Source organism: Dermacentor silvarum, chromosome 8 (assembly GCF_013339745.2).
Source record: "Dermacentor silvarum isolate Dsil-2018 chromosome 8, BIME_Dsil_1.4, whole genome shotgun sequence".
Lineage (NCBI taxonomy): Eukaryota > Metazoa > Arthropoda > Arachnida > Ixodida > Ixodidae > Dermacentor > Dermacentor silvarum.
The window spans coordinates 143,754,846-143,816,448 of record NC_051161.1 but is presented as its reverse complement, the minus strand read 5'-3'; the positions used below and the strand labels follow the sequence as shown (position 1 = coordinate 143,816,448).

Below are 61,603 nucleotides of genomic sequence, written 5' to 3'. Positions count from 1 at the left end.
GGAAAGGCTCGTCGTCGACGTGCAGATTTTAGCGTCAGGGCTTCCGAAGACAGGCGAAACGTCAGCGAAAACCCGCGGACCCCAAGAGTCGGGAGCGCAGTGTTGAGGCCAAATGTCAGCGAAGAGCCGCCGACCCCGAGTTTAGTGCAAACGAAGCGGAACGCCTGCGACAGCGTCGTCTTGCCACAAGCTTCGCTTACCCACATTTTCTCGACAGAGGAAGGGCTGGTGATTTTTTTTCCTTAGCACTTCGTTGGCAATGTACAAGAGCCGTTCCGCCGAAGCACTTGAGGGTACAGCCGTGCTGTATTTGAGGATAGAGCACTGAACTGGCTCGGGCTTACCAGAATGCCCACGGGCCGGCCCAGGCCGGGTAGGGCATTTTTTTCGCCGGCTCGGGCACGGCATGTGCTCTTCGACCCGGGCCCGGGCCGGGATCGGGTATTTTGACACGGGTCTAGGCCGGGCTCGGACTTTTTGGTGGTGTGCATGTAACGTGCGGCGAGTTATACTCGCGCGTCTCGACTCTGAAAAACCTATTGGCCCGGCGCAGCTGAAGCTAGCAGTGCTACTCCTGTGTACTTCCCTTTTCTTCTTGAGCAGTATCTTGCGCTATTTGAATATAATGTAGAAGTCCAGAAAAACCGAAGTCCCTCAAACCAAAGGATGTCATTGTATTTCTTACCTAAATCAATGTAATTAATGTTTTGAGCGCAGTGCAAGCGCGTTCGTGACTTGCTGATTCTTCTAAGGCGAATTGGTAAAACGATGACTAGTAAGATAAGATAATTCGTCACGCGGCTGAAATATGGCACTGCGTCCATCCATGATTACACGCATGTTCTCAACCGGCCGCCTAGCAGCAGCGCATTACGCTGCACCATGGAGCAAGGAGAAGCTTTCTTTCTCAATTTACTCCATCCATGCGCTGCACTCACGACCGGTCGTGGCCGCGCTTCGGCTTAGTGTACTAGAATACGGTTGAGTGGCACGAGCAGCTGGGGCGGCGCATGCTTTGCAGTGAGGCGCCCGACGTGGAAAAATACTGTGGTGGCACGGCGCTAGAAGTGGATGGGCTGCATCAAGGTGGTGCCGTTGGAAACTGCTCGCGATACTGCTCGCCCGGGTCATTCGTACTACTTCGTGCATTGGTATTTGCGTTCAGACCGCTGAAATGGTGTTCATAATTGCGTATGACATGCATTTATGCCTTAAGAATAAATTTATTTCATTCTCTTCTTTATTTTATTTTTTGTTTACTGCCACTCGGCGATGTTGTTCGGTCTCGGGCCGGGCTCGGGCCAGTTTCGAGCAGGGCTCGGGCTGGGTTCGGGCCTATGGTAAAGGGGTGGCGGGTCGGGCCAGGCGGCTAACGTAGATTATTTCCGGGCCCCAGCCGGGCCCGGGTCTCGCCATAAAACGTTTGGTCGGGCCCGGGCGCGCAGCCCAACGTAAAAACGGCCCGTGCAGTGCTCTACTTGAAGAAAAGTTGGTTAATCCCTCGAAGTTCTTCATCCGCGACAGCGGGTAGTCAACTGGCACCAGCAAGTACCGCGACAGCTCCTCCTGTGCCTCGGCTGGAAGGGTTCGGTGCCCCTGAGGACATGAGGACTGGAAACTTTCTGTCCGCCGCGAAGTCCCTGGAGTGGCGCTGCGATCCTGTCGTCATGGTTCCTTTGCGGCAGGCCGGAATGCAGGAAAAAAACTACAGGAGGGAGTGTCACATGACAATCTTGAAGCCTAGCAATAAAAACATACAACAGAGATCACACGAAAAAAATGCCCCACAGTCACGTGACAGGCAAGCGGTCGTTCTTTGCGGCTCACGTGGTCGCCCATCCGCCCTGCGTGACGTGCTGCGTACATGCGTACGTCTTTTCAATGCCGTGGAACGTTACAGAAGGAACGCCGTTCCCTCTTCCATTCCTTCATAAACCTAACGAGTTACCGTTACAGTTCCGCCGACCCTTAATGGAACGGTGGCGTTATTCCGTTCCTCACAAAAGGAACCAATTCCGAAAACGCCGTTCCTTGGAACGCTGTTCCGTACAACACTGGGTTTATTCACTGCGAAAACTGTTACCACAATAACGTCACTAAACTTTGAGTCATCTTTAAGCCTTCCAGCCCTCGAGCACCGCAGCAAAACAGCAAGCCTAAGTCTCTTTTACAAGTTTTATCACTCGCTGCTTCACCAGATGGACATCATACCTGCGCATCGCACTTCATCCCGTCGTAGCCATTGAAAGGAGGTTTATTTGCCTCCAGCTCGCCGCGCCGCTCATATTAACTCTTTATTGGTTCAAACAGCGAAAGACTGGAATCATGTACCTGCTGAAGCGGTGAACAACTCCAGTCATTCATCGTTCAAGGCATTCAGGCCACCCCTCATGTAATACCCCAAATGTTTTTTAATAAATAAATAAATTGTGATATGACGTTTTAATAGACAATGACGTCTGACGCAATCAAGGCAGTCCACGAACGCTGGTGGCGCGCACAGCGACAGACGCAAGAGCACTTCTCCTTCCTCTTCTTCACTACAATGGTTAGAAGATGAGCCATCCTGGCGACCTACGGCGCAGGTAGGATTAGGGGGTCATAGTATGGCTTAAGTGGGCTGACATGAACCGTGTCACGCCCGCGATGTCTAAGGTCGTGTGATGGCGTCACAGGCTCGACACCGTAGTTGACAGCCGAGGCACGGTCGATGACGCGGTAGGGGCCATCATAGCGTGCAAGTAGTTTGGTTGACAGGCCAGGGCTATGAGGTGGAATCCACAACCAAACAAGGGAACCAGTCGGAAAATGTAGTGTACGCACGTTACTATCATTCCGCCGCTTTTGGCGACCTTGGGTGGCGGTCGTAAGGGTACGGGCGAGCTGCCTACAGTCCTCTGCGTATTTGGCGGCTTCAGACACTGGCGTGCATTCAGAAGTGTCGGGTCGATATGGAAGCAGTGTGTCCATTGTACACGAGGGCTCGCGGCCATACAGCAGAAAGAATGGCGAAAAGCCAGTGGTAGCTTGTGTGGCCGTATTATAGGCATACGTTACGAACAGCAAAACAGTGTCCCAGTTACTGTGGTCCGAGGCAACGTACATATTCAACATGTCACCGAGTGTGCTGTTGAATCTCTCTCTCTCTGTCAAGCCGTTGATTTGCGTGTGGTAGGCGGTAGACTTGCGGTGAACGATGGTCCATGCAGCCAGAAGGGCTTGTATTACTTCGGACAGGAACACGCGCCCCCGGTCACTGAGCAGTTAGCGTGGTGCTCCTTGTCGAAGAACGAAGTTCCGCAGGATGAAGAAGGCAACTGTCACGCGCTGAAGCCGCCGGAAGTGCGGCAGTCTCGGCGTAGCGCGTCAAGTGGTCGACACCTACAATTATCCATCGGTTACCCGAGGAACTACAGGGAAGTGGCCCGTATAAGTCTATGCCGACGCGATCAAATGGCCAGGCCTGGAAGGGGAGCGGCTGTAACTCGCCAGGAGGGCGCTGTTGAATTTTACGCCGTTGGCACACCGTGCAAGCGCGGACGTACTGGCGCACGAAGTGATACATGCCCTGCCAGTAGAAACGCTTCCTGAGTGGGGTGTACGCTTTCAGAACGCCGGCGGGACCATTATGAGGAGCGACATGGAAATAAGCGCACTTGTCAGTACGAATGTGTTGTGGTATCACGAGCAGCCATTTGCAACCATCAGGCAAATCATTTCTGCGGTAAAGGACGTTGTCGCGGACAGCAAAGTGAGCTGCTTGGCGACGAAGTGTTGGAGAAGAGCGTGTGACGGATTGATCGTGGAGGTAATTCAGCATAGTTGAAAGCAGGGGATCCTTACGGTGCTCGATTGGCATATCAGCGACGTTGATGGTCGACATGGATGCGAAGGGCGTTGACACTGAAGCCACATCGATCGGGAAAGCGCATTGGCGTCGGAGTGCTTTCTGCCCGATCGGTGCACAACACGGATGTCATAGTCTTGTAAGCGAAGTGCACAGCGGCCGAGGCAACCTGATGGATCTTTCAACGAGGGCAGCCAGCAAACGGCATGGTGCTGGGTAACAATGTCAAAAGGGCGACCATATAGGTGGGACCAAATTTGACGAGAGCCCAAATAATGGCCAAGCACTCCTTTTCTGTCACAGAGTAGTTGACTTCTGCCTTCTTTCCGTTGCGCTTGGACTGCACCAAGTCCGATGCCACTGGCGTCCGTGTGTAGCTCTGTGGGTGCTGTGGGATTGTAGTGTCGAAGAATCGGCGGCGAAGTAAGTAGACGACGTAGTTGCTTGAAGGCTTCGTCACACGTAGTTGACCACGCGGAGATGCCGCTGCTAGCCATAAGCGAATTGGTCAGTGGTGCGATGATAGTGGAAAAATTGCGCACAAAACGCCGAAAATAAGAGCAGAGCCCTATAAAGCTGCGGAGTGCCTTAAGAGTAGTGGGCATCGGAAACTCTGCAACCGGGCGAAGCTTGGCTGGGTCAGGAAGCACACCGTCCTTCGATACAAAGTGTCCCAAAATTGTTAACTTTCGGGCAGCAAAACGGCAGTTTTTGATGTTGAGTTGGAGGCAGGCAGAGGTGAGGTACGTCAGGATCTCACGCAAGCGAACGAGGTGCGTCGGTAAATCGGGTGAAAACACGACAATATCATCAAGATAGCACAGACATGTTTTCCACTTGTAGTTACGAAGGATGGTGTCCATCATACGCTCGAAAGTAGCGGGCGTGTTACAGAGCCCAAATGGCATGACGATAAATTCGTACAAGCCGTCGGGCGTGACGAAAGCAGTCTTCTCACAGTCCTCTTCAGCCATCGGCACTTGCCAATAGCCGGAGCCAAGATCCAAAGATGTGAAGTACTCCGCGCCTTGTAGGGAGTCGAGGGCGTCATCTATCCGAGGCAACGGATAGACATCTTTACGAGTTATCTTATTGAGCCGACGGTAATTCACACAGAAGCGTATTGAGCCGTCTTTCTGGCGTACTAGTACTACAGGGGACGCCCAAGGACGGCGGGAAGGCCTAATGACGCCACGATGCAGCGTATCGTCGACTTGCTCGGTAATTATCTGTCGCTGGGCAGCCGACACGTGTTATGGTCGCTGGCGTAATGGTGGATGGGAACCAGTGTGGGCGCTGTAAGTGACGGTCGCCGTACGTCCCAGGGATGGTTGGTCGCAATCAAACGACGAGCGAAAATTCTGAAGAAGCGCGAAGACTTGCTGGCGGTACGGAGGTGGCAGATCGGCGTCCAAGGCAGATTCAAGAACGTCTGACGACGACGACGGCTACAATGATGATGATGGTGATGATGCGCACAGCAAGGGAGAAGTCAGGGCGTCGAGCTCATAACAGGCCGTGTTGTCCGAAGTATCGGCAATGTGAAGCGGGTCAAGGGGCTGAACACGACCGAGTGATTCTCCACGCAGTAAGGTCACAGGGGATTGAAACGGGTTACACACAAGCATAGTGGATAATCCAGATACAGTATTGAGGACAGCAAACTGGAGAGGTAAAGCCTTGCGGCGTAGAAAAATAAGCGACGGTGCAAAAAGCACCGTAGCGCTTGGCCCTGCGGAGCAAGATACGGGCACAAGAACCGACATTTCGGGTTGTATGTCCTTATCATGTACAGCCGTGAACTTGGCGGCTTTACTTGCAAAAGGGTCAGGTAGCGGGGCATCAGAAAGCGGGAAAAGCGCCACTTCGGCCCGAGCACAGTCGATGATGGCACGATGGTGAGACAAGAAATCCCAGCCGAGAATGATGCCATGTGAACATGAAGGCAGCACGAAAGCTTCAACAACATAAACAACGCCGGCAATGAGCACTCGCGGTACATTGAGCAAGCGGTGCTATATGCTGCGCACTCGCGGTGCGCAGTAGCAAACCAGACAACGGCGTGGTGACCTTGTGGAGCTTACGACAAAGTTTTTCGTGCATAACAGAAACTGCAGCCCCAGTATCAATAAGCGCAATTGTGGCGGTTCCTTCGACCATAACGTCCAATAAATTGCGTAGCGACTGTGCAGGCCTTGTAGAAGTGGCGGATCTGGGAGTTCGGGCCTGCATAACTGCAGCAACTAGTTTCCCTCGCTAGGTGACTGGCGACGACGTAAGGCGGAAAGCGAGCGACGACGCAGTGACGGAGAACGATGGTTGCTGAGAGGGCGTCAAGGAGATGGCGAATACTCTGGGTCAGGTTGCATGGAATGCCCGTTGGCATCGTGGAAATATCCATACCCAGGCGTTGCGACAGCAGGGTTAGCAGATGGCATGCGACGATGGCAGAAGCGCGCGACATGGCCGGTGAAACCGCAAGCGAAACAAATGGGTCGGTTGTCGCCTGTGCGCCAAGGATTCTGAACTTGGCTGCAAGGCGGAATATGAGGTGACGCGGGAGTTGGCACTGGTTGAGGTCGCACTGTCACAGGAAACGCGAATGTCGGCGGCGCAGGTCGCGCTGAGACTGCGGCATTGGTCAGAGGTGCAGCCACGGGAGGACAGGGTTGAGCCAAAGGTAGCGAGTCGGCAAGTTCCTTGCGAATGGCTCTCCTAATGGGAGCAGCAAGAGATGTGTCAGGCTGTAGGGGTCGATCGCTGAGAGGCAGCATACACAGTTGGCGCGCCACCTCCTCACGAATAAAATCCTTAATCTGAACGGAGAGTGAGAATTCTGGCGAGGAGTTGGAGGGAAGCGTGAGGCCCGAGAGAGAGTTTCCGGGTGTAACAGCGCTGCGCGCAAGGACCCTTTGTCGACGCAGCTCATCGGAGCTCTGGCAAAGAGTGATGACAGCTGCGACAGATGAAGGGTTTCGCGTGAGAAGCATCTGAAATGCGTCGTCTTCGATGCCCTTGAGGATGTGCTTCACCTTGTCATCTTCAGTCATGGTAGAATCGACGCGGGCGCAAATATCCACGACGTCCTCTACGTAGCTGGTGTAAGTCTCGCCGGGCTGTTGAGCGCGCTGGCGTAGACGCTGTTCAGCACGGAGCTTTCGTAAGGCTGGGCGGCCGATGACTTCCGCAAATGCTATCTTGAAAGCGGACCAGGTTTGGTGTTCCCGCTCATGATTGTGGAACCAGAGGTTCGCAACGTCAGCAAGACAGAAGATGACGGAACGTAACTTCGTCGGGTCATCCCACTTGTTGTGATCACTGACGCGCTCATAAGTAGAGAGCCAATCTTCCACGTCAGTCTCACCGGCTCCGCTAAAGACAGGAGGGTGCCGCTGCCGCTGGGCGGCGCCGCAAATGATGGGAGCGGCGCAAGCTGCAGACGGATTGTCGGTAGGCTCGAGCATGGTAGCGGCTGAAGCATTCGGCAATGTTCGGCTGCGAAGTTCCAGGGTGACGTCGGGGATTGCAGTGCCTTCCACCAAATGTGAGATGACGATTTATTAAACAATGACGTCTCACGCAATCGAGGCAGTCTACGAACGATGCTAGCGCGCACACCGAAAGACGCAAGGGCACTTCTCCTTCTTCTTCTTCATTACAAAATAAATAAATAAATAAATAAATAAATAAATAAATAAATAAATAAATAAATAAATAAATAAACAAATAAATAAAAATAAATAAATAAATGGGTAAATAAATAAACGCCTATATGAGCCTGACCAAGGCAGCGAAAGCGCGTCTGCACGCACCGGATTTCTTCAAGACGAAAACACTTTTTTCTATAAAAGCCATTACCTGTCGACATTTTAACTTGGAAGTGTCCGTTCCGTGAAAAGGTCTTCATAGGTGGCGCCTGTACTTGGCATAAGGCAGCGTGTGTTTTGGATGTTGTGCTGACTTGCTGAATGACACGTAATTTAAGCCACAGGCACTGCGGCAAGGTTTTTGCCGCCATCGGTTAGACGAACCCGAGGTCTTTGTAAGGTGGTAAGTGTTTATTTTTTCTAAACTATGGTCCCACTGGTCTTTCTATTTATTTTTTTATTTATTGATACTGCGATCTTATACAAGACCTTAGCAGGGTTTGCTTAGTTTTCTTCTCGGTTATTTCATTTTCACATCTTGATGTGAAAATGAAATAACCGAGAAGAAAACTAAGCTCGGGAAAGGCACTGCTGTACTCTCCTCTTGCCTTCGTTTAATTTTTCCGGTCCAATGTTATTTCACTCGTTATACTTAGCTGCTTTCTCACAAATGGTCATATCTAAACTTTCGTGGATTACTTTTTTCGGCACGTAAAAAATGATAATTATTGATTAACTTTGTTGACGAAGTTAGAGAGAGAGAGATACAGAAAAAAAGTGTAATTATACGAAATGCATAGAGGTCGTCCTGAGGTACATTCCTCTAGCCAGCTACTCTGCATTGGGGGAAGGGGAAGAGGGAAAGAAAACGGGAAGAAAGTGGAGCATGATGGGGGCAATGATGACAGTAGGAGAATAAATGAAAATATAGCAAGTAATTAGGTCGACTCAAAGCCTTAAGCCCAGGCCTGCACATTCCAAAAAGTCAACTAAAACCATTATGACCTGAAATCTAGATTTCAGGTCATGACAAGGGCCTTAAATGACGTCCTTCAAAAACGATGGGCTGTCGAGGCGCCTAATATCCTCGCTTAACTTCTGTCGCTCTTTCACGTACTGATGGCAGTCATGTATCACATGACCTATAGTCTTATTCACATTGCACAGCTCACATCCTGGAGACTTGGTGCGCCGCATGAGGGGCACGTACCCGCGCGTAAATGCCACCCCCAGCCTACGTTTGAGCAGAAGACTGGCCCAGCTGCGCTGAATTTTGGTGGTAGCCTAATTTTAATGGTAGGGTCCAATATTTGGAGTCGTCTGTGGCTATTTTCTGAATTGTCCCTGTGCTTCTCTGTCACTTTTCGGATCACACTTGAGAGAAGGCAATTGCCGTCCGCTCTTGAGAAAGGAATTGCAAGCCGTGGCCATGGTTATTCGAGTGCCTTATTAGCTGCGGCATCGCCAGTTCGTTGCCGGGGGCAGCGCAGTGACTGTGGATCCATTGAAATATTGTCACGAAGATAGCAATCGAGACCTTGGCAAAACGATGTTCTTTGCAACATAGGCTGACACTCGGAGAGCGCGCGCTTCAGAACACACTTCGTCGTTCTCGTTGCAGCGGCCGGCGGCCGCAGGTGCCAGCCTATCTCGCGTCATTTCTCCCTTTCCAAAAGCGACCGTCCCGGTCGGCTGGGTAGAATAAAGTTCATAAGGGGCAAGACAGCTCTAATGGCAAATGTGGTCACAGAAAACTGAGGATAACCACACAACACTGCGTAGGACGGCGAAGGGTTTGAAAGGTGCACTTCACTCGCGGGTGTAGTACGGCTTCATCCGTACTACGTGTACAACTTCGGGGCGGGGACGTCGTCGGCTCAAGCGAGGATCAACACTTTGGGGCAGGATCTCGTAATTCACATCGCTAAGCCGGCGCACAACCTCGTATGGTCCGAAGTATCGTCGCAACAATTTCTCCGAGAGCCCACGGTGACGGACAGGTGTCCACACCCACACGTGGTCACCGGGGTTGTACTGGACATTCCGTCGGCTCTGGTTGTAACGACGGGCGTCGGTACTCTGCTGGCTACGGATGCGGTTCCGAGCAAGCTGGCGAGCTTCTTCTGCTTTCTGGATAAAGTCATCAGCGCCCTCGCTTGCCGTGGTGCCGTCGCCTACTGGAAGCATGGCGTCTAAAGGATGTCGTGACGCGACGTCCATAGACAAGTTCAAATGGGGTGAGCTGGGTGGTCTCCTGCACAGCTGTATTATAGGCAAATGTCACGTATGGCAAAATTTCGTCCCATGTCTTGTGCTCTACATCAACATACATCGAGAGCATGTCGGCCAGTGTTCTGTTAAGGCGCTCTGTCAATCCGTTAGTTTGGGGGTGATAAGCCGTGGTTTTCCGATGGTTGCTGTGCGTCAACGTGACCACCTCTTGTATTAAATCAGCTGTAAATGCTGCACCGCGATCAGTAATGAGGACAGCGGGTGCACCATGGCGCAGTACAATGTTGAGGACGAAAAACTTGGCGACTTCAGCAGCAGTTGCCCGGGGTACAGCTTTGGTCTCGGCGTAACGGGTTAGGTAGTCGGTGGCGACAATTATCCATTTGTTTTCCGAAGATGACGTAGGGAATGGACCTAGGAGATCCATGCCCACTTGTTGGAACGGCGCTGGAGGTGGGTCCAGAGGTTGGAGGAGACCGGCGGGCTTGACGGGTGGTACTTTACGCCTCTGGCAGTCACGACAGGTTTTCACATAGTGCTGAACAGACGAAAATAGCCGTGGCCAGTAGTATCGCTGGCGTATGCGTGCTAGTGTTCTGGTGAAGCCTAAGTGTCCAGCACAGGGGTCGTCGTGACATGCCTGCAAGACTTCTTGGCGCAATGCCGTAGGGACGACGAGAAGGAACGTTTCCTGACTGTTTTCAAAGTTTTTCTTATAAAGGACATTGTTCCGCAGGCAGTACGATGTCAGTCCTCGTGATAGCGGTCGTGGGATAACAACGTCAGCTCCTTGAAGATACTGGATAAGAGCAAGCAGGTCTGTGTCCGCACGTTGTAGGTCAGCCATCCGCACCGTGTCAACGACACCAAGAAACGGCAAATCTTGCTCCAAATCTGATGATGTCAGTGGAATCGGAGCACGTGACAGGCAGTCAGCGTCGCTGTGCTTTCGTCCAGATCGGTAGACGACAGTTATGTCATACTCCTGTAGGCGGAGGCTCCAACGAGCGAGGCGGCCTGATGGATCCCTGAGATTGGCAAGCCAACAAAGTGAATGGTGGTCGCTGACCGCTCGAAATGGCCGGCCATACAGGTAGGGTCGAAATTTACTGATGGCCCAAACGACTGCCAAACACTCCTTTTCAGTGGTCGAGTAGTTAGCCTCTGCCTTTGTGAGACTACGGCTCGCGTAAGCGATTACACGTTCCGTACCGTCTTGCCACTGAACAAGAACGGCTCCGAGACCAATGTTGCTGGCGTCCGTGTGGATTTCAGTTTCAGCGTCATCGTCAAAATGCGCGAGCACCGGAGCTTTTTGCAGTCGTTCGCGTAATTCTGTGAAAGCCTGTTCTTGTTCTTCCGTCCACAGAAAAGGCACATCGTGGCGTGTTAATCTCGTCAAAGGCTCAGCTATTTTGGAGAAACTTTCAACGAAACGACGGTAGTAGGCGCAGAGTCCTAAAAACCTCTGAACAGCCTTCTTATCTGTGGGACGAGGGAACTCAGCAACGGCAGCCAACTTCTCAGGGTCTGGCCGAACGCCCTGGGGGCTAACCACGTGTCCCAGAAACTTGAGTTCCTGAAACCCAAAGTGGCATTTTTCAGGCTTGATGGTGAGGTTTGCCTTGCGGATAGCATCAAGAATGCTCTTCAGCCGAGCCAGGTGTTCATCGAACGTGCTTGAAAATACAACGACGTCGTCCAGGTAGACGAGGCATGTCTGCCACTTCAGTTCAGCGAGTACAGTGTCCATCATTCGCTGGAATGTGGCGGGAGCGGAACACAGGCCGAATGGGAGGACCTTAAATTCGTATAGCCCGTCAGGTGTCACGAATGCAGTTTTCTCGCGATCGCGCTCGTCGACTTCGATCTGCCAGTACCCTGACTTAAGATCTAACGAGGTAAAGAACTGGGCATGACGTAGACGGTCCAAGGCGTCGTCAATCCTTGGCAGAGGGTAAACATCGCGCTTGGTGACTTTGTTAAGCCGTCTGTAGTCGACACAGAAGCGTAGTGTATTGTCCTTCTTTTTTACCAGAACAACGGGGGACGCCCACGGGCTTGTCGAAGGCTGAATCACGTCATCGTCCAGCATTTCTTTAACCTGGCGTTTAATCGCCTCTCTTTCCATTGGCGACACGCGATATGGATGCTGACGAACTGGGCGCGCCGATTCCTCTGTGAAAATACGGTGTTTCGAAACGGAGGTGCGCTGAACTTTAGATTCTGTAGAGAAGCAGCTAGAGAATTCGCTCACGAGGCCTAATATGCGTTGCTTCTGTTGTTCCGACAAACCGGCATTAATGTGAATGCGGCTGAAAAGCGTGGTAGCATCTGTCACGTCTGGGGAAGCCACCTCTAAAGTGCCGACGTCGGAGAAGTCCGCAATTTGGTTGAGGAAGGCGACAGCCGTGCCTTGAGGGACGTGCTGAAACTCGTTGCTGAAGTTCGTCAGAAGAACTAGTGACCGCTTGCTCTGCAACTGAACAAGGCCTCGAGCTATGCAGATATACCGTTCGAGCAGCAGCGGAATATTTGCCTCAGCAATGCCCTCACTGTCGTCGAAAGCGTCGCAGGTTACAAGGGTTAATACGCTGCTCCTCGGCGGTAACGTGACGTTGTCGTCGACGATGCGCAAGGCGTTGTCATGACTGTCGTACTTGTTGCTTGCTATGGCATGCGCTGTCGAAAACGTTACCCGCGACTCTTGCAAATTAATGATGGCTCCATTAGCCTGCAGGAAGTCCATCCCAAGGATCAACTCTCGCGAACAACTCGGCAGGATAACGAAATCTCCGACGTACGTAAAGCCGCGAATATTCACTCGTGCTGTACACCTGCCCACGGGCTTTAAGAGGTGTCCTCCGGCAGTACGGACCTGCGACCCAGTCCACTGCGTGTAAACTTTTTTCAGTTTAGCGGCAAGTTCTCGGCTCATAACAGAGGTGTCCGCGCCAGTGTCGACTAAAGCTGTGACTTCTTCGTCGTCTATGCTGACTGGTGTATCCGATGTTACGACGTGCCTTGGATCCCCTGAGTGCGTTTGAATGTCGGTCTGTTGTCGTCGCTGTCGTCGCTTGCGCCGTAATGGAGGATATTCGGTACATTCGGCGTCAGCGGCCTCACCTCCGGAGGTCGCTGAACTCAGTTTTCCCGGTTTGCAGGGCTGGGCGAACGGCGCCTAGGGGCGTCTCGACGGAAGGCAGGACTTGGCGACCGGTATCGTGATGGAGCCGGTGACGACGAGCGAGGCTCGTGCCTTGGCTGTTCGAAGAAATTGGGACGACTCGCCAGGAAGCTCTCGATTTCCACCGGACGCTCACCAGGTCGTGGACGCGGCGCATTCGGAGAGAACCCACGGAGACCCACGCGTCGGTAGGGACACGTCCTGTAGATATGGCCGGCTTCGCCGCAATGAAAACAGAGCGGACTGTGGTCAGGAGCGCGCCAGACATCACTCTTTCTTGGCCTGGACTCGTTGATAAACGGCGCATTACGATGGCTGAACCCGACTTCTGTCTGTTCCGTGGTGCGCACGACGTTTGATGTATTGTACAGCGACGGACGTCGTACGGCTTCCGCATATGTCATCCTAACTTGCTCCTGCGGTTGTGGTGCCCCGAAGCGTTCAGGAACTTGGATGGCTTGCCTGATTTCGTCTCGCACCATCTCCGCCACAGAAAGTCGCGCGACCGGGGGCTCGACCGCCTGCATTTTTTGGAGTTCTTCTCTTATGACCGCTCTTATTAATTCTCTCAGGTCGCTGACGTCGCTTCCCAGTGTCACGTTAGGGACGCCACTCGAAATTGAAGTCACGTTTCGATTGTACTGCCTGGCGCGCTGTAGTAGTGCCCTTTCCATTGCAGTGGCTTCAGCGAGAAAGGCCGCAAGCGTAGTCGGTGGGTTGCGGATAAGGCCGGCAAAGATTTCCTGCTTTACGCCTCGCATTAGGTGTCGAACTTATTTGTCTTCGGGCATTGAAGCGTCTGCACGTCTGAAGAGCCGAGCCATATCTTCAATGTATGTCGTGACGCTCTCATTAGGGGCTTGAATCCTTGCCTGCATCGCCAACTCCGCTCTCTCCTTTCTGTCGGCGCTGGTGTAGGCGGCAACTAACTGCCGACGAAATTCGTCCCACGATGTCAGTGTCGTCTCGTGGTTTTCGAACCACGTCTTTGCGGAATCCCCGAGAGCGAAGTACACATAACGCAGCTTGCGCTCTTGGGACCAATCGTTGAATTCGGCTACCCTTTCGAAGTGGTCGAGCCAGTCTTCGACGTCTTCAAGAGCACCTCCGTGGAACACATTGGGTGTTTGCGGCTGATGCAAAAGGACCTGTGTCGGCGCGGCAAGCGCAGCAGTAGATGGTTGGTGCATTGTCCTGGTAGGATCAGGTAGCAGACCGTGCTGTGGCTGGAGCCCCTGAAGACGACGGCTGGTACGGACGTGTACCGGGGTGAGCTCTGTCGGACTACGCACTGGCGACGAGGCAGGAGTACGCTGCGTCTCAGGCGATCGTATCATTTACCCAGCACCTCCACCAGAAAATGTCACGAAGATAGCAATCGAGACCTTGGCAAAACGATGTTCTTTGCAACATAGGCTGACACTCGGAGAGCGCGCGCTTCAGAACACACTTCGTCGTTCTCGTTGCAGCGGCCGGCGGCCGCAGGTGCCAGCCTATCTCGCGTCAATATAATGTGGTGTCCCTTTTTTCCGCTAGAGTGTATAGCTCGGCAGTTTGAAGAGCCAACACCCTGTAAGAGCTGTCTTTCCTTAGTTGTTGGTGTGATCTTGTCATGCACATGAAAGCATCGAATGAATTGATGCGCAGGCACGAGGAAAGCCGCAGCTCGCACATACGACGAGACCGATCCGTCTGTATACACATGCACGGAAGAGCTTTCAAGGCGCCCACTAGGTATTCACGATTTTTTTAGAAATACCGGGAATAGAGAGGCGTACCCATATTTTGGAGATCACCCATGGGGGCATACTTGGAAGGTCAGCAGGGGCAAAGTATGGCGGTATGGCGGATTCTTGGCCGTGTATCATTGCGCGCAAACAACATGGACAAAAGAGAGAACACGTATAACACACACGAAGCGCTTCGTGTGTGTTATACGTGTTCCCTCTTTTGTCCATGTTGTTTGCGCGCAATGATACACGGTCTTAATGGAAAACCAACAAGCCCAAGTGGAAACCCTACTGCGGATTCTTGGTATTCAATGACTCTCGAAAAAGGGGAGTCCCGTTATTCGTCGGAAAGTGTCGATAATGGGTGGCATCGGTGACGGCACAGCAGCTGCAGGAATACTCGAAGAGGTTCGCATCGTAGAAGGAGAGGGCATGGGTGGTGTTTACTGCTTTTATGGGCAACTAAGTAATGGCAGTGGTTGGTTTGAACACACGAGCGTCAAGCCTAACCAAATATCTCATTTTCTCAAGTTTTGGTCACGAGAATTTTCCTTCGTAGAAAATGATTAACAAGACCGACAAGTGTGATGCACGCCCCCGAGCAAAAGTATGCATACTAGGGATTCTGCTATAGCGGTGATTTTCTTATCCAACTATGAATGTAGCCTGATGTTACGGATAGCACTAAAACTTGGCATTGCGAACCTTCTAGTCCGCTCATTAGTTTCAGTTTGTGCGATGGAATTACTAACAAAAGGAGTTTCTCCGGTGAGCATGTTGTTCATTAGTTTTGCTCACGAGGTACCGTGTTATGCAAATGGCGTCCTACAGATTTGTCACCTTAGCTTTCGCGCACCTTAACAACATTCGGTTGGGTCTCCTGGTAAAGCTACGGAGACTTCCCTTGACCCAAGTTATGTCTCTTCCTTATGCACGAGGTTGGCGAAAGTGTAGCTGCCTGCCTTGCAGGTTTATCATGAGCTATATGCGACAGATGGGGTCTTCAACGGGTCGCATTGAAGGACATGCTGACTGATGGTGGCTACAAAAATGTAGACGTGGCCAGTTTCAGTGCATCGGCCACCCAACTCAAGAGCCGCAGAGTTAAGCACGGTCCAAGCCCAGCTCCATAGGAGAGACCATATTAATTATATGCATAAAAATATACATTTTCATTTATCTAACAAAATATTACAAATGCTTTAACACGCACTTCGATTTCTCAATCGCTGTAATGTTGGCCAAACATTCAAGTACACATATTCTCTTAGGTGAGGCTTTTGTAATATGAAACCATTCGAACCCTGTATTTCTGTGATGAAAGTTGACTAACACGAAATGAAAGTGCAGTGCTGCTCTTAGCTTTCAAGTCTTCTTTTCTTTTTTTAGGATTCAGTGGGTCAATCCAATTACATTTAGCTAAAAAATATTAATGTTTCGTTGCTAGCAGTTACCTACTAGTTCAAGTAAAGGCTATATGAGTCAGTGTCGTTACAGTTCACCCTTTTTTTTTTGGCATTAAGTATTTGTTCATTTGACTTACATGGATAAGGAAAAATGGAGTAGGTTCACTAGTCATATCTTGACCAGTCATCTGTATCGTCATCATCATTATCACCTGCTTATTTCCACTTTCAAGAGGAAATAACTTCTAGTAGATATAAGAAAGAAATTACTCTTTGACGCAACGAAACTTAGCAGAAGCACTGAAAACACAATTCCAGGGTAATATAACCCCGCAAAAGAACTCTCCCTGCACTGGTGTTTCGTTATCTGGCAGTACACCGATTCGTTGACACTGTTTAAACTTTCACCATCAAGCGACGCCACACGTTATTTTTGCACCCACTTTCAGAGCCAAGTTGAACATCTAATTCTTTGTTTATGGAATACAAGCATGCCCGTTTAGGTCAATGTGACAGGCGATGTTCTTATTCCCATCACAATCCAAATACGTGTTCCGAACGTTAGACAGTCCCTTTATTATGCGAAGCGACATTCTAGCGGCAATCGGTCGTCTCCAACCCCCTCACCTCCCTCGTTGGTTTTCCTTGACCTAGTTTCACGTGAAGAGCACAATACGGTAGAGCCTCGGCTACCGGGCCACCGTGTCGGGGGTGTAGCTCAGATGGTAGAGCGCTCGCTTAGCATGCGAGAGGTACTGGGATCGATACCCAGCACCTCCACGACTTCTCTTTTTTCCGCCAAAGAAAAAAGCGCTACCAAGAGTTGTGAGCCTTGCTGCTTTCGTGTTTTTTTTTTCTTCACACAGCCGCAATACTCATTGTGAGAAAGTCGATGTATCCACTCAGTTTTGCGCAGGTATGGTGAGCTGCAAATGGCGCGTTTATTTGCACCCACAGGAAAAGCTTTCTGCTTTTTTGCGCTTGGGTAAAAGCAACATTCACATAAGCGCGCTTAGTGTGAATAGTTCCGTGTGTTTAAGGTGTTTTATGCAGTATGAAAATTTATCCAGAGAAATTTTTGAGGCATTCGGTCAAATATTCCTCCGTCTGCGAACGCATTCACTCCCACTGTATTTATTTAGGCGACTTTGTTCAACAGCTCGAAATTATTATCTTGAAAGTAGCCTCCCTTTTAAAGGTGACCGGTTTTAAAATGGACAAATTCCCTACCTTACTCAGCCCCCAACTTTGTGCAGTGCTGCCTAATTCTACGCAGCAACGACGACAACCACATGGACTGCAATATGAGGATGAAACGACAACGGCAACGTGACCACGCCACATCACTGACTGCTAAAAAAAAAGGGGGGGGGGGGGGGGGGGCTCTACGACGGTCGCTAGTGAGCCAGAACTCAAGCTATTTGAAATCGGTGGGTGGATGGGTGAGGTCATGCATGTTCTATTTACTTGAAATTTTTAAGGTGTACATTACCGTCCATGCTCGACAGATGTGAACAGAGAGACGTGGGCTTCTTTAGACAAAGCAGAAGAGAAGTGTTAGAATATTATGAAACTGTTGCTTAATGTTCGTATTTTATGTTGTCTTATGACCATTAAAATGAATATTGTGAGCTTTATGCATTGTGTTCATTGTTATTTGCGTTACGTTGGGATTGGTGTTCACGTTAAGCATTTTACGTTCGCTTAATGTACTAATCTTTTCCTGAATTTGTGTATTCACGGAATAATTCACCTAATTGTGCTTGCAATGAGTGATATTTTTATTACGTCAGTCTTTTTATCTCTTTATAATTGTATTGTGCTATAGTATACATTTATACGTATCGGGTCTGTAAAACCGCTGTTCTCTATACGCGGGCCCTCAAGCACTTTCAAGTGGTTTGCAACCGCTTTCGCCTAAGGGACCCCCAACCACCGTTGTGAATAATGAATAAATAAATAAATAAATAAATAAATAAATAAATAAATAAATAAATAAATAAATAAATAAATAAATAATAGTGTGTGCTTACGCTACTTTATGGGTGCGGGTAGAGACGCCATACTGCGCTTAATGTGCGGCTATATTGAAGAGAGGGGGTGGCGGTAGTAGTTGTGATGAGCCGGGCAGGGAATATTATTATCCGTAAAAGCCGTCCGCCTGAAGTAGTGAGAATGAAAGCTGCCTCCCAGCAGTTCTTGAAGAGAATCATTCCTTCTATTTTTGGCTCGGAGAATGTGATCACCCTTTCCCATGAGGAGAGCCGACGTTAGAATTTCTTGCTACATCACAAGGAACAAGTAACCCTCTGTTGATTTGCGTCGTTAAGGAAGAAAAAAAAATATCCGTCGAGACGGATTTGAACCAGCGACCTATGGATGTCTGTCTTGAAGTTGTGCCTCTACAGTCCACCGCCCTACCATCTGAGCTATCGACGGAATAGCAACAGCACCTCTCAAAGAGCAGGCGCTGCCTGCGAATGGTATGACCCATTCAACTGAAGGAACGCGTGGCTAATCATGGGTGCAAAATTGGTTCACCGTTGTCGCCAAATTTTTGACCGAGTGCTGATTGGCTTGAACGTCGGCTGGCGCTTAACCGGGTGCTAAGAAATTCCAATCAGTCCTAAGAAAAAAAAAGAAAAGCGCATTATTTACGCTACATTCTTACTGTGGGCAAATATGCAGCGCCGCATTAGCGGAGAGCCGACATTCTCTACATAAGAAACACGCACTGTTGCCGACATTGCAGTGGTCTTCCCGTCAATCGGTAGCTTAGCTCTATTCGTGTTTTTCTTTCGTTGTGTTCGATCATCACTCGGGGACTTTCTAAAATGGTGCAATATTACGCTGTCTATACGACTCCTTGTAGGTAAGACCTGATTGAATACTCTGTAGGAACAGGCTTCAAGCATTTTTCCGGACAGCTTTTTCCTCTCTTTGCGTATGCCGGCTCTGTTCACCTTTCACCGAACCCGAAGAACGTACAGAACTACAAACAAGGGCGCGTGAACACACCACTGACATCTGGCAGCATATGTTGGTTCCTTTGGACACGCGTGGCGTGTTTAGATTATTGGACGGTCAGCCTGCCATATGGTACCGGTGTGGGGTTTAAATATCTAATTTATTTTATGCGGGAAAAGGCGTCAACGCCATTTGGTTTTTGCTACCGCATCGAACGTAGCCCAATCTGTTGTGAACAATCAAAAGCCATGAACCGTGCAAAACTTCAGCGCCAGTGTTGCAGCAAAGAGAGGTCGGCACAAAGTTACCAATAGACGTCCTTTGGCAGCTTTCTGCCGCGATATTTTGGTGCAACTAATGAATATTGCTGATGGCAACCTTTTGGGCACCTGAGCGGTGACTCAGCTAACAGGTAAGTGCCAAGGGCACTAGCGAGCAGTAAAAGAAGCGTTCGAGGACGCAAGTTGACAGACGTGCTTAAATTTGGTTACAAGAGGAAAGAAAGTGAGAGTTCAGAAAAAGCACGGAAGAAAGCGTTAGCACTGCGGGACACAATATCAATGTAGGCTCCAAGCAAGTTATTGAAATGAAGGAATCGCGTCGTACGAGCTCAGAAATGCCCATTGTTCGTTGTTATTGAGGCAGAAACTTTTCTTAAATCCAGTAAAGTAGGGGAAAGAGATATAACTTGCGAAGTCAAAATGCAGAAATTTGGGCACTTTAATTATGAATTCCTGGTATAATAACATGCACTATTGTTTGATCAAACGCCCCGTGAACGAAGTGTCACAGTATGCACCACCCCCAGCAAAAAAAAAAAAAATGTGTAGAAAGATGTTCGCAATAACACCAAAGAAAAAGGCCACGATCGAAATGGCTGTCCACAATCAAGACGAGTACAGGCCGCATTAGATGTCCGCGCATTGGTCGGTGAATAAAACTTAGCGTGGGCAAAATGTGCACGCTGTAATAGCGTATATATGGCATGCAGAGTGTACGAGGAACCTAATACAGCATCTGTTCAGCAATCTTGACGATCAAGAAATTAACAGTTATGCTGTTACTTCTGTTAAAACAAACAATCATTCCGCATGCAAATGCTTGCCAAACCAAAGCTGGAAATGCTTATATACACAAGACACTCAAACCAGCTTTCAGGAGAGTTTCTTCACTGACCTTTTCTACACTCCTAATCTTGGTTCACACAGACTCCAGATAAAACAGTGTAGTCTATCTGCTATCCGTACCGAACAAAGGAGTTAGCTGAATCAGAGACATACACGTGCAAGGTCCATTTATTTATTTCCAGATTTACTAATTTTCGTCGAACAGCGAAGAATTAAGCGCATCACGCGCTTTGTAGCGAAGGGAGGAGCTAGGGGGTCCGGCTCTAGTGGGACCTTACGCTCTTCCTCGGCAACGGCGCTCTTGCTTGAAAGCTGTGTCCGCGTTTGACTGTCGCCGCTGCGCTGCTCCGAGTTCTAATAAATGCTTTTACAATTGGTGGAGCGTGCTGCGCCCTCAAAACCTGCAACCTGGAACTTCGATCCCGCACCCTACCATCGCCCATGCCTGAAGACGCATCCCAGCAAGTGCACCCCCCTGCACTGGCACCGTGCTCTGGTGTGCCTCGCCACCCGGTCCCTGTTATCTTCACACGCGCCGATGACACCGAAGTTGAGGATTGGCTAGCGACCTACGAGCGGGTAAGCACACACAATAAATGGGCAAAGCAGCAAAGCTGAGCAACGTGCTATTCTACCTCGCGGGTGCGGCCAGCTTATAGTACAACAACCACGAAACGAATTTTCCGACGTGGTCAGACTTCAAGACATCTTTTGTGGATGTTTTTGGGCGCCCTGCTGTTCGTAAGCTGCGCGCAGAACAGCGTTTGCCAGAACCAGCTCAGCAAGTAGGTGAATTATTCACCAGTTAATTGAAGACATCCTGGACTTATGCAAGAAAGTCAATGCGACCACGTCGGAGTCTCATAAGATCAGGAATGTTATGAAAGTCATAGAATACGATGCCTTCGACATACTGCTTGCCAGAAATCCTCGCACTGTGGCAGAGATAATTACACTGTGCCAAAGTTACGAGGAGCTACGCAGGCAGTGGTCGTTGGCCCGTCGCCCTACATCGCGCGACGAGCACCCCTGGCTTGACGGCCGTTTCTGACCAGTCAGCATTGCTGGCCGAAATGAAGGCGTTCGTGCGCGAGGAAATTGCACTCCAAATCTCCTTGATGGGCTTTGCACAGCCGCAACCAGTACAAGAGCAAACATGAAGTTTGGTGCGTTCGCTCCGCCGCGCCATAGTGGAAGAACTCAACGAGGTTTTGCCTGAGCCCCACCAACATGTTCCTGAGGTGGCACCTCTCAACTACGCTAAAGTTGTGGCCAGGACCCACCCACTCCCTCAAGGTGGGTCTCTCACTTACACCGATGTGTTGACTGTGCCCCGACCACAGCCCGACATGCAGCCATTTCACCAGCCGCGCCGCACAACTCGTCCTCCGACATGGTTGGGACCTACCACAGCGAATCGGTGGCGTACATATGACAATGGCCCATACTATGCAGGTCTCTTCGCACGCTACTGCAATCGCGTGCGGTCGTACAGCGCTACACAAAATACGCCAGTTCGCATGTATAGGCTCTCCCCGACCATATTACGATGAAGCTTCGGCATCGTTACCAACACTCTGCCCCACGCCCCATACCCGCGGCTCACCTTCTCCACGCCGATCTCGATATTACCGATGCGGCCTCGTCCCGTAGCTAGGGAAGAGGAGAACTAATCGCCGCAGTCCACGAGGCAAGGGCTGCGGCCGCCGTCGAAACGCGAAAGTCCTCAACGTAGCTCGACGAATGTGATAGACATGTTTGTTAACGGCGTTCACACATCTGCACTCGTGGACACCGGAGCCCCTGTATCAGTTATGGACACAAAGCTTTATCGCTTGATTCGAAAAGTGACGACGCCCCTTACAGAATTGTCCCTCCGCACACCGGCGCACAGCGTATTTACCCGATAGCGGCGTGCACCGCTCGTGTTGTCATCGAGGACGGGGTATACGCCATCGGATTTATCGTAATTTCGTCGTGCTCCCACGACGTTATCCTCGGCTGGCATTTTCTCTCCCGCCACAATGCCGGCATTCATTGCGCACGGGCCAAACTAGATCTCTCGCCGCTTTGAGATTTGACACTCACCGGCAATGCTTCTCTTCTCAACAAATTACGCGCCACACACGACACCAACGTTCCTCTCAGCTCGTCAATGGTTGTCTCTATGTACTGCTGCATCCTCTCCGACGCCGTCACACTACTTTCTGTGACTGGCCGCTTTTTCACTCGGAAAGATCTACGGCTACCTTTTGCAGCGGTGAACGATACACAGGGCTTCAGTGCTATATTTGTTTGTAACCCGTTTCCTTACCCTGTGATGCTGCTCCGAGGTGAATGTCTTGGCAATGTCGAAGCTATCGAAGACGTGCAAATTGCGGGCGTTCCCGAATACATACTGTCCCCGTTACAGTATGCTCGGTTATATTTCTACGTCTGGCCCATTGCCCACAGATGCGTTCGACTCTTCTATTGCCGATGAAACACCGGGCCAGCGATCTCAGCTTCTGTGCATCTTACAAGAATTTCGTTCTTCTTTCGATTTCGGGAAACCTTCCTTGGGCAGGACGTCAGCTGTTACGCACCACATTGACACTGTACCCCAGTCGTCATTGCGGCAGCGCCCATATCGTGTATCTGCTACAGAACGATGCGTGATTAATGAACAAGTGGCCGATATGCTCCGCCGCGAAGTGATCCGACCTTCCGATAGTCCACGGGCATCTCCCGTTTTCCTTGTTATGAAGAAACACGGTTCTGTGCGGTTCTGTTTGGACTATCGGTACATCAACAAGATCAGTCGCAAGAATGTTTACCCGCTTCCGCGAATCGATGACGCTATTGACAGCCTACAAGGAGCAGATTTTTTTTCACCTTTCGATCTGCGCTCAGGATATTGGCAAGTACTTATGGAAGTTAAAGATCGACCAAAAACAGCCTTTGTCACGGCTGACGGCTTATACGAATTTAAAGTCATGCCGCTTGGACTTTGTAATGCGCCAGCAACTTTGAGTGCATGATGGATACCGTACTGCGCGGCTTCATATGGCACACGTGCTTGTGCTACCTAGACGACGTCGTTGTTTTTGCTCCGGACTTCCGCACGCACCTTCAACGCCTCCGGCGTGTTTTGACGTGTTTGAGAAACGAAGGCATACAACATAATTTAAAGAAGTGCCCGTTTGCAGCTCTGCAGCTGACGATACTGGATTACGTCGTCACCAAGGATGGAATTCTCCCCCATCCAGCCAAACTTCGTGCCGTCGCTGAATTCCCTAAACCTACGTCCATCAAAGCACAGCGAAGTTGCGTAGGTTTGTGTTCCTACTTCCGACGCTTCATTCGAAATTTCTACACCGTCACATCCCCCTTGACGAATCTCCTTGTAAGCAACGGACCCGTTCAATCGTGGTCATCAGAATGCGAGGAGACGTTCGCAAATCTCATCGTTTGTTGACGTCTCCCCCAATTTTGCGCCACTACGACCCGACGGCCCCTGCAGAGGTGCACACAGATGCCAGCGGCGTTGGCCTCGGCGCTGTCCTTGTGAAGCGCAAACCTGGCTTTCCTGAATATGCCGTGGCCTATGCAAGCTGTACCCTTACGAAAGCCAAAACCAATGCACTATCATAGAAAAAGAACGTCGGGCGATCATCTGGGCTCTTACTAAGTTCTGGACTTATTATTGCGATAGCAATTATATGGACACTCAAAAGCAGATTTCTGCCGTCGGCGTCGCCGTCGCCATCGCCGTGAGGTAACGTATGACGTCAATGGAGATGAAATCGTCGCCGCGCGTCACCGAACGCTGTATGTGCGAGTGAAAGGGCGCGAGGGACGCGCTCTTTCACGGGGAGTGAACGCACGGCGGAGAACAAACGCGCGTTCTGCGCCGTGCTTCCTTAAGGGCTGCAGAAGTAGACATCTCTTTCCTCCTTTACATTCACCATATATGTAGAGCAAACGCGCCTTCTTCCGACGCGCGAGAGGCTGTGGGGGAGGGGGGGGGGAGGGGGAGGGAAGGGAGGCGACATTTAGCTGCGGCACCAAGTGCCTATTTATATCACAGGCTCCGGCAACAGTCACCAACACCGCAGGCATTTTGAGCGAACGCGGGCAAAACGCCGACGGCGTCGCCAACAGTTCTGCGCATTGCCGGTGCTGCTGCATGTCCAAGTTTATACAGCTGATAAAGCTAATATCATTACTCCGTATAGCTCTCTACAAATTTGCTATCGCAATTGATGCTTCGCCTTTCAGGTGAAACTGCGACAACATTTTATTGCGATAGCAATTATATGGACACTCAAAAGCAGATTTCTGCCGTCGGCGTCGCCGTCGCCGTCGGCGTCGCCGTCGCCGTCGCCGTCGCCGTCGCCGTCGCCGTCGCCGTGAGGTTCCGTATGACGTCATTTGGAGATGAAATCGTCGCCGCGCGCCGAACGCTGTATGTGCGAGTGAAAGGGCGCGAGGGGCGCGTCTTTCACGGGGAGTGAACGCACGGCGGAGAACAAACGCGCGTTCTGCGCCGTGCTCGCTTAAGGGCTGCAGAAGTAGGCGTCTCTTTTCTCCTTTACAATCACCATATATGTAGAGCAAACGCGCCTTCTTCGGACGCGCGAGAGGCCGTGGGGGAGGGGGAGGGAAGGGAGGCGACGTTTAGCTGCGGCACCAAGTGCCTATTTATATCAGAGGCTCCAGCAACAGTCACCAACGCCGCACGCATTTTGAGCTAACGCGGGCAAAACGCCGATGGCGTCGACAACAGTTCTGCGTGTTGTTGCTACCAAAGCCGCTCACCTTACTTCGTATGACATTGCTGTGTTGCTATCGCATTCATTGCTTCGCCCTTTTTGTATGGCCACCCAATTGATGTCGTCACGGGCCACCATGCACTATGTTGGCGGTCGTCATTGAAGATTCCTTTACTACGATATCGGCGTGTTGTACCGTAACGGACGCTCACATTCTCACGCCGACGCTCTCTCACACTCCCCCTTGCCTGACGACAATGCCTGCTGCTCACTATCCCAGCTCGCTGTTTCTTCCATCGACCTTGACACTACCACTTCCGATCTGCGATAAGACCCGTGGATGTCCTTGGATTATAGACTGGCTTCGTGACCCATCATCACAGTCAACCACTCGCACGTTGCGTCGTCAAGCTCGCCATTTCTCGGTTCGCGACAACCTGCTTCACCGACGTATAGTTTTACCGCAGACGGCTGCCAGTGGTTGTTAGTAGTTCCTCACAGTCTGCGCTCCGAAATATGCGCATCCTCTCACGCCGATCCACAGAGCGCACAATCGGGAGTTTTGAAAATATACCAGCGTCTTCGACAGCGCTACTACTGGCGAGGGATGTACAACTACGTTTAGAAGTTCTTTCGCTCCCGCCCTGATTTTCAGCGTCGGAAATCTGGGGTGAAGATTTCCGGCGCTGAAAATTGGGGCGGGAGCGAAAGAACTTCTAAACGTAGTTGTACATCCCTCGCCATTAGTAGCGCTGTCGAAGACGCTGGTAGATTTTCGCCAGGTGGTTTGCAGCCTTTACCCTGCCCTACCCGACCATTCCGGCACGTTGGAATCGATTTGCATGGGCCACTTCCCTTAACGTCAGCTGGTAACCGTTGGGCCATTGTGGCAGCAAATCACCTCACACGATACGCTGAAACTGCCGCCCCCCCCCCCCCCCCCCCCAGCAGCTACTGCACGCAATGTTGCCTCACTCCTGCTTCGCCGAATAATCTTGCGGCATGGTCCACTCCAAGCATGGCTTAGTGATCGCGGACATGTCTTCCTGTCTGAAGTAGTTGAAGCTACTCTCAAAGAGTGCCACGTTGTTCATCGCACAACTACGGTGTACCAATGTCAAACCAATAGCCTTGCAGAACGCTTCAACCGTACGCTCGGTGACGTGCTTTCAATGTAAGTCGCCTCCGACCACACGAACCGGCACGCCATTCTGCCCTTTGTAACCTATGCGTATACAATACCGCTACTCAGAGCAGCACTGTCTTTTCGCCCATTTCCTTACTGCACGGCGGCAGTGGTCACACGCAATCGACACAATCTTTACCATAGCAGCCGGATGCATCCGAAGGTACGCATATTTCTGCCACGGCAAGGCATGCTGAAGAATGCCGCGATCTCCCACGTGCCTTTACTTCCAACGACCACGAGCGCCAGAAGAGCCCTCGCGGCGACTCCACTTCCATGGTCGCCTTGCTTCCTGGCGCACTTCTGTGGCTCTCTGTCCCGTTCACCGCCCCTGACCTCTCATCGAAAATACTTCCGAACTGTGAAGGTCTTTACTGCATAGCTGAACGCGCATTTCCCATGAACTATGTAATCGAACCAGTTGAACAATCTTCGGACCTGCGCATTGTCGATGTCGACCGCCTCAAGACACAATAGAATCCGGTCATCGTGATGAGCTGTTAGGTAATTGGCTGGCTCCCTTATCACTCCCGGGGTAACTGTAGCGAAGAGAGACGCTAGTGGGTCTGGCGTATAGTGCGGCCAGGCGCTCTCGCTCGGCAACGGCGCTCGTGCTTGGAAGTTGTATCCTCGTTTGACTGTCGCCGCTGCGCTATTCCGAGTTCTAATAAAGCCTTTTGCACATGTAACATATTTAGCTGTTTCGCTTCCTAGTTTTTCCAGCCGTTCTAGTAGGTCAGGCTTTTTACATCTTGCACCAGCACTCCAAGTATTTGTAATTATTGCCATAGGCCTTTGATTCACCTGCAATATTATTGAAGGGGAAGATCCCGACAAACACGCGCCAGCATGACAAGATACGTATACACCTGTATGAGCGTGACCAAGGCAGCGAAACTGAGGTGGTCACACGCAACGGATATCTTCTCGACGAACACACTTTTGCCCATTAACGCTATGATCTGTTGACGTTTCAACATGAAAGTGTCGGTTCGGTGAAGTGCCGCCGTTACTCAGAGAAAAATGGGGGCTCTTTTGGATGGCGCACTTGTTTCATGAATGACACAATATTTTGCGGCAGGCAGCTGCGGCGGACTTATTGGCACCATCGGTTAGGCCAACCTGTTGTCTTTGCAAGGGGATAAGTGTTAAGTCTTTCTAAACTATGGTCACGCTGACATTTCTATAGAAATTAATGTTAGGGTAAGGTAATCGAGAAGAAAGCTAAGCTCGGGAAAAGCACTGCCGATTGGGCTCCTGGCTTCGTTGAAGTTAACCCATTGATAGTCATTTCGGTCTTTGTATACAATTGCTTTCTCACAAGCGGTCGTATTTTCCCTTTGGTGGTTTAGTTTATTGAGGAAGTTAGGCGCAAGTGGTGTTTAGGGCTTTAATGGACAACTAAGTAACGACAGTGGTTGGCTTGCACGAATGGCATGAAGCTTAAGGAAACGCCGCGTTTCCTTGTATAGCACTAGTTTTGGTCACGATAATGTTCCTTCGCCAAAAATTATAAACAAGACCGACCAGTGTGATGTACTTCCCTGAGCAAAAGTGTACCGAGTAGGGATTCTGCGATATAGTCGATTTTCCAATACACTTTTGAATGTAACCTGACATTAAACACTGCAGTACAAATTTGGCATTGCGAACCTTCTCGTTCGCTCACCGATTCCAGTTGGTGCGATTGAATTAAGAACAAATGGAGTTTCTTCGGTGAGCCTGTGGTTCTTATAGTTTTGCTCACGAGGTACCATGTTATGGAAATAGCGCCGTATAAATTTGTCACCTCAGCTTTCGCTCAGCCTAAGAACAGTCGTTTGGGTCTCCTGGTAAAGCTATGGAGTCTTTCGACCAAATGTATGTCTTTTTCTTATGCACGAGGTTGGCAAAAGTCTAGCTGCCTGCCCTGCACTTTTATCGTCAGCTTTATGCGACAGATGAGGTATTCAAAGGTTCGCATTGAATGACATGCCGACTGGTGGTGGATACAAAAATGTGAACGTGCTCAATTTCAGCGCGTCCCCAACCAAACTCAAGAAGCACTAAGTCAAGCATGGTCCACACCCAGCTCCATATGGGAGACCAAATCAATTGTATAAATAAAAATATATTTTTTTATCTATCCAGTAATATATTACAACTGTTGTAACACGCACTTGGTTTTTTTATTGCTGTGGTGATGGTCAATCCTTCATGCGCACAAAAACTATTAAATAAAGCTTTTTCATTATAAAACTATTCGGACCCTGCACTTTTGTCATGAAAGTTGACTAACACGAAACGGAAGTGCAGTGCTGCTTACAGCTTGCGAGCTTTTTTTAAAAAAGCGATACTGTTTAAACCATGCGTAATTTGTGGTGCGTAGCAAGAAACTACCAAGAAAGAAAATAAAATAAACTTTCCTTGCCGAGGCAGGATTCTAACCTGCGAACGCCCGGTCCCCAGGCGAGCGTCGTAACCACTAGGCTATACGGCCCTTTTTTTCTTTATTGTAAAATTAAACAGCACAATTACACAAAAACATACATTCAAGGCAACAGACTCTCGGAACTGGCTTTGCGCTATCCAATTTATATTCGGACATGTGTAACAATGCTTCAACTCTTGGGAGCCATTTAGGCTCTGGCAACGCCTCCTCTAACTATATGCCAGTCAAACGGGCGGCGGGAGCACTGCCGAACCCTTTCCTCTCTCAGGGCGGCCGCTAGAGGTGCTGATGTCTGACACTACGCTCCTCCTCTGAATGTAGGCCCAAAGCCTCCGTAAGCCGCACTCGTGGTGCTGCGGTGTTCTTATGGTGTGTGTGCTTGCTTGTTGTAAGCTTATCGATGCTTCTACAACGTTAAACACAGCAATTACACAGTATTGTTGCGTGCCGTTGTGAACGTAGTCAGCGTAAAAAGGAGCCATGTGTCTCGTTTCACGAGAAAGCGCAAGCGTGAGAACTTTCTGACAAAGAAAACCTATCATGCACTCGTTATAACAACGAAGTCGAATGTCCAGTTGATTTGACGTCTGCTTGTTGTCAGAAAGTTCGAGTTTGTGTTGACGAGAAAAATATCAAGTGACCCAATTAAATGCTTGTTTGGATTCCCGCTCAGAGAAGTGCCAGGATGCGCTGGATGTAAAAAGTGCGGTATACGGGCTGGAGAAGATGCTCCAGACTGGAATTGTTGCTGCTTCGAGTAGCAACGTGCAAAGTTCATCCGCTTTCTCAGCCAAAAAACTAATTACAGCTAACCAGCAATGGAGCGATGTAGAAGCTTCTCAGTTTAGCAGAGAACTGTATGACCAATGCGTCAACACAATGCCGCTCGTTTCAAACCTGGACGTGGCCAGTGTAGCTTTAATAGGAGGGTTCATCGTTCGCGCGCCAAGTGAGCGAATCCCACGCGTAAATTCCATTTCGCTCCTGCACGCGCCTAAAAGCAGCATTCCCCTCCACGGTCTCAGCGCTCACCACAAATGAGGAGGACTTTACTACCCGAACGAGGAGCTTGTAAATGTTCTGAGAGGGCTTCGGAAATTTGCTGAAACCGTGCTCTACAACAGAAGCTCTAGTGCTAAGGCGTTAGAAATCTGCGTTGAAAGAAGCGTCCGGGCTCTCATGGGACTTTCTGTGCTCCATTGCGAAAAGAGCGACGAAAAGCAAATAAAGATAGTTCTACATCTAATCGCGAATAAGTTTATGAAGCCCATTTTCACGAACTATGCGGTTGGAGTGACGGACAGAAACAGGGCGACTAAGCGTTTTGAGCGGAAACCATTCTCCCGCAAAGTGTTGAAGCTATAGCTGGACAACTCTGTGAAGCCGTGACGTTGTTCTTCATACGGAAGTAGACAATGCGTGAACATTTTAGTCACCCACAGTAAGGGTGAAATAAATACAGTTTATACTTGCGTCTCTAGCGGCGTCCTTCATTTTTGCATGTTGATTGAAACAGACCAATCGCTCTTCTTCCCGCTTGGGCCGCGCCGGTACTTCAAGCTACTTAAAGTTTACTTTACGGATGTGTCCTGTAGCACTACAGCTCAGATAGATGGGCGCACGGCATCGCACAATAATTAACGATTACTGTTCCGTTTACGACGCGAATTTAGTGTGGGATGCGTTCAAGGCTTACCCAGGAGAATAAGTCACACAGCACGTCTTGTTGAGTCGGCGTTGTCGAAGAAGTCCGTAACACAGAACTTGCTCTTCGGAACATTAACGACAAGATCAGACTTGCTGAGTCTTTGACGTCAGTGACCACCTTCACCTCCCCGTACTCAGCGAAAGCCCGTCTCACTGCGTCGTTGCTCACGTTGAACGCACCCCAATGCACTTTCAGCCACACTTCCTGCCTATGCGGGTCAATTGCGGCGCAGGTCCTACTTTTGACAAGGAAGAGCTTGGTTTCTAGCAACTTCTTCGCTTCTTCTATGCGGAAATTCACTAGCCAGACGTGAGACGTCAGATAAGCCCCTATGCCACCAACCTACTCAATAATGCCAGCGTTCCTCATAGGCTGACTAAAGTACTCTATTTTGTACGGGCGTCCTGTTATATCGCAATGTGGAGCAACCATAGTCTTCCGTCCTTCTCCGCTGGGCATGGCTGGCAGAATGATCCTGTAGTCCTTGGGCACGTCGGAGAACGAAGATCCGCGGCCAGCGTCAGCCGTTGTCGCAGCTCGTGAGAAGCCAGCCATCCTAAAGTCCCTAAAAAAAACTTAGGAGCTTTAAGCCATCCTGCGTCCGCACGCGTCGGCGACCAGAAGCAGAATAAGGCTTTTTGCGGTGGCAAACGGACGTTATCTAGGCTATACATCCACGCTTGCAGAGCATGCATTTGTTGTTGTTGTTGTTGCCTCAAAACATGGCTCGCACCCACGAGGGGGATTGGCCACACTGGATAAAATAAAACATACACCTAACAACGAACAAAGGGGTAAAGGTGAATAATCAAAATTAAGATTTTGGCAACTCCTTAACACAGATTTTAAGATGTCCTATACATAAATTAACTAAATAAAAATTAAGAGAAAACTAACTACAAAAATAAACATAAAATAACATGTCCCACGGTCGGTACCCTAGCAGCGTAACCTTCCGGATGCTTCAATAAATTTGTGTACAGCAGTGATCATAGAACCCTGACTTGTGCCTAATTGACAGGCCCCAAAAGACAAAATGTTTGGCGTTGTAAGTGCCAAACCCAGATTACTGCTTGTAAATTACAGAAACATTCTACGGAGGGAGGAGAAGCGGTGGCAAGAAAGAAAGACATGGTCAATAGTCCCCGTTTGATTACAAAACGAGCAGAGGTCAGTGATTGATAAACCGGATCTATGAAGATAAAAATTTAGGCGGGGAACTCTGCAGCGGAAAGTTGACAGCGTCACCTCACATTGGCGTGAAAGGCACTTCTTGTTCGTGTTCCATCGAAATTTTAAATGTTGAAAATCGTCTGAAGAAAGTATGGACGATTCATGGCAACTCAGCAATAAAAGGCGTTTAAATCTAGCTCCTGTTATAAAAGAGAAATCAGGAAGAATATTTATGACCGGACCATTTAGTGATGTCGAAGCGAGCGAGTCAGCTGATTCATTTAAAAAGATACATGCATTTGTGCGAACCATATGATTGCGTTCGAGCGTCGTCGTCTTCGTCCACAGCTGGCGCGTTTGTACGCTCGTGCTCTGCGAGCTGAAGAGGTTTTGGCGCTATGAGAGCGAGAAAGAGACACATTTACGGAGCGGGTCTCCTGGAACGCTGTGTCGGCATCGGAACGCGGTGTCGGTGTTGCAAGCTGCGCTATGCTATGCGCAGTGACGGCCGTAAGTCCGAGACGTTCGAAAAGAAATTATATATCATCATCATCAGTATTAAGATTCAAAGTTCGCGCGCACTTCCGGAAAACGCTGGGCTACAATCGCCCAGCTTCGCTGTTTCAACGCTGCGCAGTCGAGTACAAGGTTAAGCGTTTTTTCTCTTTCTTTTTTAAGTATTCGTTTTGTCATTCGAGTTACAATTCGCTAGAAAATATTAATGTTTCGTTATTAGCAGTTACCAACTAGCTCAAGTTAAGACTATGTTATTTAGTGTCGTTACACTTCACATTTATTTGTGGCTATAAATATTTGCTCATTTGACATATTTGTACAAGAAAAAATGGAGTGGTTCACTAGTCATATCTTGACCAGTCATCCTTGTCGTCATCATCATTCTCGCCTGTTTGTCTCCACTTGAAGACGAAATATCTCCTAGTAGATATAAGAAAGAAATTACTCTCTGACGCAAAGAAACTTAGCAGAAGCAGTGAAAACACAATTCCAGGCAATACAATAATGCACCCAGACAAACAAATCTCCCTGCACGGGTGGTTGGCTACGCGGCAGTACACCGCTTCCTTGACACCGTTTCACCGTCCAGCGATGCCATGTGTTATTTTACGTCCACTTTCAGAGCCAAGCTAAAATTATAATTCCTTGTTTATGGAATACAAGCATGCCCGTTTAGGTCAATGTGACAGACGATGTTGTTCTTCCCACCACAATCCAAAGACATGTTCCGAAAATTAGACCATCTCTTTATTATGCGAAGCGAGATTCTTGCGGCAACCGGTCGTCGTGCCCACCCCCCTCACCTCTATCGTTCGCTTTCCTTCGACCTAGTTTCACGCGAAGAGCACAATATGGTAGTGCCTCGGCTACCAGGTCACCGTGTCGGGGGTGTAGCTCAGATGGTAGAGCGCTCGCTTAGCATGCGAGAGGTACTGGGATCGATACCCAGCACCTCCACGTCTTTTTTTTTCGCCAATGACAAAAGCACTGCCAAGACAGAGAGAAGAGCTTTATTTCCGGCAGACTGCTGGGCTGGGTTCTCACCTAGGAGCCAGCGGAGAGACCGTGTGTCCCGGCAGCTTCCTCGGCCTGCTGGATAGCCCACAGTTGCTGGTCCAGGCCTGAACTGAGCAGCGCAGTCCCCCAACGCTCCCGAAGGCCCTCATTGGAGGCCGCGACCCCAGAATTGCTGATTAATGCTGGACATGCCCATAGGATGTGATCTAGTGTGGCTCTAGTGTTACAATACTGGCATCGATTGGTTGTATATAATTCGGGGTATATATGGTTCATGATGACAGGGTTCGTGTATGCTCGTGTTTGTAGCTGCCGCCATTGAACGGACTGGACCCGATTGAGCTTGGGGTGAGGTGGTGGATACTCCTGCCTTTGCATTCGATAATGTTGAGTAATGTCATAGAAGAGTTGTGAACATTTCTGTAGTCCTTCGGTTTTTTTTTTTCCCACTGCCGCAATACTCATTTGTGAGAAAGTCGATGTAGAAACTCAGTTTTGGGTATTTTGGCTGAAGAGTAAAATAGCGCTTTTATATGCACTCATCATAAAAGTTTCCAGCTTTCTCGTAAAATAAATTATGGGGTTTGACGTGCCAAAACTACGATCTGATTATGAGGCACGCCGTAGTGGGGGATTCCGGCAAATGTGGACCACCTGGGGTTCTTTAACGTGCACCTAAATCTAAGTACATGGGTGTATTCACATTTAGCCCGCATCGAAATGCGACCGCCGTGGACGGCCTTTTTTGTGCGCATTGATAAACGTAACGTCCACATATGTGCGGTTATGCCAATAGTTTGCTGTGTTTTAGTGCTTTGTGCACGATAAAAAAATTATCCAGACATTTTTTTCAGGCCTTCGGCCACATATGGTAAAAACGGATCCCAGAGTCCCATGAAACCTACGTCTCCTAACGCATTCAGTGCCAGAGTATTTAATTCGGCGACTTAATTCACTACTTGTTATCTTTAAAGGAGCCTACATTTTTAATATGACCGGTTAGAAAATATCCAAATTGCCGACTTTACTCAGGCCCCAACTTAGTGCAGTGCTCTGTACTTCTACCCAACCACGACATAAACCACATTGACTGCAAGATTCTGATGAAATGACGACGGCGACGTCACGACGTCACATCAATGACGGTTTAAAAAAGCAAGATATTTGACAAATTCTCTAATCAAGGGCTCTAGGACGGTCGCTGGGACGTCTAAACACTTATTACAAGTGCCACGTGCACGACAATGCCCATAGGAGCTGTTTTTATGCCGCGTGTGGTACAGTGAGCCACTGCTCAAGAGACTTCAAATTGGTGGGTGCATGGGTGGCGCTCATGCATGGGCTATTTACTGCGATCTTTAAGGCTTACATTGCCATCTTTGCTTAGCAAATGTCAACAGTCAGACGTTGGCTTCGCTAAATACAGCAAAACACAAATGAGGGAATCTTCATTAACTAGTTTATTGGAATCAGCCAGTCGTGGTGCCTGTGGTCTTGGATGAGGCGGGTGAAAGCAGACGCGGAGGCCGGACTCACTAGGGAACCGTTTTAGGAACCATTCTAGGATTCTGCTGTACAGGCTGTCCCAACTACCATACATCAAGATTTAAAAATATGTAAATGCCACGTAGCTGGACAGAACCAAGCTAACGTTGTTTGCCGTCGTTTGGAGATGTTCTCTTCTTGGATAGAATCCAGCTTAGAAATATCGCACGCGTGGTTAGAAGACCATACCGTAGATCCATATTCCAAAACTGGTCCAACTAGAGCATTATGTGCCGTTAACATGCGTTCTTTAGTTGCATCCTTGAATGTGTCCTATAAATATATGGCTTTTGTAGCGCTTTCACGCATATTATATTGATATTTTTGTGCCATGTTAAGTGAGATGTAAAAGTGACGACAAAGTATTTGAACTCATTACCATGTTTTAATTTGTATGCACCAGGATAAGGGCATTTCATGGACACCATTTTGATTGTAAAAGTAATTGCAATCAATGCTAATTTGGAGGAGAGGAGAGGTCAACTCGCCGAGATTGAGATGAAATGAAATCTTTATTCCTCTCTTCATGATTACAAACTGGAGAGGACCCAATGGAAGAAGCCGCGCGCAGCTGCTTGAAAAACCCCGTAACGCCACACATGACAAGAGTTGGGGAGGAACAGCTTAGGTGATACAAGTCTACACAAAACTGGAAACATTTTGAACCCATATTCAAGTTGTGAATGAACAAGAGTAAAATACGTACAGTACAAATCAATGCAAAGGTACAATATCAATACAATACAATACAATATCAATTCAAGATAAACTAAGATCAATGTCCTTGATTAGCATTTCATGATTCAAACAAGATATACAACAGTTTAACCTAGAGAATAACGTAGCGGTACAGAAAAAAAAAACGAAACAATATCCATTAAATTACGCGAACACACCCTGAGAGAATATTTATTATACAATGCTACGAATGTGTCAAAAGTTTAGTACAGGATGGGCAAAACTTTAGGTAACGTTTCTTTCGATGTTTCTTCTGGCAAGATGTTATTCCCTTCAAGCGTGTTAAGGTAACCTTTAAGTTTATATGCGCATGACCGAAATCGGTACACAGTCCGACAAAACGGTATCGACCACGCGGTGCTACGACGTACGCTAAATGTGGGCACATGACTTGGAAGTTAAAATAGGGTCAGCATGTCGGCGTGATTGGTTCGAGTAGCATTGTACATATTAATTAACCTGAAGGCATAAACATAGGACACACTAATGACATTGAACTCAAACAAATATTTTTCAGTATGGGCGTGCCATGGTATGTTCGGAACTAACTTTATCGTACGCCTTATTCGCCTTATTATCTGCGGCATCGGCGAGTTCGTTGCCGGGTGCAGCACAGTGACTGTGGATCCATTGAAATATAATGTGGTGTCCCTTTTTTTTCCGCTAGAATGTATAGCTTGGCAATAACGCTGGTGGCGCGCACAGCGACAGACGCAAGAGCACTTCTCCTTCCTTCTCTTCATTACAAAATAAATAAATAAATAAACGCCTATATGAGCCTGACCAAGGCAGCGAAAGCATGTATGCACGCACCAAATTTCTTCAAAGACGAAAACTCTTTTGCCCATAAAAGCCATTACCTGTCCAGATTTTAACTAGGGAGTGTCGGTTCCGTGAATAGGTCTTCATAAGTGGCGCCTGTACTTGGCATAAGGTAGCGTGTGCTTTGGATGTTGAGCTCACTTGCTGAATGACACGTAATTTAAGCCACAGGCACTGCGGCAACGTTTTTGCCGCCATCGGTTAGACGAACCCGAGGTCTTTGTAAGGTGGTAAGTGTTTATTTTTTCTAAACTATGGTCCCACTGGTCTTTCTATCTTGATGTGAAAATGAAATAACCGAGAAGAAAACTAAGCTCGGGAAAGGCACTGCTGTACTCTCCTCTTGCCTTCGTTTAATTTTTCCGGTCCAATGTTATTTCACTCGTTATACTTAGCTGCTTTCTCACAAATGGTCATATCTTAACTTTCGTGGTTTACTTTTTCGGCACGTAAAAAATCATCATTATTGATTAACTTTGTTGACGAAGTTAGAGAGAGAGAGATACAGAAAAAAAGTGTAATGATACGAAATGCATAGAGGTCGTCCTGAGGTACATTCCTCTAGCCATCTACTCTGCATTGGGGGAAGGGGAAGAGGGAAAGAAAACGGGAAGAAAATGGAGCATGATGGGGGCAATGATGACAGTAGGAGAATGAATGAAAATATAGCAAGTAATTAGGCTCTGCGCAAAGCCGTAAGCCCAGGCCTGGACATTCCAAAAAGTCAAGTAAAACCATTATGACCTGAAATCTAGATTTCAGGTCATGCCAAGGGCATAAAATGACGTCCTTCGAAAACGATGGGCTGTCGAGGCGCCAATATCCTCGCTTAACTTCTGTCGCTCTTTCACGTACTGATGGCAGTCATGTATCACATGGCCCATAGTCTTATTCACATTGCACAGCTCACATCCTGGAGACTTGGTGCGCCGCATGAGGGGCACGTACCCGCGCGTAAACGCCACTCCCAGCCTACATTTGAGCAGAAGACTGGCCGAGCGGCGCTGAATTTTGGTGGTAGCCTAAATTTAATGGTCGGGTCCAATATTTGGAGTCGTCTGTGGCGATTTTCTGAATTGTCCCTGTGCTTCTCTGTCACTTTTCGGATCACACTTGCGAGAAGGCAATTGGCGTCTGCTCTTAACAAAGGAATCGCAAGCAGTGGCCCTGGTTATTCGAGTGCCTTATTGGCTGCGGCATCGCCAGTTTGTTGCCGGGTGCAGCACAGTGACTGTGGATCCATTGAAATATAATGTGGTGGCCCTTTTTTCCGCTAGAGTGTATAGCTCGGCAGTTTGAAGAGCCAACACTCTGTAAGAGCTGTCTTTCCTTAGTTGTTGGTGTGATCTTGTCATGCACATGAAAGCATCGAATGAATTGATGCGCAGGCACGACGAAAGCCGCAGCTCACAGATACGACGAGACCGATCCGTCTGTATACACATGCACGGAAGAGCTTTCAAGGCGCCCACTAGGTATTCACGATTTTTTTAGAAATACCGGGAATAGAGAGACGCACCCGTATTTTGGAGATTACCCATAGGGGCATACTTGGAAGGTCAGCAGGGGCAAAGTATGGCGGTATGGCGGATTCTTGGCCGTGTATCATTGCGCGCAAACAACATGGACAAAAGAGGGAACACGTATAACACACACGAAGCGCTTCGTGTGTTATATACGTGTTCCCTCTTTTGTCCATGTTGTATGCGCGTAATGATACACGGTCTTAATGGAAAACCAACAAGCCCAAGTGGAAACCCTACTGCGGATTCTTGGTATTCAATGATTCTCGAAAAGTGGAGTCCCGTTATTCGTCGGAAAGTGTCGATAATGGGTGGCATCGGTGACGGCACAGCAGCTGCAGGAATACTCGAAGACGTTCGCATCGTAGAAGGAGAGGGCATGAGTGGTGTTTACTGCTTTTATGGGCAACTAAGTAATGGCAGTGGTTGGTTTGAACACACGAGCGTCAAGCCTAACCAAATATCTCATTTTCTCAAGTTTTGGTCACGAGAATTTTCCTTCGTAGAAAATGATTAACAAGACCGACAAGTGTGATGCACGCCCCCGAGCAAAAGTATGCATACTAGGGATTTTGCTATAGCGGTGATTTTCTTATCCAACTATGAATGTAGCCTGATGTTACGGATAGCACTAAAATCTTGGCATTGCGAACCTTCTAGTCCGCTCATTAGTTTGAGTTTGTGCGATGGAATTACTAACAAAAGGAGTTTCTTCGGTGAGCATGTTGTTCATTAGTTTTGCTCACGAGGTACCGTGTTATGCAAATGGCGTCCTACAGATTTGTCACCTTAGCTTTCGCGCACCTTAACAACATTCGGTTGGGTCTCCTGGTAAAGCTACGGAGACTTCCTTTGACCCAAGTTATGTCTCTTCCTTATGCACGAGGTTGGCGAAAGTGTAGCTGCCTGCCTTGCAGGTTTATCATGAGCTATATGCGACAGATGGGGTCTTCAACGGTTCGCATTGAAGGACATGCTGACTGATGGTGGCTACAGAAATGTAGACGTGGCCAGTTTCAGTGCATCGCCCACCCAACTGAAGAGCCGCAGAGTCAAGCACGGTCCACGCCCAGCTCCATAGGAGAGACCATATAATTATATGCATAAAAATATACATTTTCATTTATCTAACAAAATATTACAACTGCTTTAACACGCACTTCGATTTCTCAATCGCTGTAATGTTGGCCAAACATTCAAGTACACGAATTCTCTTAGGTGAGGCTTTTGTATTATGAAACCATTCGAACCCTGTATTTCTGTGATGAAAGTTGACTAACACGAAATGAAAGTGCAGTGCTGCTTACAGCTTTCAAGTTTTTCTTTTCTTTTTTTTAGGATTCAGTGGGTCATTCCAATTACATTTAGCTAAAAAATATTAATGTTTCGTTGCTAGCAGTTACCTACTACTTCAAGTAAAGGCTATATGAGTCAGTGTCGTTACAGTTCACCCTTTTTTTTTGGCATTAAATATTTGTTCATTTGACTTACATGGATAAGGAAAAATGGAGTAGTTCACTAGTCATATCTTGACCAGTCATCTGTATCGTAATCATCATTATCACCTGCTTATTTCCACTTCAAGAGGAAATAACTTCTAGTAGATATAAGAAAGAAATTACTCTTTGACGCAACGAAACTTAGCAGAAGCACTGAAAACACAATTCCAGGGTAATATAACCCCGCAAAAGAACTCTCCCTGCACTGGTGTTTCGTTATCTGGCAGTACACCGATTCGTTGACACTGTTTAAACTTTCACCATCAAGCGACGCCACACGTTATTTTATGCACCCACTTTCAGAGCCAAGTTGAACATCTAATTCTTTGTTTATGGAATACAAGCATGCCCGTTTAGGTCAATGTGACAGGCGATGTTCTTATTCCCATCACAATCCAAATACGTGTTCCGAACGTTAGACAGTCCCTTTATTATGCGAAGCGACATTCTAGCGGCAATCGGTCGTCTCCAACGCCCTCACCTCCCTCGTTGGTTTTCCTTGACCTAGTTTCACGTGAAGAGCACAATACGGTAGAGCCTCGGCTACCGGGCCACCGTGTCGGGGGTGTAGCTCAGATGGTAGAGCGCTCGCTTAGCATGCGAGAGGTACTGGGATCGATACCCAGCACCTCCACGACTTCTCTTTTTTCCGCCAAATAAAAAAGGGCTACCAAGAGTTTGTGAGCCTTGCTGCTTTCGTGTTTTTTTTTTCTTCACACAGCCGCAATACTCATTTGTGAGAAAGTCGATGTATCCACTCAGTTTTGCGCAGGTATGGTGAGCTGCAAAATGGCGCGTTTATTTGCACCCACAGGAAAAGCTTTCTGCTTTTTTTGCGCTTGGGTAAAAGCAACATTCACATAAGCGCGCTTAGTGTGAATAGTTCCGTGTGTTTAAGGTGTTTTATGCAGTATGAAAATTTATCCAGAGAAATTTTTGAGGCATTCGGTCAAATATTCCTCCGTCTGCGAACGCATTCACTGCCACTGTATTTATTTAGGCGACTTTGTTCAACGGCTCGAAATTATTATCTTGAAAGTAGCCTCCCTTTTAAAGGTGACCGGTTTTAAAATGGACAAATTCCCTACCTTACTCAGCCCCCAACTTTGTGCAGTGCTGCCTAATTCTACGCAGCAACGACGACAACCACATGGACTGCAATATGAGGATGAAACGACAACGACAACATGACCACGCCACATCACTGACTGTTAAAAAAAAAGGGGGGGGGGGGGGCTCTACGACGGTCGCTAGTGAGCCAGAACTCAAGCGATTTGAAATCGGTGGGTGGATGGGTGAGGTCATGCATGTTCTATTTACTTGAAATTTTTAAGGTTTACATTACCGTCCATGCTCGACAGATGTGAACAGAGAGACGTGGGCTTCTTTAGACAAAGCAGAAGAGAAGTGTTAGAATATTATGAAACTGTTACTTAATGTTCGTATTTTATGTTGTCTTATGACCATTAAAATGAATATTGTGAGCTTTATGCATTGTGTTCATTGTTATTTGCGTTACGTTGGGATTGGTGTTCACGTTAAGCATTTTACGTTCGCTTAATGTACTAATCTTTTCCTGAATTTGTGTATTCACGGAATAATTCACCTAATTGTGCTTGCAATGAGTGAATATTTTTATTACGTCAGTCTTTTTAATCTCTTTATAATTGTATTGTGCTATAGTATACATTTATACGTATCGGGTCTGTAAAACCGCTGTTCTCTATACGCGGGCCCTCAAGCACTTTCAAGTGGTTTGCAACCGCTTTCGCCTAAGGGACCCCCAACCACCGTTGTGAATGAAGAATAAATAAATAAATAAATAAATAAATAAATAAATAAATAAATAAATAAATAAATAAATAAATAAATAGTGTGTGCTTACGCTACTTTATGGGTGCGGGTAGAGACGCCATACTGCGCTTAATGTGCGGCTATATTGAAGAGAGGGGGTGGCGGTAGTAGTTGTGATGAGCCGGGCAGGGAATATTATTATCCCTAAAAGCCGTCCGCCTGAAGTAGTGAGAATGAAAGCTGCCCCCACCACTTCTTCATTCCTTTTATTTTTGGCTCGGAGAATGTGATCACCCTTTCCCATTAGGAGAGCCGACGTTAGAATTTCTTGCTACATCACAAGGAACAAGTAACCCTCTGTTGATTTGCGTCGTTAAGGAAGAAAAAAAAATATCCGTCGAGACGGATTTGAACCAGCGACCTATGGATGTCTGTCTTGAAGTTGTGCCTCTACAGTCCACCGCCCTACCATCTGAGCTATCGACGGAATAGCAACAGCACCTGTCAAAGAGCAGGCGCTGCCTGCGAACTGTATGATCCATTCAACTGAAGGAACGCGTGGCTAATTATGGGTGGAAAATTGGTTCACCGTTGTCGCCAAATTTTTGACCGAGTGCTGATTGGCTTGAACGTCGCTGGCGCTTAACCGGGTGCTAAGAAATTCCAATCAGTCCTAAGAAAAAAAAAGAAAAGCGCATTATTTACGCTACATTCTTACTGTGGGCAAATATGCAGCGCCGCATTAGCGGAGAGCCGACATTCTCTACATATGAAACACGCACTGTTGGCGACATTGCAGTGGTCTTCCCGTCAATCGGTAGCTTAGCTCTATTCGTGTTTTTCTTTCGTTGTGTTCGATCATCACTCGGGGACTTTCTAAAATGGTGCAATATTACGCTGTCTATACGACTCCTTGTAGGTAAGACCTGATTGAATACTCTGTAGGAACAGGCTTCAAGCATTTTTCCGGACAGCTTTTTCCTCTCTTTGCGTATGCCGGCTCTGTTCACCTTTCACCGAACCCGAAGAACGTACAGAACTACAAACAAGGGCGCGTGAACACACCACTGACATCCGGCAGCATATGTTGGTTCCTTTGGACACGCGTGGCGTGTTTAGATTATTGGACGGTCAGCCTGCCATATGGTACCGGTGTGGGGTTTAAATATCTAATTTATTTTATGCGGGAAAAGGCGTCAACGCCATTTGGTTTTTGCTACCGCATCGAACGTAGCCCAATCTGTTGTGAACAATCAAAAGCCATGAACCGTGCAAAACTTCAGCGCCAGTGTTGCAGCAAAGAGAGGTCGGCACAAAGTTACCAATAGACGTCCTTTGGCAGCTTTCTGCCGCGATATTTTGGTGCAACTAATGAATATTGCTGATGGCAAACTTTTGGGCACCTGAGCGGTGACTGAGCTAACAGGTAAGTGCCAAGGGCACTAGCGAGCAGTAAAAGAAGCGTTCGAGGACGCAAGTTGACAGACGTGCTTAAATTTGGTTACAAGAGGAAAGAAAGTGAGAGTTCAGAAAAAGCACGGAAGAAAGCGTAAGCACTGCGGGACACAATATCAATGTAGGCTCCGAGCAAGTTATTGAAATGAAGGAATCGCGTCGTAAGAGCTCAGAAATGCCCATTGTTGGTTGTTATTGAGGCAGAAACTTTTCTTAAATCCAGTAAAGTAGGGGAAAGAGATATAACTTGCGAAGTCGAAATGCAGAAATTTGGGCACTTTAATTATGAATTCCTGGTATCATAACATGCACTATTGTTTGATCAAACGCCCCGTGAACGAAGTGTCAGAGTATGCACCACCCCCAGCAAAAAAAAATTGTGTAGAAAGATGTTCGCAATAACACCAAAGAAAAAGACCACGATCGAAATGGCTGTCCACAATCAAGACGAGTACAGGCCGCATTAGATGTCCGCGCATTGGTCGGTGAATAAAACTTAGCGTGGGCAAAATGTACACGCTGTAATAGCGTATATATGGCATGCAGAGTGTACGAGGAACCTAATAAAGCATCTGTTCAGCAATCTTGACGATCAAGAAATTAACAGTTATGCTGTTGCTTCTGTTAAAACAAAAAATCATTCCGCATGCAAATGCTTGCCAAACCAAAGCTGGAAATGCTTATATACACAAGACACTCAAACCAGCTTTCAGGAGAGTTTCTTCACTGACCTTTTCTACACTCCTAATCTTGGTTCACACAGACTCCAGATAAAACAGTGTAGTCTATCTGCTATCCGTACCGAACAAAGGAGTTAGCTGAATCAGAGACATACACGTGCAAGGTCCATTTATTTATTTCCAGATTTACTAATTTTCGTCGAACAGCGAAGAATTAAGCGCATCACGCGCTTTGTAGCGAAGGGAGGAGCTAGGGGGTCCGGCTCTAGTGGGACCAGACGCTCTTCCTCGGCAACGGCGCTCTTGCTTGGAAGCTGTGTCCGCGTTTGACTGTCGCCGCTGCGCTGCTCCGAGTTCTAATAAATGCTTTTACAATTGGTGGAGCGTGCTGCGCCCTCAAAACCTGCAACCTGGAACTTCGATCCCGCACCCTACCATCGACCATGCCTGAAGAAGCATCCCAGCAAGTAGCTCCCCCTGCAGTGGCACCGTGCTCTGGTGTTCCTCGCCACCCGGTACCCTGTTATCTTCACACGCGCCGATGACACCGAAGTTGAGGATTGGCTAGCGACCTACGAGCGGGTAAGCACACACAATAAATGGGCAAAGCAGCAAAGCTGAGCAACGTGCTATTCTACCTCGCGGGTGCGGCCAGCTTATAGTACAACAACCACGAAACGAATTTTCCGACGTGGTCAGACTTCAAGACATCTTTTGTGGATGTTTTTGGGCGCCCTGCTGTTCGTAAGCTGCGCGCAGAACAGCGTTTGCCAGAACCAGCTCAGCAAGTAGGTGAATTATTCACCAGTTAATTGAAGACATCCTGGACTTATGCAAGAAAGTCAATGCGACCACGTCGGAGTCTCATAAGATCAGGAATGTTATGAAAGTCATAGAATACGATGCCTTCGACATACTGCTTGCCAGAAATCCTCGCACTGTGGCAGAGATAATTACACTGTGCCAAAGTTACGAGGAGCTACGCAGGCAGTGGTCGTTGGCCCGTCGCCCTACATCGCGCGACGAGCACCCCTGGCTTGACGGCCGTTTCTGACCAGTCAGCATTGCTGGCCGAAATGAAGGCGTTCGTGCGCGAGGAAATTGCACTCCAAATCTCCTTGATGGGCTTTGCACAGCCGCAACCAGTACAAGAGCAAACATGAAGTTTGGTGCGTTCGCTCCGCCGCGCCATAGTGGAAGAACTCAACGAGGTTTTGCCTGAGCCCCACCAACATGTTCCTGAGGTGGCACCTCTCAACTACGCTAAAGTTGTGGCCAGGACCCACCCACTCCCTCAAGGTGGGTCTCTCACTTACACCGATGTGTTGACTGTGCCCCGACCACAGCCCGACATGCAGCCATTTCACCAGCCGCGCCGCACAACTCGTCCTCCGACATGGTTGGGACCTACCACAGCGAATGGGTGGCGTACATATGACAATAGCCCATACTATGCAGGTCCCTTCGCACGCTACTGCAATCGCGTGCGGTCGTACAGCGCTACACAAAATACGCCAGTTCGCATGTATAGGCTCTCCCCGACCATAATACGATGAAGCTTCGGCATCGTTACCCTCACTCTGCCCCACGCCCCATACCCGCGGCTCACCTTCTCCAAGCCGACGCTCGATATTACCGATGCGGCCTCGTCCCGTAGCTAGGGAAGAGGAGAACTAATCGCCGCAGTCCACGAGGCAAGGGCTGCGGCGCCGTCGAAACGCGAAAGTCCTCAACGTAGCTCGACGAATGTGATAGACATGTTTGTTAACGGCGTTCACACATCTGCACTCGTGGACACCGGAGCCGCTGTATCAGTTATGGACACAAAGATTTATCGCTTGATTCGAAAAGTCACGACGCCCCTTACAGAATTGTCCCTCCGCACACCGGCGCACAGCGTATTTACCCGATAGCGGCGTGCACCGCTCGTGTTGTCATCGAGGACGGGGTATACGCCATCGGATTTATCGTAATTTCGTCGTGCTCCCACGACGTTATCCTCGGCTGGCATTTTCTCTCCCGCCACAATGCCGGCATTCATTGCGCACGGGCCAAACTAGATCTCTTGCCGCTTTCAGATTTGACACTCACCGGCAATGCTTCTCTTCTCAACAAATTACGCGCCACACACGACACCAACGTTCCTCTCAGCTCGTCAATGGTTGTCTCTATGTACTGCTGCATCCTCTCCGACGCCGTCACACTACTTTCTCTGACTGGCCGCTTTTTCACTCCGAAAGATCTACGGCTACCTTTTGCAGCGGTGAACGATACACAGGGCTTCAGTGCTATATTTGTTTGTAACCCGTTTCCTTACCCTGTGATGCTGCTCCGAGGTGAATGTCTTGGCAATGTCGAAGCTATCGAAGACGTGAAAATTACGGGCGTTCCCGAATACATACTGTCCCCGTTACAGTATCCTCGGTTATATTTCTACGTCTGGCCCATTGCCCACAGATGCGTTCGACTCTTCTATTGCCGATGAAACACCGGGCCAGCGATCTCAGCTTCTGTGCATCTTACAAGAATTTCGTTCTTCTATCGATGTCGGGAAACCTTCCTTGGGCAGGACGTCAGCTGTTACGCACCGCATTGACACTGTACCCCAGTCGTCATTGCGGCAGCGCCCATATCGTGTATCTGCTACAGAACGACGCGTGATTAATGAACAAGTGGCCGATATGCTCCGCCGCGAAGTGATCCGACCTTCCGATAGTCCACGGGCATCTCCCGTTTTCCTTGTTCTGAAGAAACACGGTTCTGTGCGGTTCTGTTTGGACTATCGGCACATCAACAAGATCACTCGCAAGAATGTTTACCCGCTTCCGCGAATCGACGACGCTATTGACAGCCTACAAGGAGCAGAATTTTTTTCACCTTTCGATCTGCGCTCAGGATATTGGCAAGTACCTATGGAAGGTAAAGATCGACCAAAAACAGCCTTTGTCACGGCTGACGGCTTATACGAATTTAAAGTCATGTCCGCTTGGACTTTGTAATGCGCCAGCAACATTGAGTGCATGATGGATACCGTACTGTGCGGCTTCATATGGCACACGTGCTTGTGATACCTAGACGACGTCGTTGTTTTTGCTCCGGACTTCTGCACGCACCTTCAACGCCTCCGGCGTGTTTTGACGTGTTTGAGAAACGAATCCATACAACATAATTTAAAGAAGTGCCCGTTTGCAGCTCTGCAGCTGACGATACTGGATTACGTCGTCACCAAGTATCGAATTCTCCCCCATCCAGCCAAACTTCGTGCCGTCGCTGAATTCCCTAAACCTACGTCCATCAAAGAACAGCGAAGTTGCGTAGGTTTGTGTTCCTACTTCCGACGCTTCATTCGAAATTTCGACACCGTCGCATCCCTCTTGACGAATCTCCTTGTAAGCAACGGACCCATTCAATCGTGGTCAGCAGAATGCGAGGAGACGTTCGCAAATCTCATCGTTTGTTGACGTCTCCCCCAATTTTGCGCCACTACGACCCGACGGCCCCTGCAGAGGTGCACACAGATGCCAGCGGTGTTGGCCTCGGCGCAGTCCTTGTGAAGCGCAAACCTGGCTTTCCTGAATATGTCGTGGCCTATGCAAGCTGTACCCTTACGAAAGCCAATACCAATGCACTATCATGGAAAAAGAACGTCGGGCGATCATCTGGGCTCTTACTAAGTTCTGAACTTATTATTGCGATAGGAATTATATGGACACTCAAAAGGTGATTTCTGCCGTCGGCGTCGCCGTCGCCGTCGCCGTGAGGTTCCGTATGACGTCAATGGAGATGAAATCGTCGCCGCGCGCCGCCGAACGCTGTATGTGCGAGTGAAAGGGCGCGAGGGACGCGCTCTTTCACGGGGAGTGAACGCACGGCGGAGAACAAACGCGCGTTCTGCGCCGTGCTTCCTTAAGGGCTGCAGAAGTAGGCGTCTCTTTCCTCCTTACAATCACCATATATGTAGAGCAAACGCGCCTTCTTCCGACGCGCGAGAGGCCGTGGGGGAGGGGGGGAGGGAAGGGAGGCGACGTTTAGCTGCGGCACCAAGTGCCTATTTATATCAGAGGCTCCGGCAACAGTCACCAACGCCGCAGGCATTTTGAGCGAACGCGGGCAAAACGCCGACGGCGTCGACAACAGTTCTGCGCGTTGCCGGTGCTGCTGCATGTCCAAGTTTATACAGATGATAAAGCTAATATCATTACTCCCTATAGCTCTCTACAAATTTGCTATCGCAATTGATGCTTCGCCTTTCAGGTGAAACTGCGACAACTTTTTTGTATGGCCACCCAATTGATGTCGTCACGGGCCACCATGCACTATGTTGGCGGTCGTCATTGAAGATTCCTTTACTACGATATCCGCGTGTTGTACCGTAACGGACGCTCACATTCTCACGCTGACGCTCTCTCACACTCCCCCTTGCCTGACGACAATGCCTGCTGCTCACTATCCCAGCTCGCTGTTTCTTCCATCGACCTTGACACTACCACTTCCGATCTGCGATAAGACCCGTGGATGTCCTTGGATTATAGACTGGCTTCGTGACCCATCATCACAGTCAACCACTCGCACGTTGCGTCGTCAAGCTCGCCATTTCTCGGTTCGCGACAACCTGCTTCACCGACGTATAGTTTTACCGCAGACGGCTGCCAGTGGTTGTTAGTAGTTCCTCACAGTCTGCGCTCCGAAATATGCGCATCCTGTCACGCTGATCCACAGAGCGCACAATCGGGAGTTTTGAAAATATACCAGCGTCTTCGACAGCGCTACTACTGGCGAGGGATGTACAACTACGTTTAGAAGTTCTTTCGCTCCCGCCCTGATTTTCAGCGTCGGAAATCTGGGGTGAAGATTCACCTGCAACGCGCTTTTTGCCCAGGTATCCCTTCCAGAAATCTGTATTTTGTTTTCTGGAAAATAAAACAGTAATGAAATGAAATGAAATGAAATGAAACCAATGGCCTTACAGAACGCTTCAACCGTACGCTCGGTGACGTGTTTTCAATGTAAGTTGCCTCCGACCACACGAACCGGCACGCCATTCTGCCCTTTGTAACCTATGCGTATACAATACCGCTACTCAGAGCAGCACTGTCTTTTCGCCCATTTCCTTACTGCACGGCGGCAGTGGTGACACGCAATCGACACAATCTTTACCATAGCAGCCGGATGCATCCGAAGGTACGCATATTCTGCCACGGCAAGGCATGCTGAAGAATGCCGCGATCTCCCACGTGCCTTTACTTCCAACGACCACGAGCGCCAGAAAAGCCCTCGCGGCGACTCCACTTCCACGGTCGCCTTGCTTCCTGGCGCACTTCTGTGGCTCTCTGTCCCGTTCACCGCCCCTGACCTCTCATCGAAAATACTTCCGAACTGTGAAGGTCCTTACCGCATAGCTGAACGCGCATTTCCCATGAACTATGTAATCGAACCAGTTGAACAATCTTCGGACCTGCGCATTGTCGATGTCGACCGCCTCAAGACACAATAGGATCCGGTCATCGTGATGAGCTGTTAGGTAATTGGCTGGCTCCCTTATCACTCCCGGGGTGATTGTAGCGAAGAGAGACGCTAGTGGGTCCGGCGTATAGTGCGGCCAGGCGCTCTCGCTCGGCAACGGCGCTCATGCTTGGAAGTTGTGTCCTCGTTTGACTGTCGCCGCTGCGCTATTCCGAGTTCTAATAAACCCTTTTGCACATGTAACATATTTAGCTGTTTCGCTTCCTAGTTTTTCCAGCCGTTCGAGTAGGTCAGGCTTTTTACATCTTGCACCTGCACTCCAAGTATTTGTAATTATTGCCATAGGCCTTTGATTCACCTGCAATAATATTGAAGTGGAAGATCCCGACAAACACGCGCCAGCATGACAAGATACGTATACACCTGTATGAGCGTGACCAAGGCAGCGAAACTGCGGTCACACGCAACGGATATCTTCTAGACGAACACACTTTTGCCCATTAACGCTATGATCTGTTGACGTTTCAACATGAAAGTGTCGGTTCGGCGAAGTGCCGCCGTTACTCAGAGAAAAATGGGGGCTCTTTTGGATGGCGCACTTGTTTCATGAATGACACAATATTTTGCTGCAGGCAGCTGCGGCGGACTTATTGGCACCATCGGTTAGGCCAACCTGTTGTCTTTGCAAGGGGATAAGTGTTAAGTCTTTCTAAACTATGGTCACGCTGACATTTCTATAGAAATGGATGTTAGGGTAAGGTAGCCGAGAAGAAAGCTAAGCTCGGGAAAAGCACTGCCGATTGGGCTCCAGGCTTCGTTGAAGTTAACCCATTGATAGTCATTTCGGTCTTTGTATACAATTGCTTTCTCACAAGCGGTCGTATTTTCCCTTTGGTGGTTTAGTTTATTGAGGAAGTTAGGCGCAAGTGGTGTTTAGGGCTTTAATGGACAACTAAGTAACCACAGTGGTTGGCTTGCACGAATGGGCATGAAGCTTAAGGAAACGCCGCGTTTCCTTGTATAGCACTAGTTTTGGTCACGATAATGTTCCTTCGCCAAAAATGATAAACAATACCGACCAGTGTGATGTACTTCCCTGAGCAAAAGTGTACCAAGTAGGGATTCTGCGATAGAGTCGAGTTTCCAATACACTTTTGAATGTAACCTGACATTAAACACTGCAGTACTAATTTGGCATTGCGAACCTTCTCGTTCGCTCACCGATTCCAGTTGGTGCGATTGAATTAAGAACAAATGAAGTTTCTTCGGTGAGCCTGTGGTTCTTATAGTTTTGCTCACGAGGTACCATGTTATGGAAATAGCGCCGTATAAATTTGTCACCTCAGCTTTCGCTCAGCCTAAGAACAGTCGGTTGGGTCTCCTGGTAAAGCTATGGAGTCTTTCGACCAAATTTATGTCTTTTTCTTATGCACGAGGTTGGCAAAAGTCTAGCTGCCTGCCCTGCACATTTATCGTCAGCTTTATGCGACAGATAAGGTATTCAAAGGTTCGCATTGAATGACATGCCGACTGGTGGTGGATACAAAAATGTGAACGTGCTCAGTTTCAGCGCGTCCCCAACCAAACTCAAGAACCATTAAGTCAAGCACGGTCCACACCCAGCTCCATATGGGAGACCAAATCAATTGTATAAATAAAAATATAATTTTTTATCTATCCAGTAATATATTACAACTGTTGTAACACGCACTTGGTTTTTTTATTGCTGTGGTAATGGTCAATCCTTCATGCGCACAAAAACTATTAAATAAAGCTTTTTCATTATAAAACTATTCGGACCCTGCACTTTTGTCATGAAAGTTGACTGCTTACAGTGCTGCTTACAGCTTGCGAGCTTTTTTAAAAAAAGCGAAACTGTTTAAACAATGCGTAATTTGTGGTTCGTAGCAAGAAACTACCAAGAAAGAAAATAAAATAAACTTTCCTTGCCGAGGCAGGATTCTAACCAGCGAACGCCCGGTCCCCAGGCGAGCGTCGTAACCACTAGGCTATAGGGCCCTTTTTTTCTTTATTGTCAAATTAAACAGCACAATTACACAAAAACATACATTCGAGGCAACAGACTCTCGGAACTGGCTTTGCGCTATCCAATTTATATTCGGACATGTGTAACAATGCTTCAACTCTTGGGAGCCATTTAGGATCTGGCAACGCCTCCTCTAACTACATGCCAGTAAAACAGGCGGCGGGAGCACTGCCGAACCCTTTCCTACGCATCTCTCAGGGCGGCCGCTAGAGGTGCTGAGGTCTGACACTACGCTCCTCCTCTGAAGGTAGGCGCAACGCCTCCGTAAGCCGCACTCGTGGTGCTGCGGTATTCTTATGGTGTGTGTGCTTGCTTGTTGTAAGCTTATCGATGCTTCTACAACGTTAAACACAGCAATTACACAGTATTGTTGCGTGCCGTTGTGAAAGCAGTCAGCGTAAAAAGTTGTCGCAGTTTCACCTGAAAGGCGAAGCATCAATTGCGATAGCAAATTTGGAGAGAGCTATACGGAGTAATGATATTAGCTTTATCAGCTGTATAAACTTGGACATGCAGCAGAACCGGCAACGCGCCGAACCGTTGTCGACGCCGTCGGCGTTTTGCCCGCGTTCGCTCAAAATGCCTGCGGCGTTGGTGACTGTTGCCGGAGCCTTTGATATAAATAGGCACTTGGTGCCGCAGCTAAACGTCGCCTCCCTTCCCCCCCCCCCCCCCCCCGCGACCTTTCGTGCGTGAGAAGAAGGCGCGTTTGCTCTACATATATGGTGATTGTAAAGGAGGAAAGAGACGCCTACTTCTGCAGCCCTTAAGGAAGCACGGCGCAGAACGCGCGTTTGTTCTCCGCCGTGCGTTCACTCCCCATGAAAGAGCGCGTCCCTCGCGCCCTTTCACTCGCACATACAGCGTTCGGCGGCGACGATTTCATCTCCATTGACGTCATACGGAACCTCACGGCGACGGCGACGGCGACGGCAACGGCGACGGCAACGGCGACGGCGACGCCGACGGCAGAAATCTGCTTTTGAGTGTCCATATAATTGCTATCGCAATAAAAGGAGCCATGTGTCTCGTTTCACGAGAAAGCGCAAGCGTGAGAACTTTCTGACAAAGAAAATCTATCATGCACTCGTTATAACAACGAAGTCGAATGTCTAGTGGATTCGACATCTGCTAGTTTTCAGAAAGTTCGAGTTTGTGTTGACGAGAAAAATATCAAGTGACCCAATTAAATCCTTGTTTGGATTCCTGCGCAGAAGTGCCAGGATGCGCTGGATGCAAAAAGCGCGGTATACGGCGTGGAGAAGATGCTCAAGACTGGAATTGTTGCTGCTTCGAGTAGCAACGTGCAAAGTTCATCCGCTTTCTCAGCCAAAAAACTAATTCCAGCTAACCAGCAATGGAGCGATGGAGAAGCTTCTTAGTGTAGCAGAGAACTGTATGGCCAATGCGCCAACACAATGCCGCTCGTTTCAAACCTGGACGTGGCCAGTGTAGGTTTAATAGGAGGGTTCATCGTTCGCGCGCCAAGTGAGCGAATCCCACGCGTAAATTCCATTTCGCTCCTGCAGGCGCCTAAAAGGAGCATTCCCCTCCACAGTCTCACCGCTCACCACAAATGAGGAGGACTTTACTACCCGAACGAGGAGCTTGTAAATGTTCTGAGAGGGCTTCGGAAGTTTGCTGAAACCGTGCTCTACAACAGAAGCTCAAGTGCTAAGGCGTTAGAAATCTGCGCTGAAAGAAGCGTCCGGGCTCTCATGGAACTTCCTGTGCTCCATTGCGAAAAGAGCGACGAAAAGCAAATAAAGATAGTTCTACATCTAATCGCGAATAAGTTTATGAAGCCCATTTTCACGAACTATGTGGTTGGAGTGACGGATAGAAACAGGGCGACTAAGCTTTTTGAGCGGAAACCATTCTCCCGCAAAGTGTTGAAGCTATAGCTGGACAACTCTGTGAAGCCGTGACGTTGTTCTTCATACGGAAGTAGACAATGCGTGAACATTTTAGTCACCCACAGTAAGGGTGAAATAAATACAGTTTATACTTGCGTCTCTAGCGGCGTCCTTCATTTTTGCATGTTGTTTGAAACAGACCAATCGCTCTTCTTCCCGCTTGGGGCCGCGCCGGTACTTCAAGCTGCTTAAAATTTACTTTACGGATGTTTAAGCAACATCAGGTTGCTTAAAATTTACTTTACGGATGTGTCCTGTAGCACGACAGCTCAGATAGATGGGCTCACGGCATCGCACAATAATTAACGATTACTGTTCCGTTTACGATGCGAATTTAGTGTGGGATGCGTTCAAGGCTTACCCAGGAGAATAAGTCGCACAGCACGTCTTGTTGAGTCGGCGTTGTCGAAGAAGTCCATAACACTGAACTTGCTCTTTGGAACATTAACGAGAAGACCAGACTTGCTGAGTCTTTGACGTCAGTGACCACCTTCACGTCCCCGTACTCTGCGAAAGCCCGTCTCACTGCGTGGTTGCTCACGTTGAACGCGCCCAAATGAACTTTCAGCCACACTTCCTGCCTATGTGGGTCAATTGCGACGCAGGTCCTACTTTTGACAAGGAAGAGCTTGGTTTCTAGCAACTTCTTCGCTTCTTCTATGCGGAAATTCACTAGCCAGACGTGAGACGTCAGATAAGCCCCTATGCCACCAACCTGCCCAATAATGCCAGCGTTCCTCATAGCCTGACTAAAGTACTCTATTTTGTACGGGCGTCCTGCTATATCGCAATGTGGAGCAACCATAGTCTTCCGTCCTTCTCCGCTGGGCATGGCTGGCAGAATGATCCTGTAGTCCTTGGGCACGTCGGAGAACGAAGATCCGCGGCCAGCGTCAGCCGTTGTCGCAGCTCGTGAGAAGCCAGCCATCCTGCGTCCGCACGCTTCGGCGACCAGAAGCAGAATGAGGCATTTTGCGGTGGCAAACGGACGTTATCTAGGCTATACATCCACGATTGCAGAGCATGCATTTGTTGTTGTTGTTGTTGCCTCAAAACATGGCTCGCACCCACGAGGGCGATTGGCCACACTGGATAAAATAAAACATACACCTAACAACGAACAAAGGGGTAAAGGTGAATAATCAAAATTAAGATTTTGGCAACTCCTTAACACAGATTTTAAGATGTCCTATACATAAATTAACTAAATAAAAATTAAGAGGAAACTAACTACAAAAAATAAACATAAAATAACATGTCCCACGGTCGGTACCCTAGCAGCGTCACCTTCCGGATGCTTCAATAAATTTGTGAACAGCAGTGATCATAGAACCCTGACTTGTGCCTAATTGACAGGCCCCAAAAGACAAAATGTTTGGCGTTGTAAGTGCCAAACCCAGATTACTGCTTGGAAATAACAGAAACATTCTACGGAGGGAGGATAAGCGGTGGCAAGAAAGACGTGGTCAATAGTCTTTCGTTTGATTACAAAACGAGCAGAGGTCAGTGATTGATAAACCGGATCTACGAAGATAAAAATTTAGGCGGGGAACTCTGCAGCGGAAAGTTGACAGCGTCACCTCACATTGGCGTGAAAAGCACTTGCTCGTGTTCCATCGAAATTTTAAATGTTGAAAATCGCCTGAAGAAAGTGTGGACGAGTCATGGCAACTCAGCAATAAAAGGCGTTTAAATCTAGCTCCTGTTAAAAAAGAGAAATCATGAAGAATATTTATGACCGGACCATTTAGTGATGTCGAAGCGAGCGAGTCAGCTGATTCATTTAAAAAGATGCATGCATTTATGCGAACCATATGATTGCGTTCGAGCGTCGTCGTCTTCGTCCACTGCTGGCGCGTTCGTACGCTCGTGCTCTGCGAGGTGAAGAGGTTTTGGCGCTATGAGAGCGAGAAAGAGACGCATTCACGGAGCGGGTCTCCTGGAACGCTGTGTCGGCATCGGAACGCGGTGTCGGTGTTGCAAGCTGCGCTATGCTACGCGCAGTGACGGCCGTAAGTCCGAGACGCTCGATAAGAAATTATCATCATCATCAGTAATAAGATTCAAAGTTCGCGCGCACTTCTGGAAAACGCTGGGCTATAATCGTCCAGCTTCGCTGTTTCAAACGTTGCGCAGTCGAGTACAAAGTTAAGCGTTTTTCTCTTTCTTTTTTAAGTATTCGTTTTGTCATTCGAGTTACATTTCGCTAGAATATATTAATGTTTCGTTATTAGCAGTTACCAACTAGCTCAAGTTAAGACTGTTATTTGGTGTCGTTACACTTCACATTTATTTGTGGCTATAAATATTTGCTCATTTGACATATTTGTACAAGAAAAAATGGAGTGGTTCACTAGTCATATTATTTCGATAGCAATTATATGGACACTCCAAAGCAGATTTCTGCCGTCGGCGTCGCCGTCGCCGTCGCCGTGAGGCTCCGTATGATGTCAATGGAGATGAAATCGTCGCCGCGCGCTGCCGAACGCTGTATGTGCGAGTGAAAGGGCCCGAGGGACGCGCGCTTTCACGGAGAGTGAACCCACGGCGGAGAACAAACGCGCGTTCTGCGCCGTGCGTTAAGGGCTGCAGAAGTAGGCGTCTCTTTCCTCCTTTACAATCACCATATATGTAGAGCAAACGCGCCTTATTCGGACGCACGAAAGGCCGTGGGGGGGAGGGGGAGGGAAGAGAAGCGACGTTTAGCTGCAGCACCAAGTGCCTATTTATATCAGAGGCTCCGGCAACAGTCACCAACGCCGCACGCATTTTGTGCGAACGCGGGCAAAACGCCGACGGCGTCGACAACAGTTGTGCGTGTTGCCGGTGCTGCTGCATGTCCAAGTTTATACAGCTGATAAAGCTGCTATCATTACTCCGTATAGCTCTCTACAAATTTGCTATCGCAATTGATGCTGCGCTTTTCAGGTGAAACTGCGACAACTTTTCTTGACCAGTCATCTTTGTCGTCATCATCATTGTTACCTGTTTGTCTCCAATTGAAGACGAAATATCTCCTACTAGATATAAGAAAGAAATTACTCTCTGACGCAGACAAACTTAGCAGAAGCACTGAAAATACAATATAAGGCAATACAATTATGCACCCAGACAAACAACTTTCCCTGCGCTGGTGGTTGGTTACGCGGCAGTACACCGCTTCGTTGACACCGTTTCACCGTCAAGCGACGCCATGTGTTATTTTACATCCACTTTCAGAGCCAAGTTAAAAATATAATTCCTTGTTTATGGAATACAAGCATGCCCTTTTAGGTCAATGTGACAGACGATGTTGTTCTTCCCACCACAATCCAAGGACATGTTCCGAATAGTAGACCATCTCTTTATTATGCGAAGCGAGATTCTTGCGGCAACCGGTCGTCGTGCCCACCCCCCTCACCTCTCTCGTGCGCTTTCCTTCGACCTAGTTTCACGCGAAGAGCACAGTACGGTAGTGCCTCGGCTACCGGGCCACCGTGTCGGGGGTGTAGCTCAGATGGTAGAGCGCTCGCTTAGCATGCGAGAGGTACTGGGATCGATACCCAGCACCTCCACGTCTTTTTTTTTCGCCAATGACAAAAGCACTGCCAAGACAGAGAGAAGAACTTTATTTCCGGCACATTGCTGGGCTGGGTTCTCACCTAGGAGCCAGCGGAGAGACCGTGTGTCCCGGCAGCTTCCTCGGCCTGCTGGATAGCCCACAGTTGCTGGTCCAGGCCTGAACTGAGCAGCGCAGTCCCCCAACGCTCCCGAAGGACCTCATTGGAGGCCGCGACCCCAGAATTGCTGATTAATGCTGGACATGCCCATAGGATGTGATCTAGTGTGGCTCTAGTGTTACAATACTGGCATGGATTGGTTGTATATAATTCGGGGTATATATGGTTCATGATGACAGGGTTCGTGTATGCTCGTGTTTGTAGCTGCCGCCATTGAACGGACTGGGCCCGATTGAACTTGGGGTGAGGCGGTGGATACTCCTGCCTTTGAATTCGATAATGTTGAGTAATGTCACAGAAGAGTTGTGAACATTTCTGTAGTCCTACGGTTTCCTTTTTTTTAAACTGCCGCAATACTCATTTGTGAGAAAGTCGATGTAGAAACTCAGTTTTGGGTATATTGGCTGAAGAGTAAAATAGCGCTTTTATATGCACTCATCATAAAAGTTCCCAGCTTTCTTGTAAAATAAATTATGGGGTTTTACGTGCCAAAACTACGATCTGATTATGAGGCACGCCGTAGTGGGGGACTCCGGCAAATGTGGACCACCTGGGGTTCTTTAACGTGCACCTAAATCTAAGTACATGGGTGTTTTCACATTTAGCCCGCATCGAAATGCGGCCGCCGTGGACGGCCTTTTTTGTGCGCATTGATAAACGTAACGTCCACATATGTGCGGTTATGCCAATAGTTTGCTGTGTTTGAGTGCTTTGTGCATGATAAAAAATTATGCAGACATTTTTTTCTGGTATTCTGTCACATATAGTAAAAACGGATCACAGAGTCCCGTGAGACCTCCGTCTCCGAACGCATTCAGTGCCAGAGTATTTACTTCGGCGACTTATTTCACTACTTGTTATCTTTAAAGGAGCCTACATTTTTAATATGACCGGTTAGAAAATATCCAAATTGCCGACTTTACTCAGGCCCCAACTTAGTGCAGTGCTGTGTACTTCTACCCAACCACGACATAAACCACATTGACTGCAAGATGCTGATGAAATGACGACGGCGACGTCACGACGTCACATCAATGACGGTTTTAAAAAGCAAGATATTTGACAAATTCTCTAATCAAGGGCTCTAGGACGGTCGCTGGGACGTCTAAACATTTATTACAAGTGGCACGTACACGACAATGCCCATAGGAGCTGTTTTTATGCCGCGTGTGGTACAGTGAGCCACTGCTCAAGAGACTTCAAATTGGTGGGTGTATGCGTGGCGCTCATGCATGGGCTATTTACTGCGGTTTTTAAGGCTTACATTGCCATCTTTGCTTATCAAATGTGAACAGTCAGACGTTGGCTTCGCTACATACAGCAAAACACAAATGAGGGTATCTTCATTAACTAGTTTATTGGAATCAGCCAGTCGTGGTGCCTGTGGTCCTGGATGAGGCGGGTGAAAGCAGACGCGGAGGCCGGACTCACTAGGGAACCGTTTTAGGAACCATTCTAGGATTCTGCTGTACAGGCTGTCCCAACTACCATACATCAAGATTTAAAAATATGTAAATGCCACGTAGCTGGACAGAACCAAGCTAACGTTGTTTGCCGTCGCTTGGAGATGTTCTCTTCTGGATAGAATCCAGCTTAGAAATATCGCACGCGTGGTTAGAAGACCATACCGTAGAACCATATTCCAAAACTGGTCCAACTAGAGCATTATATGCTCTTAATATGCATTCTTTAGTTGCATCCTTGAATGTGTGCTTTAAATATATGGCTTTTGTAGCGCTTTCACTCATATTATATTGATATATTTGTGCCATGTTAAGTGAGATGTAAAAGTGACGACAAAGTATTTGAACTCATTACCATGTTTTAATTTGTTTGCACCAGGAAAAGGGCATTTTATAGACACCATTTTGATTGTAAAAGTAATTGCAATCAATGCTAATTTGGAGGATAGGAGAGGTCAACTCGCCGCCATTGAGATGAAATGAAATGAAATTTTTATTCCTCTCTTCATGATTACAAACTGGAGAGGACCCAATGGAAGAAGCCGCGTGCAGCTGCTTGAAAAACCCCGTAACGCCTCACATGACAAGAGCTGGGGAGGAACAGCTTAGGTGATACAAGTCTACACAAAACTGGAAACATTTTGAACCCATATTCAAGTTGTGAATGAACAAGAGTAAAATACGTACAGTACAAATCAGTGCAAAGGCACACATACAATATCAATTCAAGATAAACTAAGAAGAATGTCCTTGATTAGCATTTCATGATTCAAACAAGATCGATAACAGTTTAACCTAGAGAATAACGTAGCGGTACAGAAAAAAAAACGAAACAGTATCCATGAAATTACGCGAACACACCCTGAGAGAATATTTATTATACAATGCTACGAATGTGTCAAAAGTTTAGTACAGGATGGCAAAACTTTAGGTAACGTTTCTTTCGATGTTTCTTCTGGCAAGATGTTATTCCCTTCAAGCGTGTTAAGGTAACCTTTAAGTTTATATGCGCATGACCGAATCGGTACGCAGTTCGACAAAAACGGTATCGACCACGCCGGTGCTACGACGTACGCTGATATGGGCACATGACTTGGAAGTTATAATAGGGTCAGCATGTCGGCGTGATTGGTTCGAGTAGCATTGTACATATTAATTAACCTGAAGGTATAAACATAGCACCACACTATGGCATTGAACTCAAGAAATATTTTTCAGTATGGGCGTGCCATGGTATGTTCGGAACTAACTTTATCGTACGTTGCTGAGCAGCAAGGATCTTGAATATATTGTGCTTCGTACCTGTGTCCCAAATAGTGTCACAGTAGTTGAGCACTGGAATTAATAACGCGTTGTAATATAATAACTTAGTTCTTGTTGGTTGAACAGATCTTCGACAACATAACGCCCCTTTCAGTTCGTTCATTTTCGATCGTGCATTATTTGCGCGTCCCAATTAAGCGATTAAGAGGAGATTACCCCGAGACATTTTATGCTACGCACAATTTCACGAGAGTCGTCCCCATACTTAAGCATGATGCCTTTTACAACATTGTCTTTGGCTCAAAATATTACGGCTTTACATTTGCTAGTGTTAACCTGTAGGGAATTATTCTGCGACCATTGACAGGTACTTAGGAAAAACTCATTTCCCTGTAAAGGACAAGCCATTTTCATTTCTAGCAGTAACGAACAAAGTAATCTCGTCGGCGTAGGCAATAAGCTTCAGCGGTAACTTAGAGCAAAATATATCATTTAGGAAAATAATATTAAGGGAGGGGCTGAGAAAATGCCTTGCGGCAAACCTGACTTCAGCCAGCAGACAGAGTGACTGATAGTCCTAACATTGAGGTGACTGCTCCTGTAGACAGTAAGAGACGAAGCTCAACGCCACACAGGTGACCAGTTCAGCTCACCTTCCATCTTGTTTGTACCTGTAATACAAAAAAAAACATTCCAACATTTCATCACGTTGCACTGGCAACCTTAGTTCTGAATGTGATGCGCTTCGCAGAATCACTTACTGTTAACTCGTTGATGTGTTCTGCTTTGTTTTCTCATAAATATGGTGTTGGCAGCTCCAGTTAAAGGTGATTTTTATCTAAGTACCTAATTACGTAAGATGCGCTTTCAATTGCATACCATTGCAAGTTGCCCAAAGAAGGACTGACAGTACGTCAAAAGACAAATAGAAAGCTTACAGTTATTAGATAATCACAGCGCAATTTTCTCAATGGTACAAATGACAAAAGCCAGTAAATAAACCTACAGTTCGCCTTACAATTATTAAATGCGAAGCATTTCTTGGCGAACATTTGCTACTTTAACCGTATCTACCTATCTAGCCGCCTATGACTTTGTGCTTTCATGGTCGTTTCGTTAACTTGGTATGTACCAAAATTGGCATACTGTGACAAGAATATATGGCGAACATAAATGACATGTCATGACATGAACATCACGCCATGCGTGTAATGTAGGTCATGAAAGAACCGCCTACGTCTTGGTGCTCTCATTGTCGTTTCGTTAACCTTGGTAGGTACCAAAATTAATATATTATGACAGGCGTGTATGACAAACTTAAGCGATAGGTCATGACAAAAATGTCATGACATGCGTGTCATGTAGGTCATGACAATGACCAGCGAAAAACTTGAACACTCTAAAACCACTGAAATGGGTTCGGACGTGGGCACTAAGGGAAGGGAACACTTCGCGTCTGAAAATTCTTCGCGTCTGCAAGGAGACACTTCTCATGTGAAAAATCAAAGCTCCAGCACTAGTTCTGTTCGTCGAAAATGAAAAAAAAAAGCTCAGTGCACGCAACTTATGAGCAGTACGGTTCGCGTTGCGTTGGTGCATGTGAACTGAAATAGTGCGAATTAGTACATGCACGTACCATCAAACGGAGGAAAAATGTAATGAGTTAAACCAGTTTCCGTGTGATTTTTCTGCCGCAAGTATAAAGTTTTAGCTCGAGAGGACTTTGCGCGTGCTCTCTCTCACTCGCGCTTTGTGCACTGCCTAATTCTCGCATATATTTTCTCCTCATGGAGTTCCGAAGTGTTGAGGACTTCCTGGTTTACAGACCTTCAAGCTTCTACAACAGCGCAATAGCATGAGCAGCCCTGCTAACTAGAGTTTAGGCGGGGCAGTATAGCGGGACGTATCGATACCAGGGCCAAAAGCCAATAAACATAGTATGTAAATGATAAATGGAAGTATGGAAAACAAACGCACATACCATTCAACTGCGCTCCGCTTGGTCAAGCAGCGACTGCTTGAAGACAGAGAGCGCAGGCCTTGTATATTTTAGGCCATCGGGGAGCTGCTGTGAAGGTGTGTTGAGCAAAGTGCACCGACATTGTACCCATTCTTGCATTTTTTTCTCGTATGGCAAGAAATGCTCTGATGGAATTTGCTGAGCTGTTTGGGCTTAATTTGCAGCAAATAAGTTACATTCCTAAATTCTCCATCTTCACATTTACGCTAACGTGTCAAAGTGCTTCTTTTCCCAATACGAATCCAAACAAAAGTTTATTGAACATCGCTTGATTTTCTGAGAAGTTTCCTTCATTTATATTTTGTATAAATTGTTTTTGCAGTTGAACGGGAGCTGTAACAGCCCAAGAGGTGCATTTTGTGATTTTTGAGTTTCTTTAGCCCCTGTAAAGCTTAAAACTTAAACATTTTACTCACTTTGTATATAAAGCATATAATATACAGGACAGATGCGCCTGTGTGGCATCAATGACGCTCTCAACTACAGAATTGCGTCAGTGAGAGGCAACACACTTGGGGGGGGGGGGTTATTCCCTCGAAAGCTGCACAATACTTGCCCCTCCATGAATAAAAATAGTAAAGACCATCCACAGAAAATTGTTATGACTTCCCGTCATGTGTATATAGTTTGTTTCTCATGTATGATTTGCGCGTAATTGGCTGCGTAATATGTATGAATTAGCACACTAACAGTCGCAAATAACACACTAACATGAAGAAAGCTTGAAA

General features: G+C 48.0%; 6 non-coding genes across 6 annotated transcripts; 4 read left to right on the top strand and 2 right to left on the bottom strand.

Annotated features, from left to right (window-relative positions):
* Positions 1 to 16,756: 16,756 nt before the first annotated feature.
* Positions 16,757 to 16,829, top strand: Trnaa-agc (transfer RNA alanine (anticodon AGC)). The gene has a single exon. It is a non-coding gene; the product is annotated as a tRNA-Ala (tRNA).
* A 1,565-nt stretch (positions 16,830 to 18,394) lies between these two features.
* On the bottom strand, positions 18,395 to 18,488 carry Trnay-gua (transfer RNA tyrosine (anticodon GUA)). The gene is made up of 2 exons: positions 18,452 to 18,488; positions 18,395 to 18,430 (listed from the first exon to the last, which is right to left on the bottom strand). It is a non-coding gene; the product is annotated as a tRNA-Tyr (tRNA).
* A 14,307-nt stretch (positions 18,489 to 32,795) lies between these two features.
* On the top strand, positions 32,796 to 32,868 carry Trnaa-agc (transfer RNA alanine (anticodon AGC)). Its single transcript has one exon. It is a non-coding gene; the product is annotated as a tRNA-Ala (tRNA).
* Positions 32,869 to 39,616: 6,748 nt separating this feature from the next.
* On the top strand, positions 39,617 to 39,689 carry Trnaa-agc (transfer RNA alanine (anticodon AGC)). Its single transcript has one exon. It is a non-coding gene; the product is annotated as a tRNA-Ala (tRNA).
* A 1,553-nt stretch (positions 39,690 to 41,242) lies between these two features.
* On the bottom strand, positions 41,243 to 41,336 carry Trnay-gua (transfer RNA tyrosine (anticodon GUA)). Its single transcript has 2 exons — positions 41,300 to 41,336; positions 41,243 to 41,278 (listed from the first exon to the last, which is right to left on the bottom strand). It is a non-coding gene; the product is annotated as a tRNA-Tyr (tRNA).
* Positions 41,337 to 55,891: 14,555 nt separating this feature from the next.
* Positions 55,892 to 55,964, top strand: Trnaa-agc (transfer RNA alanine (anticodon AGC)). The gene has a single exon. It is a non-coding gene; the product is annotated as a tRNA-Ala (tRNA).
* The last annotated feature ends 5,639 nt before the right edge of the window (positions 55,965 to 61,603 follow it).